This window comes from Pyrgilauda ruficollis, unplaced genomic scaffold (assembly GCF_017590135.1).
Source record: "Pyrgilauda ruficollis isolate IOZ18807 unplaced genomic scaffold, ASM1759013v1 scaffold58, whole genome shotgun sequence".
NCBI lineage: Eukaryota > Metazoa > Chordata > Aves > Passeriformes > Passeridae > Pyrgilauda > Pyrgilauda ruficollis.
The window spans coordinates 551518-623295 of record NW_024527488.1 but is presented as its reverse complement, the minus strand read 5'-3'; the positions used below and the strand labels follow the sequence as shown (position 1 = coordinate 623295).

General features: G+C 39.4%; 1 protein-coding gene across 3 annotated transcripts; it reads left to right on the top strand.

Annotated features, from left to right (window-relative positions):
- Positions 1-12544: 12544 nt before the first annotated feature.
- PRDM5 (PR/SET domain 5) lies at positions 12545-70989 on the top strand. 3 transcript variants are annotated; one of them, XM_041482320.1, is made up of 16 exons: positions 12545-12771; positions 17015-17098; positions 23939-24061; positions 28737-28920; positions 29636-29810; positions 30548-30640; positions 30921-31042; positions 32773-32852; positions 36159-36243; positions 37521-37678; positions 42541-42634; positions 43678-43838; positions 45313-45406; positions 56671-56756; positions 66040-66144; positions 70771-70989. In XM_041482320.1, exons 1-16 carry the CDS (start codon positions 12679-12681, stop codon positions 70933-70935), a joined length of 1902 nt encoding a protein of 633 aa, XP_041338254.1. In that variant the 5' UTR covers positions 12545-12678; the 3' UTR covers positions 70936-70989. The 3 variants fall into 3 exon arrangements, with proteins under 3 accessions (XP_041338254.1, XP_041338255.1, XP_041338256.1); XM_041482321.1 differs by lacking the exon at positions 30548-30640 and having other exon boundaries at positions 12658-12771; XM_041482322.1 differs by lacking the exons at positions 30548-30640; positions 66040-66144 and having other exon boundaries at positions 12658-12771.
- The last annotated feature ends 789 nt before the right edge of the window (positions 70990-71778 follow it).

Genomic DNA, 71778 nt, shown 5'->3' with positions numbered 1-71778 from the left:
GTGTCTCAGGCAGTTAACTACAGTTCTTATTTTGTTCCTTAGTGGAATCAGGACTTACCTCCTGTGTCCTGGGAAATGAGTTAATTCTTTGAGGACACAAAGAATGGGATGAGGGATGAGGACCCCTGCTGAGCACAGGCAGGGCTCACACGAAGGCTGTGGGCACTCTTGATGTTTTTCCTCCCACCCATGTCTCTGCCAGCTGCAGTCCTGCCCCATCATTATTACTGTGCTCATTCTCCTCCATTTCCCATGGCACAACTGGACAGCTGAATATGAAATAAACACAAATACATTTACTTCGAGTTGCTTGGCATGGTGTTGTAATTAAAAGGTGGAGCCAACTCCCTCCATTTGTTCAACAGGGAGGCATTGTTCCTCCTCTTGGTTTTTGTTTTCCCAAGTACTGTCTTTTGATGGCCACTCTCTCACAGACCACAAGTTTTCTTTTTGTTTGGTGGTTTTTGTTTTTTTTTTAATTAATGTTTGACACATTTAACACTTACGGGCAGGTACACAGCTAATGCAGAGATTGTGCTGTTCTGGAGAGCTGCTCTGGCCTGTGCTGAGAGCAGAGCAGCTGCAGACCGCCTGCAGATGTGGGCCGGACGGACAGTTGCTCATGAGTGATTCCATTATGTTTCCTCAGATCCCTCTTTGAGCCACGTTGGGCAACTGCTCCCAACCTCTAATGGCTTCCTTATGTTCTCTCCCGCTCTCGTTCAAGCTGTGCAGCTGGCTGCTGGGGGGACAGCACGGTGACAAAGGCTGCTGCAGCACGCTTGGCAGGCAGATGCTGCCTGACAGGGCATGGACAATGCAGGGGCTCTGCTCCATCTGTAATTGGTGGCTGCTGAGTGCCGGGTAATTGGGCTCATGCCCTCTCCAGAGCGGGTGGAACAGGCTAAGGGACATGGAGAAAAGGCTGCTTTGGTGGGAGCAGTGGGTTAAAGCAAGACACAACTGTTTCTGGATCCTGGGTAGTCATAGGCTCCCCGTTGGTACTGACAAAGGCCCTTTTCTCATTCTGTTTTGGAGCTGTTTGATCACTGTCCTCTGGCCATGCCCGAGAGGCATCACAGCTGATTGTATAATAACTCAGTCTAGCGTTCAGGACAGCCTTTGTAGGAGGCTCTGCCCAGAGCTTTTGATCAGCAGCTCCTAGTTCAGATGGAGCACAGGAGGAGTGGAAGAAGACTGGAAAGTTATGAATTTTTTTTACCAGAACCTTGTGCTGCCTTTATTTCCAAGTGTGCAGGAATTGTTTGTGAGATCCTGGCTGCTCCTGAGCTCAGACTGTGCCCTAGTGCACAGCTGGTGATGCTGGCACCCACTCACCCTTCTCTAAGAGGTAAAGCTTTACAAAGCCACTACTTCTGTGTTGCACATAGCAGCCAAGTCTTTGTCAGCATAATTAAATGAAACACCAAAATACCTCTGTCGTTAAAGAATACAAATCTTTGACAAGAGCATTGAGGTAGGTCTGTCCAGAGCTCTCTCTCAAAGAGCTTTTCAACCCAAACCTCAGGTTTTCTTTGAACTAAGCCTACATCAGACAAACCTCTTGCAACAGAGATGAGAGAGAGAAAAGACAGACTAGACATGGGGAAGGGTTTATAAACAAATCCCCTGCTGCTCACTTTGTCCCTGCTTCTAGTCTTGCTTTCAGTCAGCTCTGTGGCTTTCTGGGCTGAAGCAGACTGCAAGCTCACTGTGGTCCCTAGGGAACTTTTCCCATTGTCACTGGGGCTGGTTTCTGGCCTGTCCTGCTGCTCTTAGCTATCTCCTGAACCTGAGCTGTCTTCCTGTGTCTCCTTGATGTTTGCTTCTTGACTCTCAAGCACACCCAGTAGCTCACACATGAAGATACCATATCTTTTCCCCTGCAGAGGGAAAACCACTTGGCTGTGCTGTCCCCTTTAAAAGAACATGATATACCAAGAGAAACAATTAAATTGGATACTCTGTCCTAGCTCCTAACCCAGATATTTTTCTGGAGAAAGAAGGGCTTGTCGTGATAATTGTGAAACGTGCAATATAAATATTTAGCTACTGTTAACTCATCTGTTAATGCTTCCTGCTGTCTTTTCAAAGTTGTTTGTGTGCTTCTTTGTATGATGGAAATATCATACCATACTGTTCTTTCCCATCTCAAAATAAAAAACACCTTTTTGAGTTCTCATGATGGAGAAAAAGAGCAGTTGCCCACACCTCCAGTTTCTGCAAGGTTAATAACTGAGTGATCTGACTGTCTTGTATTTCAGCTGGAATTTGTGCTTTCAGGTCCTTATTTGGTTATTTTTGGTGGCCTGGGCTGCTTATTTCTGCCAGCTCAGGAGATGTGCTTACAATCAAGAGTTTGATTTAGTATTTGGTATATTTTCTGCATGGGATGAATAATTCTTCTCCCATTTTCTGCTGTTGTAGACCTGTGTGAATGCAAGTGTAGGGGCTTTGATTAAGAGGAAAGTTCTGATAGGTGGTGATCCGATGAGGAGCTTCTGGGAACTGTAACAAGCCTTCATCTGCTGAAGTAATAAAGCTCTGCATAAATGAATATGGTTCCTTTTTCCCAGCTCCAGACTAAATCTTCCCAACAAGTTCAGAGAAGTGGCTATGGTGGAAACACCCCTCTGTAAATGAACCACCAGTGTAGTGAGAAATTACACAAATCCGTAACATCTTCCCAATCCCATGGCACCAGAACAGCAAGACACTTCACAGGACAGGGAAAAACAATGATACTGAGGAGGAGGAACGGACATGAAAGCAACAAACAATAATAACAAGAATAGAGGCACATTGTCATTAAATGAAAACATATTAAACAACGACCTTTCTGACAAACCACAGAAATAGCAAACATGCAGCCTTTTTAATAACTGTTCCATACTTGAGTTTTGCACACATACCCCCTGGAAGCTTAATGCAATCCAAATGTCTGTCCCTTGGACAAGGCCTGGGGGTAAATGCTCTTTGATGCCTGAAGGAACAAGTGAAAGCTTGCAGGTTACTCAAACCTGCAAAAAACCCATGCTCCTGACTATGCCCCTCTCCGTTTCAATATGAATTTTTAACATTTGATATTTTTGTCATCTTTTTTATTGTTTCTATGGGAGGGAAGTGAATGGAGAGGGGGGAGAAGACTTTTAGTAAATGTTTTGTCATAAAAGGTATGCTTGGTGTCTATGCTAAAAATAACTTGTGTGGAATTTTAGTTAGCACTGATGTTGGGCTGCTGCAGCCCTCAGCAGTGCCATACTGCATTTGAAATGGATAAATGTCTCCATTTATATGATGATGGGGGTTTTGGATGAGTTGTCCTATTAGACAAATACTACAAGCTGAAGGGATGGACAAAAAACCATATGGGATGATACCAAAATCAGTAGCTGTTCCTTCCTAGACCTCATAAAACAGTAGATTTTTTATAAAGAAAATATTCTTTTTTTTTTTTTCTGTGTGTGTGTATTGAAGCCTTTTAAATTTTCACTTCTTTCTAACAGCTTTCAATAGTGGGACCTATCAGATCCAATAACCATCTGGCTCTTAAATCAGGGGTCATTATGTGACTTTAATCTCTCATAACAGTGTCTATTAATAAATTTTCAAAAGCCAACTCAAGAGCATTAGAGATTAATTGTGTTCAACTAAACAAAAATAAAATACATGCGATGGACAAATGTTCAACCGTTTCTATTTAATGTTTTGTTACAAGCTTTTTAGATTGTTGTATCTTTTTCCTATGTCTTTTATCACAATTCAGTGTTAGGTTGTTATAAATATTCTCCAACCCTCAGAATTTCATTAGGAGTAATGGTAATGCTCATAGCCTCCAAGTCTGTAGAGAGGTGAAACAAAGTAAAATTAAACTACTGCCAATGGTGTTTTACCAGAATTTATGATGTTTTACCAGAATTAAAGTGTGCTGTAATATAACCCAATAACTCTTATTGCAGTTTGTAAACTAAATAGAAGTAATGTAGTGTCAAGAACTATTGCAGAAATAATGGAATTCAGCAACTCCAAAGTGCCAAATAATTATTTCTTGCTATATAAAAGGAGAAGGGAAATGGAGACTCTGCTTCTCTTTTCTGCTGGGTGCTCTGTGTGTATGGATTTGCCTATGGGAGGACCAGGTTGGTAATGGGTTCAAAAATTCACTGGTTAGACAGGCAGGATCCTACCAGAAACTGCACATTGAGTGTTCTGCATCCACTGTGTCCTCCCCTGCCAGTTCTCCCAGAGCTCCCTTGGTGCTGTAAGGATAACTTTGCTCAGGCATGCATCAGGCACAAGCATGTCAGCTGTGATGTATCCTGTGACTCCATGCAGGTTAATGCTTTTCAACCCCAGTGAGAGACCAGGGAAGTGTGTTAGGCTGCAGGCTGGGCACAGGCACGTTGTACAGGGACTAACCGTGGCTGCTCTTGGAGTGCAGACAGGGCTTGTTCCAGACTTTCTGTGATGACTTATTACAGTTTGGGCAGACTTTCATATAATTTCCAAAAGGGCATGTTAATGTCTTGTATCTCTTGAAAGACACACTTTTAAATAAGATGCAGCTGCCCTGTACTTTCAGCCTGTCCCCTTGCTGTCTTATGAGAAAAGATGACTAACTCATTTATGGCAATCCTGAGCAGTAATAACTTCAAATTTATGGTGCACCCAGTGTCCAGATGCCTCAGGGTGCCTGAGAGGCTATAACTTAAAACGTAACTTAAAAAAAATCCCGTGTGATTGGACACAATGGAGCCAAGGGAGGAACAGAAACCCTATTGTGTGGCAAATAGAACGGCGTCCCACAAACAATCTCCAACCCAAACTGGCTGCAGCCCGGCCCAGGGGGGTGCCATTGTGCTCTCTGAAATGCCAGAGAGGAGCACTCACTGCAGCTAAGGGGAAGCATTTGGACAGGCAGGCTTGGCACAGGGAAAAGCAGAACCAGCTGCAGCTTCAGTCCAAGGAGCTGTGGGTTTTGTTAACCAAGGGTGAATACTTCAGAAAGAAAGTGGCAGGCATCTTACAGATGTCTTTTGTAGCTATTGCTGTTCCTCAAAAAGCCTGCTTTTCAGAGTACACTCACACTCTTATTAATCTAATGATTGCCCTGTGCATATAGACACAAACATTCTTCCACTGGTCCTACTCTAATTTCAGATACTTACAGAACTCCCTGTGACTTTAATCTGCTCTCAAAATCAACTTCTGCCCCAAAGTGCAGGTGTATCAAGGGCTTGAATCAGCTGCTGCTCTTAGTGAACAGTGAAGATAGCTGCATACAGGGGAACATGTGAGATCCTCTCTCCAGTTACTTCAGTCTCCAGACATCTCTACTTTGTGAAGCTGAGTAGACCTGTGTCGTTTAAATAGAAGACTCTGTCTGAAAGAGGGAACTTATTTGAATCATGCTATTGTTGCTTGTAAGCAAAGACACATTTCTAATTTTTGTCTTTATTTCGAAAACATAATAATGAAGGGAATAAAGAAAAATCATATTCCTGACTTCAATCCTCCTATTGCTTTCAAAACTGAGTAACTTGACTATGAAGTATTTGTAAGAACACAATCTTGGAAATAGATTTGGTTTTCTTCATTTTTCCTTTATTATTTGTTTTTCTAAGTACTGTATAAATAAATTTACAGTTGATCCTTGCAGACCTTGGCAACAATATCTACAAATCATCTGAGCCAGAGTCATCATACTTGATGATTCTTATATTTTTTTAGAGTCTAGTCTGACATATTGATGTTTGGTACAGAGCTGCTGAGTACCCCTGGTGTCAGATGGAATATAATGAGGATGAGAGTTTTTTAAATGGAAGCATTTAACAGAAAAGCCTTTTTCAAACACTCATCCTGCACAGTTTAATGAGAACTTAATTCCTGACAAATGGTGGTGGTTTGAATTTTTTTTTTTTGGTTGGTTTTTGTTAGGCTCAGTTCATTCGAAATGTGCATGTGGTGCCCCTGATTATGCAAGCCCTTAAGCTTTATAAAGCAGCTCATGCCCAAAAGTATTATTGAATCTGGTTCTACTGAGGCCTCTAGGTGGAAAACTCCCAGATTTGTTTAAAATTTTCATATTCAGAACAGAATATGTATTTTTACTAATATTTCTCTTTCTCAGAACAGAACATGTATTTGTATGGAGTCAAGCAAAGATCCACAGAGCAATTTAAGTGTCTGTCCTCTATGCCTGTGTTAAAGCAGTTAGAACTTCCTATTCTTCCAGAGGAATTTCTTACAGCACTGGAAGGGAAGGGTTTTCTGTGGGAACATGTTGTTAACTGAGAAAGTGACTTCAGTGGAGGGCAGGCAGGCAGGAGAGTGAGAACCAAGGAAAGCACTAAGGTATGTTCAGCATAGCTGTTGCCCACTCTTAAGCCAGTAGCTCTGACTTTGGTGTGTGTTATTGCCTCTTAGGACATGAATATCAAAATACATGGTGTGTTGATTTCAGCTGTTCTAAAAATAACTAAAACCAGCAAATAAAAACAAATCCAAAAACATTACAAACAATATCCCAGTTCCCAGATCCCTGGTGACAGTGGGAATTTCCCTTGCATTTCAAATCCACTGTGCTCAGCCCTAATGGTTTGGGCTTTTGTAGGTCTTCAAGCAAACTGTTCTCTTATGGGACCAGGTTTCCTGAGCAGGGGAATTAAGTTGCTTCAGCTCACAGAGCAGGAAGAAATGAACACATCTGTAGTGTGGAGAACTGGGGGATTTAAGCCCTCCACTGGTGGGTCAGGCACAGCTGACTTCTGAAAGATAAGAAGGTAGTGGACACTCATCCTGTTGAAAAGAGAGTGACTCAAATGCTGTTCTTCTGAGAATGGGAAGAAGACAGTGAGGCCAAAGTGCATAAAAATTATGTGAAAGATGACCTGAGACAAGTCTCTGAGTGAAGAACAGCACAGATTGTGAAAATGTGTGCTCAGAATGGCAAAATGAATTTTCCATAGCTGGCAGCTCTGAGAAATACCTTCTGTGTATGTAGCCATTCTCCAAGGATTGAAAAACATTCTGTCAAGCAGCTTAACAATATTCCATGTAGTGGTGATGCATGGAGAAGTGAAAATAGGAATATCCAACACCACCTGGCAGACATGAAAGGCAGAGGTCAGTCATGAGAGTTGTCATCCATCTGCTAAAATAATATCAGCCAACCACTGTGAGTTCATAGTAGTCAGCTGTCTTCCTGCTACAGGAAAACCCAACGTGGTGTTCCAGCTTCATGTCCTGTTGAGGAATGGTGGAAAAAATACTTCACAGCATTAAAGCCCTTTCAAGGTTTTAGAAAGAGCTCCTTGTATGGTTGGACTGCCAAACACGATGAGTTAAATGACTGGCACAGAACAGGTAGTGAAAGGGAGCCTAATTCCCATGTTTTTTCAGCAAATAAAAATAGAGAGCACAGCGTGGGAATTAGCTTGGTGATGAACCTCATGTTCCACGAAGATCCCTCTCATGATTAGGTAGCAAGTAGAAGAGGAAGCAGGCAAGTTTAAGGCTTATTGCTCCCAGAAGGAGCACAGGATCAGCTCCAGAGCAGTAATGGGAATTGGGAAGGTATAACCCTTATGCACCAGGGCATGTATGGGAATGGCTAGGACTGAAGGAAGTAGCTCACCAGGGAGAGGCTGGATCTGGGAAGTCACTTTCCATTAATGAAGGAAAGGCTGAGTTGATCCTGAAGGGGCTGACAAGAAAAACAGGGGGGGTGGCATCAATTAGGGAAGTCACTCTCAAGCTGAAATAAGATATTCCTGAGCTGAGGAAGCCACTTCTGGGATGTGTAAGGTTGTGGCCCAGTTCATGTGCTACTGCATGAAGTGTTTCTGTCACTTGCTGTCTCTGAAGCAATTAATGGAGATTATTTACATTAAATGTTTTAAAGTAAGTATTTTTAACCATTCTCAATTTGCTTTTTAGACTTCTTTCCTGTATCACTCATGTGAAGTTTTCATGGGAGACAGCAAAAAAAAAAACCAAAATTCTACTACAGTCTCATTATATTGTGCTCCTTTTAGGTCTGTCATTATGAAACCTTAATTACTAGCTTAATCTCCTACTTATTCAAAATTTTGTTGGTTTTTTTTTTTTAACCCTAGTTTCAAAACCTCTCAAACAACTGAAGTGGACACTTAATATGCTATCACCTGGAGAATGTAAGTACAAATGCATGTCTGAACTTTTAGTATATTCAAAGGGGAAGGAGAAAATTTTTAATTCTGAAATCCTGGCATGAGCTTCTAGGACATCAAATACCTGAGAGAGATACTTTGACAGCAACTACTTTGTGCATGTAAGCAAAGAATGAGACAAGTTTAAAACTAATCTTATAATTCACAGTTTTTCATGACCTTGAATATCACAACACAAGGATTCTGTATTAGTTTACAGAAAACCCAAAAAGCCAACTGTACATTGATTAGAAGAGAGATTTTGGTAGGGAAATAATTTGTTTGTTGCAATGTTTGCTGAATTCAAAAAGCTTCAAAAGAATCAGTGTAGGGAAAAAAAAAAAAAAACAAAACCACCACAGGAAAAAAAACCACACCACATGGAAGAAAAAAAAAAAGGCAATCCTTAAAAATAGCTCTGAAAGGAATTTTGCTCAGCAAATCAAAGTGCATAGGGAAAGAACAACTTAAGCTTTTCAGAGCACAAAAAAACACAGACAAAACAAACACTGTTAGAGCTGGAAAAGACCCTGAGACACTGAGTAGATGGAACTTTTTGTCATATTTTAAACAGCCACATTGAATTGTTTCAGAAAGTAGATTGTTTCACATGAAAGATATTGAGTTCTGAGTGGGTAGTTTGACATACGGTTTAAGTTGACTCCATGTCAACACAATTTGTTCCAGGTACTTCAGCGTCCCTGTGCCTGGTGATTACTGGTGGCAAGGGTGCCACTGTCCCCAAAGCAGGGCAGGCTCTGAAGTGTACACAGCTCTTACCAAGCTCAGGGTAGTTTTTGTTGTTTTTTTTTTGAAGTGGAGCTCTGTGCAGCTGAGGAAAGGAAAAAAAAAAACAAACCCAACCCTGAGAGATCTTTATGCTATTCCTCTTCCCATCTTTCACTCAGACTCTGCCTTGAGGTGAGCTGGAACCTTTCTCTCCTGGAACCTTTCCCTCCTGGAAACCTTCAGTGCAAAATGAGTCAGTGCAAACCCCATTTCCATGCTGGCCCAGGCACTGCAGGGGGGAAGGTCTGGGAAGTCACCATGAAAAAAGAACAATGGCCCCAAATGAAGTTCAGGACTTTGTACCTAGGCAGAGAAAGGGGCTTGGCAAATTCCAGGGAAACACCTGCCTGAAACCTTTGCATTCCTGGTCAAAGCTAGCTGTTATTTGCACACCTGAAACGTGCAGGTACACATGAGCTAAGAAGGAACAGTCTGACAACACCGTACATGTCCTGCACGTGAGGTACAATCCAGATAAGACAAAGATTTGCTTTAAAAGAGCTGCTCCTGATCACACCAGGGTAAGAGGAAGTGGATGGGGTTGGAGAGGAGATCCATAGATTCAGGAAGGAAGTTTTCAAAACATATCTGCAAACCTGGTTAAACTGCAGTGCAGAAATGTTTTGTGGACCAGTTCAAACTGGGAAGGAGGAGCCATTAGCATGAATAACACCCTAGCTCAGGTCTGTCAGCTGCCAGAATCTAATTCTGGCATTGCTAGGGATGCTGCAAAAGATAATATTTTAATACTGCTCCATGTAAAGAACTCTTGAAAGCATGAAAAAGTCATTAGCCTCAGATTTCAGTCCAACTGCCTGCAGACCAGGAGGAGGGATGATAGAAATGTCAAGTCCCTGGAAAGTTTTGGAGATGATACTACACCATCTAAACAAGGGATTAGCAGTGAAAAGCCACCCTTTTTTCTTGGAGAACACATTTTCCTTCTAAGCTGCTGGACACTTCAGGGGCTGGCATGTTCAGTTCTGGCATCTTGAAGAGCATTTTGGTCTTGGATCCTTTTGTTTGTTAGGATGTGACATATTAAGTATGACACTTAATTAGCTGTTCCTCGAGTTGAGGGCCTAACATACCGTGCCTCTGCTATGGTGTTGCAACAAGAAGTACTGTAACTCCAGACTAAAACTTTTGCAATTATTTTGTTTGTCACCACAGGTGGATTCCTGCCATGGAATTTCATGTGGGGCACAGCAGCTTTCATGACTACGTAAGAGCCTCCATCTGAAAATACCTTGTTCCTTTTCCAAGGAAGTTACGTAAATTAATTTTGACAGTGTAAGGTTTCAAATCAGAAGGCTGCTGGATTCCCTTCTGTTTCTCCTCAGCGTAGTGCATAGAGCAATACAGAAACAGAGGGCCAACGTGTTCTGTTCCTGTGTGCTGCACTGCAAGTGAGTCCCAGCTGCAAGGTAAATCGCTGATTAAATGGGAAAAAAGGGTATTTTGCTACAGGTGGACAGGCAGTTGTGAATTTGTGATCACCACCCATACACCACCAATACACCATGAAAGGAAAGACTGGTGACGGTTTTGTCCAGTGCTACAGCACTTTTTTCTAATTTGCTTAAACAGAGTAAGACACAGGTAATGGCATTCCATATTGGAATAACAATGGCTGAAATTTACAAAGTAAAACAGTTGTTCTTGTGTACTGAAAGAGCTTAAAACCAAGACACAAATGCATCCAAACTGTAATATTACCTTTAACTTCCCATAGAAGGAATCTTTTAAGGTTCAAAATGAAGAACCCCCCCCCCCCCCCCGGTGGATTTTTGTTTTCTCTTCTGAAGAGAAAAATACTGAGGCCTTCATGAAGTGTAAAATCATTTCAGAATATTCATGACCTTTGGAAAAGGTCAGAGACAGGGAAAATGATGCCAGCAGTTCAATCTGATGTATATTAAGAAAGACTGGCATTCAATCAAGGAAGTGTTCTGGTCTCCAAAAATATTAAGTACCAATATTAAGTTCAATTATGAATGGGGAAGCTTTAGAGATAGATGTCAATTAAAAGAATAGTTAAAATTTGCTCTCAGTTGTAAAACTGAAGCCATTGCCCCAGGCAACTTATTTCCTCTCAGTTCAATTGATTTGTTTTTGAGATGGTAGAATTCTTACTTATACAGATTTAGATGCTCCATTTTTGTTACTAAATTAGTAGTCAGTGTCCAGGCTATCAGTCAAGGTGTGAAATCTGTGGGTCTGGTGCATTTTCATTCCTCAAATTATTCTTTCAACCATGTTATTCGAGCCTTTCCTCCTTTTTTTTCTTGTCAAATTAAGGGCCTCATGAAATTTACCAGAGCATTTGCTCATATATTGAATATCATGCAGTATTATATAAATTTCTCTGTATAAACATGCGTGTTGGTGGAAATGTACATCACCTTTTTAAAGATTTTTTTCTTATAAGGCTTTATGATAGCTAAACTGCGACACTGCAGATGCTAAGTACAAAAGGCCATTGTGTGCAAGTAGATAAGGGAACAAAAAATAATCAGAGGGAGTTTCATGTTCAGCTAGACCTGATTTTTTAAATTTAATTTTTACCCCAATGTCCACCTATGGCTGGGCAGGAATCCAACTGATCCAAAGCACTTTCATGATGATTTGTTCCCTGGCATGTGGTAACTAAAATTCAGGATATTTGTTTCATTCCTTCCAAACGACATCGACACAGAACTTTTCTAACACTTTGCTGGAAAACTACGAGCTTTTAATATTTAACTTCTACTGTTTATACATCTTTTAACATAAAAAGAGGCAGAGAGAAAAGAGGTTGTTACGCTCCGGTGGTTTAATTATTACTATTAGCAGCACAATTTTAAAATATGTCTATAAATAGGTTTTTTCCCCCTTTTCTTCTTTTTCCTTCTGCTTGCCTCACATGCCTCCATACTTATTTTTAATTCCTTAATCAGATATGATTACAAATCACTTTTCTAGCTACACCACCACTTCAGTTTAGAGCGCAGCAATGAGTATGGCGTCAATGAAAATCCCAAAAATCCCCAAAAAAGCTATTCCGCTTTCTAGAAGGTCAATGTATATTGTGCTTATGTGTAATGCATATTTATAATGTATATTGTAGTTTTGTGAAAGAGTACTGGTGTGATGTTAGCAACCTGTTAAAGTCGAACTTTTCCTCCCTGTTCGACTACATTGTGTTTACTTTTCGTCAGAAAACCATGCCTTTGCTGGCTGTTTCGGAAGAATATACAGTATGTTTATTTTTTTTAGACACAACGCTTCATGTTTGCGTGCTCGCAAGGATGCCCAATTTCTGCCTCTAGATCCGCGCTCCCTCAAAACCAACCCCCGAAAGCGAAGGATTACTTGGTTTCGAAGCGAAGCTGCCTTCACTCACTGGCGGAACACGGAAAGAAGCGGTGGGACGAGCCCGGGGCGGGGGACAAACCCTCACGGACCCGCCATCCCCCCACGGGGCGCCTCCGTCCCCTCACGGCGCCGCTCCCCCGCCGGGCGCGCGCGCCCCCTGCGGGCCCCGCCGCGCGCGCTGGCCCCTCCCCTCAGGAGCCGGGAGAGCCCCCGCATCCAGCCCCTCTTCCTGCCCCCCTCCCCCGGACTCCCGCTCGCCGCTCCCGGTGGGATGGAAGTCCCCCCCGTAAGCCTCTTCCTTCTCCCCCGGTAGCAGGCGGCGGGCCCCGAGTTCGGTGCAAAAATGCTGGGCATGTACGTGCCGGATAGGTTCGCCCTGAAGTCGTCCCGGGTGCAGGACGGGATGGGGCTCTACACGGCCCGCAGAGTGAAGAAGGTGGGTGATGGCGGGGGAACGGCCTGGCCCGGCCCGGCGGGGAGCGGCTGCCACGTATCACCGGGGAGTTGGGCGGCTCTCCCGCCCCTCTGCCCCGCTCCAAGTTCGCCTGAGCCGCGCTGTGCCCGCCCGGGCTCCCTCTGCTCACGGGAGGCACCGCCCGCCCGCTCCCCCCTCCCGGTACAAGGAGCCTCCCGGGGCGCTGCCGCCTCAGGCGGGAAGGGGCGCGGGGGCCGGCGGAGGGTTTGCTCTGAGGAATTTTACTTTCCCCATTTTGTGTTTTATTTATTAATTAATTTTTTTTTTTTTTTTGAACTTGGTTTGTGCGTCTGGCACAGTTTTGAGGGCAGAGCTCCCCTGGGCGGGACCGCCTCCCTGAGGGTCCCGCTCTGAGGGCCGGGGGCGCCGCCCGGAGCTCTCGGGCTCCCCTCACCTCCCTCACGGCTCTCGGGGCTCGGCGAGACCGTGGTTTAATTCCTTTTTTCGGCGTAATAAAGCCGGGCCCCTGAACGATGTCTTTCAGCTGAACCGAGTCTCGTACTCCAACCAGGTGATGCCTCTTCACACTTCATAATTGAAAGTATCTTGATCATGTGAAATTCCAACTGACGTAGTCCAGGTGGCTTGTTAGGACACATAAAGGAATACCAAAACTACAAACCCGTCATTAGTGTACACTTTAGTGTGTTTTATACGTTTTGCCTTCCATCTTTGTCCTCGTTCTGGCTCTGATTTTATTCCTAATTTTTCACTGGTTTCATCAACAGAACTTAGACTCGCTGGGGTGGAGGTCTCACATTTTTAAGGTGTCCCTGAGTGTTAGGGGCACCAGAAGGGAACAATTTTATTTCGTTTGGTTTAATTCTTTAAAACTTTTCTGCTTATATTCTGAAGTTTCATTTCAAAGCTTTTTGGGTTCACGCAGCAAGGAAGGTTGTACACTCTTAGCATTTGTTAATCTCTGGACTCTGAAATAGAGTGAAACTCATGGGAATCAGTATCCCCAGTTCAGAGCTGGGGGTCTGAGCTTCTGTCCTTTGCTCTGTTGACAGCTGACCCGTTAGAGCTGCATGCTGGGACAAATACAGCGTTTTCTTGCCTGAATTATTCCACCTTACTTAAGAACTTCATACAGGCAAAGAGTGTGAGGTCAGAGCGGTGCAAGAACCTAGAAGAAGTGTTGCAAGTGCGGTGTGTACTTCATGTGCGCTGCAGAAGGCAGAGGCATCTGCAGTAGGATCTGTTTGTATTAAGAGTGTCTGGTGACAGTGTTTGTTACAGACCTGTCCTTTGGCACCGAGTCCTCTGTGCTGGTAGCACAGACAGCTGTGGTGTGCAAAGCCCTGCTCTGAAGAGCGGGCAGAGGAACCAACTCTTGAGTTGCTCTGTGGTTTATTGAAACATACTCCTAAAGTTTTGTGGGGACCTAAGTCCTGTGTTCTCTCTTGGGAGAAGGGTGGGTGTGTAAATAACACAGGTGGTACACTGGACACAGCAAGACTCCATGTTACTCTTTTTCATGGAAAGGAAATTCACACCTGAAGTGCTCTTAATTTGTTCCCCTGTCTAGTAATGAGGCAGAAGTACCACACTTTGTGGCTGTGATTAAGAGTAGCTTATAGCTGTTAAATTAATTCCATGGAGTTTTGGGATTGGGAGGAGGTGTTGAATGTGACACTTTATTGTGAAGTTAGACCTAAGTTGCTGAGTAGGAAATACTGCACTGTTTTCTCTCTGTTGCTGTCACACAATTGTAGTTTTCTGAACTGAAAGTAAAAAAAAAATTGAATGATCTTATAATCAGAAATTGCAGTACCAGCTCTCCAAGTGTTGTGGAGGCCTCTGAAAATTCTGCTATTAGCAAAGTTTTGGTAATAATACATTCTGAACTGCTGCTGCCTACCATCTGCTTGTGCACCTTCAGGTGTGTGGGGCTTTCAAGATTTTGTTTGTAATCATAAAAGGTGCAAACTTTTTGCTTTGTTGCCTTAACAAAGCTGTGATTCCCATGTACCTGCTGTTTTTCATGAGCTGGCCTCAGGCTGCAGAGCACCCACATCATGAGGCTCTCGGTGTAATCATCAGAGAGCCATTGCACTTCTCAGTGTTTTGCTGCAACTGGAAGATTAGTCACTGCTGGTTTTTTTGAAAGCAACTGTTGAAAATAGCTTTTTCAGCACTGGAAAAATGTGCTTTTCTGTACTGAATCATTTCTCTGCCTTCAGATTGTGTTGTATGCTTCGCTTTTGTTGAGCAGAGGGAAGTTGAAGTCTAGAGTGTGTTTTTGATTAATGTATGTTGGCATATAACAACATGTTTATTAACCAGAAATGATGTGTGTGTATATATATATATATATATATATGTATGAAGAAAATGGTCTGAAAGGCTAAACATGAAAGGTTAAACAAATAATTGCACTTATCCCCATGGACCAAGACATCAGGTTTTGGTTCCCCCCCCAAATCTGAGAAGCCATAAAAAGTGCTTAGAATCTGCGTCACCTGCAGCTTATGTTATGTTTACTCTGTGTTCAGAGGTGGACATGTTGCTTTTGCAGTTGTTCTGAGCTTCCAGAAGTCTTGAATACTTGAGTATTGCGGTAGGGATTTCCTGGTTTGGAGTACTGAGGTGGGAATGGTGTGTGGCCTTTGCTGTTCTGAGCTGTTCCTGTGCTTCAGCAATGGGTGAAATTAACACTGAGGGTGCCGTACACATAGGGCTGTATTTACCTGTTTTCACCTTCCTTGCCGATGAGGTAAGAGAAGGAGAAAATTTCAGCCTGAGTATTGAATCCCAGGATTTGAAAAACTGGCAGGGAAGGAACTCTGATATTACTTATCGGACGAATGATGAAGGGTGGTATGGAAATCAGTGAGAAGTAAGGATATGAAGCTGCAGAGTGCCAGTTTTGACTGTCACTGCCCCTGTCTGAACCCTTTGTTGCTCTGGGCTCCAGTTGCTGACTTCTGCTGTTCTTGTGTTTTTACCTTCTGCTTTGCTGTTCCTTGTAGTGAAATGTCCTTTGTGCACATTTAAAAATTTGTTCCTCAGTTCTGTTGCCTCATTCAGCAATGTCAGTTTCCTTGTCCTTTGTTTATTACCTCTTCACGTTTAATTTTAAATACAAATTTGTTTGTTTTTCTAAAAAAAATAATTGATTTCTTGTTTTCAAGAGGAACAGTCCTGGATGTTTTCCATTCCAATTTTTTCTCTTTGCTCTACCTGTAGGCAATCTGTAAAAACTAAGCAAGAAGGAAAGCACGTAGTAAGCTATTGCTGGGAATATGGAATGTGCCTGGAGGAAGGGATAAGTGGACAAGATCAATACTTTTTTTTTTTTAAACCAAAATACTGTTGTTTTTGAAAGAAACACCAAAGTTGCTTTTCAATATACACTTAAAATCTCTAATGCTTGAAAGGATAAGTGCTTTTGGATCAGAATGCTGCCTGAAGGAACTCAGCATCCGACATTGCAGGTTTTAGGGCCTGTCCCTGCAAACAGGGACAAGGCAGTGAGTGTGGGGGGAAGTTGGGCCTGTGGAAGAAGAAAGTCCTATTTAATTACCTTGCCCTGCTGCTCCTGTGACGTCTGTGCCGGAAAAAACCCCTGATGCCAAATACTTTTGGAAGAACATATCAATGGATGCTTTCACAGCGGGTGTTATGACTAGCAGGTGGTAGAACATTTTAATTTTGTTTATGAAGGCTCAAATTAATTCGTAAGCACGTGCATACTCCCTTACAATTTTACACAAATCTCTCTGTATGATCAAGCCCTCAGTTATTCGGTCTTTTGATTTGTGGCACTTCAAAAAGTAGCATTGCAAATAATCTGGCAAATAAATCTAATGTAAACTTGGTGCATGCCAAGTTCTTTGTTTTAGTTGGATGCCTGTTGCAAGGTGCTTCCTGAAAATTTTGTAAGAAATGTATGAAATTTGACTTGTAAATTTCAGCCTGATTTAAGATAAAGAAAAATCCTGCTTCCCAAAGGAGAAATAAGCGTGCAGAAGGTAGGTATGGTTTTATGAGATTGTTCAAAGTATGAGAAGAATGGAAATGAGCTTCAACTTGAACCCTCAAAGATGTGCGCCTTCTTGCGAATAAAGTAGGACAATAAAGGAAAACTCTCCTTTTCTGTTTGAAGCTAAAAATTACTCCTCTGCTGGAGTTTGGTGGTTGACTTGCCTTTTTCTTTTTTCCCCCTACTGATTCTTTTTCTTTTATAATTATTCCTTAGGGTGAAAAGTTTGGCCCCTTTGCAGGGGAGAAGCGAATGCCACAGGAACTGGATGAGAACACAGACTGCAGACTCATGTGGGAAGTGAGTAAAATGACGTCCTGGCACCTCGCACAAAGTGTTCTCAGAATTAAGTTTTACTGTAACAAATCCTTTCTATTTTGTTTCATAGCTTAAAGATCCTGTAGTGAGATTTAGTGCTTTTAAATTATGCTGCCTGGGTGGAGGAGGGTTGACTTCTTTAAAGCTAAAGAAAAAGCCAATTATGGTTTGTAATCAATGAAGTGTGAAAAAACATCAAGTCAAGCCAAATACAAATATAATAACCCTGTGAAAAATCAAAATAATTTGAATTGGGAAGTGGATTGTAAGTTACAGAGATACTGATTCACACTGATGAACAGGTACCAGCTTATGGCTTCCTTCTGCTGTAATATGAAGCATTTCCTGGTGTGACACTTGTGTTGAGATTTGGCAAACTATATACGTGAAGTTTTAAAATTTTAGCAGATTTTAATGCAATTAGTAGGTGTGAGGTCTTTAGCAAAATGGAAGCCTGGTGCTGTGGGCAACTTGTTTTTTATGCATTAGGCAGAAACAGCAGTTTATGCACTAGTTCTTGTGATTAGGTGCATAATCCATCCTAGCTCCTGTTGTACCTGTGTGTGCCTGAAGTAAAATCTGAGTTCACCAGTTGAGGAAATTACACTGGCTAAAAAATACTGGCAATAACAAAATTTCCAACTTGTTAAAAATGCCTTCTTTCTGGTGCCTCTGTTCTGTCTTTATAATCGTTATTTACTGCTGTGGCTCTTTGAGCAGAATTTATTTTTTCTTTTTTTCGTTCTTTTCTCCTCAGTCAAGCAGTTTCTGTTGAATGCACATTTAGTCCTCTTTTACACTGAGGCGAGGACTCAGATTTCTTTTTTACCTTTCTGTGGTTAGAGGTGGAAGGACTGTTTACTGCATGGTACCAAAAAACCTTATGTTTGAGATCTGACTTGAAGCACTATCAGTGCATTTACCACAAAATACATATTTATTTGAAAAAATCTCTGGCATTAACATCACTGAGCAGCTTATGAAGTGAGCAGAGCATTGACGCAGCCTTAGCAGGGCTACAGATAGATTCCATACACTAGAATGATGAGTGAGAGAATGTTAAAAGCCCATTTCTTTTTACTCAAACTCAGTATAAATATTGTGAGTGGTGAAATATTCCTAGGTGAGTGCTAACTCCAATCTGTGAAGCTCTGTTTTCTCCCTTTCCCTTTCTTTTGTCTATTTCAATCTAGGGGTGTGCCCCAAATGCCCCTTCCCAAACAAGAGATGTGGACCATTTGTTCCCTTTCCCTTTTTCGGTCAGGTACTCAGAGCAGCCAGTTTCATCTCTTTGTTCCCAGCTGAAACCAGAGCAATACAGTGTGCTTTAATTACAGATGTTTGCTGAGTACAGCACATGTTAATGTGCCCTGGCTCACTTGGCTCTTCCTGATGTTTCTGCAGGTTGTTTTAAATCAGTAAAATGCTTGTGCTAGAACAAGGTTTTCAGAAAAGACAGTGGGTGGATTACAGCAATGAGAAGCCCTTTAGGTTTGTTGGAAAGCTTTATGATTTTCCAGATTCTTCATTGCTCATACTTAAATAGATTTATCTGTTTCTGCACGACAGGAAAGAAAAGGCAAATACATTTATTTATTGGTGACACTAATGTGACCCCGTTGACAGCAAATCAGAAAATGAGGTTTTTATGAGCTGCTTTAAAATAATTTCATAATATCTTACTGTAACCTAGTTTTGAGAGCCTTGAAAAGATTCCTGCATACCAAATTTTATGACTTCCTCAATGTTTTAACCCAAGTTGTTCATGTTTACTGAAGTTGATCTGAACGTGAGCTTTATAATATAATTTAAATCATGCTGGGAGTAGTCTGAAGTTGAAAATTGAGACCAGGAATGCAGAAAGTAAGACTTGAACAGCCCAAGTAGATGGTTATTCCAGAGCCTGTGGGAAGCACGCACAGAAGCTGGCCAAGTTTGTGTGTAGTCAGCTGTACCAAAGATATTAAAAATAACTAATTTGAAGGCTGTTGGTGGGAGTCACACTAAAGCCTGACTTCACAGTCTGATGGCAGTAAAAAAATGATGTTTTCAGAGAGAACACCTTCAGAAAGAAGTCTCAAGCAGTAGAGGCTTTCTGTGAGTCAAGGAAAAAAATGGGCATTAGTGCAACATTTCTTTCCTTGGCATGTGATGCCTGGGATCCAGGCTTCAATTTTATGGAATATTTTGCTGTGAGGAAGTTTGCCACATGCATTTCTGGTTGTGCAGAGTAGTGCTCTGTGATGTGGTCTATTTTGATCAAGCCATTCCTTTTTCTCCAAGACCAGCATTGTGAGTTGGCATCTTTAAGGCATCACGTTGAGACGGAATTGCACGCATTGTGTTTTCTTTGGGTCTCAGGGAAAATGTGGCACCCAGAACATTTATTGAGCCCAGTGATTTTGTTCAGTAAAATTCTGAAGATGTTAGAGTTTTTAATTAAATTAAATATAGCAGAATGCCATTACTCTGTCTGTAACATGTACAGTTGTGAAGAAATCAAAGGCTTATACTTGTTCATTCAACAGATTCCTGGGAAGTGGAAGATTCCAGTGGGTGGGAAGCATCCTTGATCTTGCTGTTATCTTTGTAAAGAGCTACAAGCTGAAATGTTTTATTTATGAGTGTCGTGAAAGGATAAAAACCCTCAAACAAATGTATGGTAACCATTTAGTTAAGAGTGATAGTAAAAAGCCAAGAAGAGGTCCAAATGGCTTTGTGCTTTCTCTTTGTTAAGAAAACACCTCTGTGTTATCCCCCAGCTCTCTAAATGTGCTGGTGAAGGACACAGCTTGTTGTTGGTGATGAATTGAGAGCTTTGTTGTTACACCTTGATTAAATACTTCTTTGTGTGTATTAGTAAACTTGGCATAGCAGCTTTGAACTGTGTCTATTTGCTGGGAGAAGCAAGTGCTTTAAAGGCAAGCAGGAAATAATCTTCAGGTTAGAAGTTCACAGACGTTTTTGCTCTGGAGGCTCAGATGCGCCTTTGTGAAGGGAAGATATCAGTTCATTCATGTATGTTCAGTTCCTTTTCTTCATTATCCTTAACCGAGAGAGGGGAATTAATTTCACTCCTACTGGATTGTGGCAGGCATATACTTCTGGTGATGACTTTGGCAAATGTTGAAACAGGGAGCGCTGGAAAGATTTGGTCCTTCTTCAAATACTCTGACATACCATGAAGAAATGTTGGTCAGGGCTGGATGGAACATAATACGCCATGTAATGCTGAATGTTACATATTTCAGGTTGGGTTTCTGTCTATCTGCCAGGATCATGTTTTCTTCATTGTTACATTAAAACCAAAGAGATCAGAAAACAGTCTTTCAATGGAAGCCAATGTTTGTGTTTATTTATATAAGAAAATGAAATGAACTTACATTTCTACTGCTTAACTTGCATCACTTTTGCTGTGGCAGTTGTTTTCAGTTAAATAAGCCTGCCTGAAAACTAGTGAAAGCAACAGAAAATCTGCTATTGGCTGCAGCCAGCTTCAGATCAGAGCTGTGGTGTTTAGGATTGGGGTATAAGAAGTCAAGCACATTAAGCTTGGTATGTTTTGCTGGCTTTCTTATTTTTTTGGTTTTTTTCGTCTTTCTTTGGTATCTTGCCTATAAAATATGCTTCTGGCACAGGAAGGCTCTCACACACAAGACATTAAGTCAAATGATGTCCATTGATTCATGATGAAATAAATATTAATTAGATGAATTCTGCGTTTGCTGTTAAGGTGAATATGATACTATAAATCTAATTCTGGACAACATAGTCTTTAATTTTTCTGTGTGTCGACTACCTTCCCGGTGATTGTTCCTCATATACTGTTTACATTGAAAACTGTTTGCTTTTAAATGTTTTTGGCTGAATCTTTGTTTAATTTTCAGAAATGCTTTTGTTTTTCTCATTTCTTAAATGATCTGGGCTTTTACACAAATAAGAAATTGGTGTGCTATCTCAGCTGCAAGTCTTATGTCCCAGAATTTCAATTTTAGTAAATTATTCTCAAATGGGATAGATAGGTGTCCAGAGCAGTTACTAATGTTGTTGTAATCAACTCTGTTAAAACTTGCTTTAGTCATCTTTTTCCATGTTAAATGTATGACTTTGTATTAATTATAGTGACTTTTATATATTTAATTATAGAGCAGGCCCATTACTGATCTCTTGGTTTTGGTGACAAGAAGGATCTACTCCTGAAAGTAGCTGAGAGTGTGGACCTCCCATCTTCAGTTATGGGATGTGTTTAAGATGCTAGAAAGCACGTGCTGCTAGGCTCAGGTGTTGGTATTCCAGTCTGTACTTACTGTAGAAGATCACACACAGTTTGCTTAGGGAGATTTGGTTATCATTCCAGGGAAGGTGAAGTTCAGCCCTGCTCGTGAAAGCTCCACAGAATGATTGCAGGAGTCTAGGAGTGAGCTGTTTGTACCCTTCTGTCCCTGGCAGGGTCAGATAATGTCAGGCACCAGAAGGAGCTTCATTACCATGGAAAACTTGTTGTGTGTTTTGGCTGAAGGAAAATGTCACATGCTGTCTCTGTCCCAGGCTTCTTACTGAGCAAGCGAATCAGCAGTTGCTGCCTCAGGTTTCTTTTGCTGGAGTTATTAAAATATCTCCAGCAATGTTAAAAAGTGAGTTTTTACTCTGCAGTGAGCTCTGTGATAGTCTGAACTCAGGATGCAGAAGTATTACATCTAGCTGTTTTATGCTACAGCAATAAAGATCATATTTTCAGCTAATCCAAAAAGAAGCAGTGCAGAAGCCAGTACTTTTCTCTACCTGATCGTTTGATGAACATAGGTTTTTGGATTTAGAAATGTTTAGGAAATTGTTTCCAGAAAGCAGCTTAGGTGTTATTTAGGCCTGTGTAGGGTTTCATATGGGGAGCTTATACATTGACCAGGGACACATCTTTTCCTGAACTCCTCTGTTCCTGAATTCTTCTGGTGCTTGTTGATGTGGCACCATTCAAATTGTCCTGATTGGCTTTGAGTTGGAACCTCACTGTGGTAACAGTCAATGTCACATGTTTCATCTTGCATTGAAGACATTTGACTGAATCTGTTCAGTGACACCTTTTATGCTGATTCTCAAGATAGTTCTTGAGCACCTCAGTTTGAGGTACAACACATTTTAGTGTTGGTTTGAAGTGCTAGGTTTGAGATCCACTGCCATCAGTTCATCTGCTGCCATCAGTTCATTTAGGAACCTTCTGTTCGTGGAACCAGGAAAGGACTGGTTCATGTCACCAGTCTAGTCCACACAAAGTACAGTGTTTTTGCCCTTTTTCTTAACTTCTCATGCTCACATGTGTATATTCAATGCAGCATTATTTCTTTATGAGGTGAAAAAAGCAGTGGAAAATACAGAATGTTTTTAAGGGATTTATCATATTCCTTTATCGATAATTTCCATATGTGTTAAAGCTCTGCTTCGTGTTTGGCATCTCTTTGTGGATTGGCAAAGACTCTGAAAGCATAACTGAGATGACTGTGTATCACTGAAGCAAATTTAATTATATAATTTAAGGATCAAGCAAATAAAAATTGATGAAAAGTTAGATAGTGTAATCTATAGTTTTTATAATAGGGCCTGGATTGCTTCTCATTCCAACTCAAGATCTGATGGAAGCCTTTATAGGATCTACATGGTGGGCTCTTGTAACTTTTGCTTTGGTAGCTAAAGCACAAAGCCTCTGTAGAATTGGGTGATTATTACAGTATCACAGAATAGTTTGGGTTGGAAAGCACCCTAAAGACCATCCAGTTCCAGCCCCCCTGCCAGGGACAGGGATGCCACTCATTAGATCAGGTTGCTCAGGGCCCCATCCCATCTGGCCTTGAGCACTCCCAGGGTTGGGACATCCAGGGCCTCTCTGGGAAACCATTAGTGCTTAGTGTCAGATAATATTGTTTCCAGATGCATTTCAATGTGTAGGTTTGACACTTTTCACTGTGGTTAATCCATGTGTTGGAAAGTCAGAGCTTTTAAAGTTTGAATGTTGGCACCTTTTCATGATGTGTCCTTTTTCCTTCAGAAGAGCCGTAATGAGTTTTGAAGATCCTTATTTGTTTGCAGAACTACAGTAATTCTTTTTTTGCTTAATCTGAGAACAACGTTCTGTCACCAGCTATTATTGTAATGGAATACAGTTTTTGTCTTTTTAATGATACCCTAAATGTTTAGGTAATTGAAGCAGTCATACTGAAGAAATATGATATTGCATTCTATTAGAAACAAATATAGCAAGAATGTGAGCAATTTATATACAAAGCCACGAAGACAATCTAATTTTGATCTTACATAGCCAAATTCCCTAGCTCTTAGGAAATACCTGCCCTGGATACTTCTTGTTGACAGATGGAAAATAAAATCCATTCCTTATATAAATAAATCACATGGAATAATAGTGTGGCTGTATGACCTTTTTGCATGGCTCTCTGTTGTCTGGATCAGTGGAGATTCAAGTGATCTATTGCTTAAAATGAAACAAATGGGTTTTTTTGGCAGTGACAGATGTACTTCTACAGCAGTATGTCTTTGTGTTTTGAGGGGGAAGAATGACTTAGTTAATATTAAGTTTTTATTTCTTTTATCTTCCTTTTGTCAAAGTAAGCTGGAATTCTGTCAAAATTGTAGAAATTGTACGAATTATATGGATCTGTAATGGTAGCCAAAAGGTCTAGATATGGAGATGAATGTATCTTGTGTGCCCAATTCTTTTTTTCAAGAGTGTTTTTCACTGAGTAGAGAAAACCTGGACGTATTTGGATTTTTAATTTTAATTTTGCTCAGGGATTTTTTTTTTGAATGTTTCAGGTTCGTGGGAGCAAAGGCGAGGTCCTTTATATCCTGGATGCCAGCAACCCACGCCATTCGAACTGGCTGCGCTTTGTCCATGAGGCTCCATCCCAGGAACAGAAGAACCTGGCAGCCATCCAGGTAGATTTGGTGGATTCCTACCATTTGCTTCCTGTTACTGATTTACTAATTTGATTTCCTCTTTGGCCTTCATGTCTTGTAATAAAATTGCAAGATCTGAGGAAAGTAGAGAACTGCTTTTCTTTTTCTTCCTTTCTTTTTAGAATAGAACTCTTCTGCTTAAGGTAATACCACAAATAAGAGTGGTAGGATGAAAGACCAGAAAAGTCCTTGGAATCTGATGCTATTTGGAAGGTTTAAGGACTAATTATTTAGAGACCTGTGTGTGTTTTCTGCCAAACTTGGGGATGGATTACTTATGTGTAAAGCAGAATCATGCATTTTACGTTATTGTTCAATAAAATTAGTAATATCATATAATATAGATAATATATTATATAATTCATTATGAAAGTGTGACAGGCTTGAAAGGAGGCACAGTGCTGAAAATATTTAAGTAGAAAACAGAAAATTGAACAATCTAATTATCTGATAGGGTGATCATATAGTGCCTGAGGACAAATTAATAAAAAAAGATAATTTTTTTGTCTTTGCTGTTGATCTGGATTTATCCAGCTTATTTTTTATAGTTGTCATTTGCAGTACTCTGTGGTAATGAGTTCCAGTTCTTTAATTATGTTGAAATATGCTTTTGGTTTTCTTCTAGACTCTCCTTAATTTCACTTGATTTCCTGGTTCTGGTGTAACAGTGAATAGTTACTTTACTTTTCTGTGCCATCTTTGATTTTATGGAATTCTGTTATGTCCTTTCACTTTGATTTGACAGCTCTTTGCTCGAGCTGAAGAGTCTTATTCTGTTTAATTGCTCATTTTTGGAAGTGTTCTGTGACTTTACAGGATACAACAGAGACAGGGATACCTTTCCAGTTCCAGCTTTTGTTCTTTTGGTGATTATTAAGGAAATTAGCTATCTGCTTTTCTTTTTTAACAGCCCAGTTTCACAGTAAATTAATTTCCACTCCCACATAAATAAGAATTACATGACTGTGAATTTTTTTTCTCAAAATGTATACTTGACAAAATGTTGTTTCAGGCTAACTTAAGGTATTTGCTGATGTAATCCAAACTGGTAAACAATCAGGAAAAGGAGAATTATTTATCAGCATTTCTTAAAATGACTGTTCTGCTTTTTCATCATGAGATTACTTTCTTCCCCAAGGATTAGCCTGTGTGTCCCTGACAAAAGAATTATAGTTTATTTTGAGGCTGGACAAAAAAAAAAATTTGTTTTTTCTGTGCCAGGAAAACAGAAGTTCGTTTCTGATGAAATTTGTTGTCCTCCTTATGGTAGCAGATGTGAACAGCTCTCATGCAGGAGGTGTGATTAGCACCTCATCAGTGCACAGTCATTGTTAGCAAAGGCAAAGTAAGGCTCACAAGAGAGAGCAGTGGGAACAATTAATGTTCATGATTATCTTTCCAGTAAATGACCTGAACTTCTGAATAGAAGTTTTAATGGAATATCCAGTGCATGCTAGTGGGTTTCTTTATAAAGAAAATGATAGAAATGAATAAAAATTTGCTAAATTATCTCACACGGTTTTTTAGGACCTTAAAGCCTATCCTAATCCATAATATTCAGATGGAAAAATATTCCAGCCTTCATTGGGAGCTATTACTGAAGACTGGAATATGGAGAAATGCCAGAATTGCTGTAGTAGTTTAGCCTTGTGTTCTGTTCAGTGTCACATTTGTGTCTCAGAGGTTTTCTGCCTTGCCATGCAATATAACTCCATAGGAATAGATCAGGAGAGAGAGCTGAGGCTTCTGGATCTTTTGTGTGTGTGTGGTTCAGATGCTGTACTTTAGATGAGGTATAATCTGAATTCTGGGCTCTGTGTGGGGGTGTGTAAAATCATCTCCACGCATTTCCTGGATTGCAGTTTCTGCCCTCAGACATTGCCTGTGTTGGTTTTACCTCTGCCAAACTTGACATCCTGGAGCTGCAGGGAAAGACTGGGAGAGGCAGTGTCCTCGTTTGGAGAGCTAGCCAGGGGGAACTGGCAGAACAGGTAGGCTGAAGAGCTGGTTTGCTGCCAGGGAATCAGATACAGAGGGAAATCAGGTAACACTCTGTGGGCACAGAGGCAAAGGGGGTGAGGATTAGGAAGGCTGGGTTGGAGCCAGCTGTTGAGGCTCTGAAGGGTGGAAAAGCCCTACACTCCCTCCGGTAACACAAGACTGTGCTGCTTCCTCCTCCTGTGTTTTCAACTTTCAGGAGTGATGACATAAGTGTTTTATGCTTTTGGATTAAAGTGTGATGGGCTGTCAGTGGTCCTGTGTTCCCTCTTACAAAGCAGATATGAAGGTGTGTAACTGTATGGAAAAGCCAAGAGGCTGCATGGAAGAGGTACCTGTAGTGGACCAAAAAGGAGATAGCCAGGGCTGTTGGAACTGGAAAACTGTATTTGCTGAGCAGGTCTGTGTGGCTTATAGTGTAAAAGATGACAGTGAAGGCAGAGGTGAGAAAAACATAATTGAATAATAAACCAGGAATAACATGAAGGGAGATTGTGGTGCCACCATGATGAGCAAGCACTTGGAGTTTTCTCCCAAGGACCATTGTGGTTTGCTGCCGATGAGTGCTAGAAAAACAGCCAGCATGGTCTAAGCACATGGGCAGGTGGAATGGCTGCAGATGTGTTCTTAGAAACAGGGGGGGTTATTAAAATAATTTAAAAGGCTGTTTACTGTATCTGCATGCACGTAGATTAATGTGATTCATACAGGTGCTGCTGCTTGGGGGAGAGAAATGTAAATTCTTTTATGGTTTCTGGAGATCTTCCATCGCTTTCACTCAAAATGCTGCCTTGAGGAGCTGCTACAGTTAGTGGGTGGATCTTGATTAATTGATGCTCTGAATACCTGGCTGTTAGCGTTTGTTTGGATGGAAAAGCCAAACAAATTAACCTTGGAGGAGAAATGAGTTTAGATTGGGCTGACACCAAAGCTAATTTCTTTCTAATGCAAATGTAACCCAGAGCATTCAAATATTGACAGCTCCTAGTACTTGGGGCTTTATTTTTGCTTGGGATACATTACTTTTTCTTTTTTTATTTCCAAATTTTCAAAATACTTAAAAAATTTTAATTTTTTTTCCATTATTATTTTTGTTAATCTTGTAACAGAGATGTGCTTCCCTTCATGAGGTTGTCTTGCATTTAGAATAAGGTTGTCCTAAACAGTGATGTATTAGAGATTTACCCAGTGGTTTTATCCTGTGTGGAGACTGAGTGTAGAAAGACCTTCTACTTTTCCTTGTGTCAAGAGGATTTGTTTTGACTTTAGACTGTACTAAATTAAAGGTTTCTGCAACTTGACAGAGACATATGAAACCCAGTAACTTGTAGATGTGTACAGAGGTTAGGTTGGTGTGCTGGTAGATATCTGGACTGCAGAATAGATCTTGAGAAAAAAAAAAAAATCATAATTTTTTTTTTCCAATGCTGCTGTTGAGATAAGGACAGCAAAGTGGTGCATCCTTCAACGTAGCAGCTCTCTCCAGTCTACTGAATTAAGCAGGTTTCAGTCCTGTTTGACAGTATCTTGTGAAAAATATAACAGACCTTCTGCAGTTCAGGGAATGCTACATCCCTGTTGACAGTTTAAACTAATCTTAGTGTATTACAAAAATTAAAAATCATTATCTTTTCCTTGCTCAAGGAAGCTTGTTACAAAATGTATGAATAGATGCAGGGCAAAGAAGCTTCAGTTAACTTTTCTGAGTGTTATTCAGATAAGCTTTAAAATTTATGGTGGAACTGGGAGTCTTCATTGCATAGAAATGAGTCTCCGTCAGTGCTTTGGGCAGTACCTAAAGCAGTTGGTTCACATAGGGAAAGAAAAAAGGTATCTCTATCTTACAGAATATCAGTGTAGGGGACAGATGTACAGATTCCTCCCCACACCCCATAGTGTAACTATGGTAACTTTAATTAAGTATTGTCAAAGCCCAAAGTTGTTAGCTTATGTAGCTATTTGGAAGCTTGTCCAGGCATTATCAAGAAGCTTTTGGAGTTTATTGTTACGGAGTTTGTGCTGTCATGCAGAATGCGGGCTGGATCCTTTGGCCTTTTGTGGATCCACACTGATTTAAACCAGCACAGGGTTTAAAGTGCATTTTCCAGATGTGCCTGCTAATTTGATAGTGAAGATAACTGACCAGGGGTGAAAGCCCTGGTTGGAGAAGGCTGGGAATCTTAAGGAGAGAGAGAAAGAGAAAATAACATTATGTAAACATGCTGCTGAAAGCTGTGTTAGAAGTCCTGCAGTCAGCTGGGGGCAGAGATAAAGCTGTGTTGGTTATCTAAATTTTGCTATTTTTCTAATACTGAAATATTTCATTTTCAAACCCTGAAGTTCTTGTCAAGTAGAGTGTGGCAGGAGAAGACTTTAATGCCATCTCCACCTTGGTCTAAGCTCAGGGAATAGTGGAAAAGCCTCACAGGTGAGGCAGGGGAATATTCCCAAAATAGCAGAACACAAATGCACCCTATCCGTGCAGTCACACTGGGAAAGAAGTCTTCAGCAAGGCTGTTGTAGCATTGTGCTTCCTGAGGAGTGAAGCCAACCCTTCCATGGTTGAGGGATAATATTAGTTTAGGGTCTCATACTTGTCTAGATTTTTGTTTTTCTGACATAAGTATTTATTGTCTCTACTTGCTGTTTGCAACAGGAGGGGGAAAATATTTTCTATCTGGCTGTGGAAGATATTGAAACAGACACAGAACTTTTGATTGGGTACTTGGACAGTGACATGGAAGAAGAGGAGGAGGAGGAGGAGGAAGTAACTGTTATCCAGGAAGATGAAGACAGTGCCAGCAATAAGGAAGTTCAACCAGCTGGTGAAAAAATTGCAGGTGAGCAATATGTAAAATATAGGGTAACTTGGGAGCTTAAAAGTGGTGATGAAGAAAGAGAATACTAACAGTGTAGGACTGGGGAACTGGAAGGTCCCTGGGGTTGAACCTGAATTCTTGCATTATTTTTATCTTTTTTTGGGTTGGAGTTGAGCTTCTTTGCCTTATAAGGAGCAGCAAGTCTTGTGAATTACCGAGTGAATGAGGGAGCTTTATACAGTAACCATTAATTTTTGAACTAAAGACAGAATTTGTTTCACCTGACACACAAGCTTATGAATGCTGAGCTTTTGCTCTAAGAGGGGTAATTTCTTTCTTACTTAGGTGGGAGAGAAATAAACCTTCCATAGAGCTATTCAGCCAGTCCTAAGGTGTGTAGGAAAAGAAAGGTGAGCTGAGCTGTCTGGGGAATTCTCAGCATCTTTATCAAAGATGAAGATGAATTCATGAATGACTAATTGCATTGAGGTTCTGATTGAGTTGAATGACTAATTTGGGCCAACAGTCTAAGTCACACCCATCTTAACACTTTCCATCCATTTTCAGTAATGTTGATGGTAATCCACTTTTGTTAGGCTGTTTATAATCTCTTCAGAGACATTATTTTTCGTGAGTTTCATGCCACCATTTTGCATAATCTGTTTCTGGCAGAGAGTCTCTCTTAATGTTACCTGGGACCTACTCCTTTACATTGGTTTTGCTTCCAATCATGCAGATCCTCTCACCTGTAAACAGGACCATGCATGCCCAAACTGTGAATCCAGTTTTGCCAGCCAGGAGATCCTAGCTGAGCATCTGCAGACTTTGCACCAAAAACCCAGTGAGGAAAAGGAATTTAAGTGCCGAAATTGTGGAAAGAAATTCCCTGTTAAACAAGCTCTGCAAAGACAGTGAGTAGAAACAGGAGTGTTTTTCAGGGATCATTTAAATCAATTTAATTCAAACTTTTGTTTCTCTTGACCTAATCACAAGCTAAGCTTTCATTTTTATGCATCTGTATTTATACCCTAACCCTCTGCTTTCATCTTTTAATGTGTTAATTTCTCATATTTGTTGTAGAATTCAATGGGAATTGGAAAAATATTGACAATTTTTTATGTGTTAAAATCATACAGTGGAGACCAGACCAGAGCAGCAGTTTGGTGCAGTATTACTGGTCTCCATCAGTGGAATATTTAGTAGTTTAGGAGGTGTAATTTTCAAGCTGTCAAAGCTGGTACAGAGTTAAAGTAAGATTTAAGGAAAAAAAAATTAAACCAAGAAAAGCAATGCTTCTTGTTCCCTTAATTAAATATTTGGGTGATGGAAAAACAAAATAGAAACATGAAAGATGTGAGATTTAAGAACACGTCTTTATTGTCCTTGAGAGTATAAATATGCAGTTTTATCACTAAAGTCGTATATCTTAGAATTATGCTTCTGCACAGAAACAGAACTGGTTTTCTTTTGTTGTTTGTATATGTATTTTCTTAAAATTAGATAAATGTATTACTTCTTATTATACATTTAATTACAGATTGTTAACCTGCTTTTTGTAAAGGTATATATAGTTTGTAGTTCCTGCAAGTCTGTTCAAGTTGCAGAATGTTGCCCTTACTTCCTTTTTTTCCTTTTTTTTGTCTCTTAGTGTCCTTCAGTGCACAGAGAATATCAGCCTGGGAGACTCCTCAAGAAGTTTCCAGTGCTCTGTTTGCAATACTGCCTTCAGCTCAGAATCGAGGTTTTGTGTCCGAGTTACAGGACTGCTGTCATGTCCTTGCTGGCCTCCCTTTGCATGTTAGCTTTCCAAAAGCTTGGTAGTGTTTGGGAATCCTAACAGGGCAAGGACTCAAATGCTTTCATTCCTCTCTGCTGTAAGTAATGCATGAGGTGGCCTTGGAACTCTGCAGTGCAGCATGTGTTCAGCTCTGAGTACTTGCTACAGCTCTGTTTTCTGGAGACACTAAGGGATGTGTTTGGTTTTTTTTTTTTTTTTTGTCTCTCTTTGTTATCCCATGTAGTTATGAGCAGCACAAGGAGGCGTGCAGAGGGGATGCCAGGTTCATATGCAAGGCAGATAGCTGTGGGAAGAGGTTCAAGAGCAAGGATGCCCTGAAAAAACACAAAGAAAATGTTCACAGTGGTAAGAGTTTAATGTTCCTTCAGAAAAAATCCCCTGTGACATGTTCCTAGCCTTAAATTTGCAAATCAGAGTAAGCATTGTCTTTGGTGTCTTTTTTAATGGATTCATTTGTATCAAATAGAAAATTAAGAAATAACATAATTGCAAGATTACTATTCCTCCTCCCCTCCTGGAGAAGTTACTGTAGGCCACATGAATCATTAGTCTCCTGCAGAAAATGTAATAGGAATCCTGAGAAGTTCAAACTAGGCAAAGAGTAGATGAAGCCAGGTGTTTCAGGAGTGAGGAAAATCACCTGCTGGCACACACTGTTACAGGAAATGGTGAGTTCTTGATTTTTTTTCTATTTTCAGGACACAGTGGGATGTCTTTTCTTTGCCTAATCAAACCGTTAAGCTTGATCAGGGTTGCATAAAATCCTGTAGCGTCTGTTGTGCAGGAAGCCAGATCAGACCATCCACTGGTCCTCTTAGGCCCTAGTGTTTTCATATCTGTGTGCTGTGAGTAGTTTTCCCTCAAACTTCACTCTCTTCTCATGAAAGGGCAAAATACTACTCTCAGGTCTACAACACAGGTCCCAGTTCTGGCATTCTGCACTCTCTGTGTGCCCCCTCTCCATGTCAAAGGAATACCATTATGTGTGGGGACAGCAGAATTCCAGAGTGCACAGAAAACAGTCTTCAGTTGATGGTGACAGCACTAATATGTTTTTTAAGATTTTCAGTCTCTTTCTGCTTCCAAACTCTTGCAGTGTAGAGAAAATTTTCTGTAATTATTCTTAGAGAAATTATCTACTTTTTTGGTATCAGTAATTTTTTTTTCATCTCTGAGCACTGTTATGCTTAGGGTTAGTTTTTGTCAGTTATGCAGTGGTATATGAATTCCACATTGAAGGACTAAGTGTATTCCTGCATTATGTATCTATTTGTGTATATAAATACTTGTCATAAGTTTTATAAGTTTTTACTTTTATAATGTTTGTGCTGTTCAATGTAGTATGGATGTGTTTTACCTAAGCTAGGAACTATCTTGCATGGACGTCTTAAATTATAAACAAATAATTAGGTTTATGGTGGCTTTGTGGGAAACTAAAAGAATCTCTAAAGGTAAGTAATAGATAAACTCAGTTAAGTGTTCTGTGACTTTTTAAAGCAGCTGTGATAAAGGAAGGAAAATGTCTGGTGGCTGACCTACAGCTTGTTTTATAATTTGCATTTTAGACAAGATTTGAATTCATCATCTGATGCTAATATGATTTCCCTGTTTTGTTTAGTTAAAGACTATTAATGATATTTTATATAGTAGGATGCTTAATCATTCCTAAATAAACAAAAATAGGAAATGGTTTGAATCAAGTTTGAGATTTTTTTTTGTTGCTGCACTAACTCCTGTATTGATTTCTGGATGAAATGAACTGTTCAGTTGCCAAGTGAGCTGTTCTCAGTTGTGAACTGTGCTCTTCATGTGGGATTGGTGGTGTATGATAACATCTATTTGAATGTTTTTTTCTTTATTGTTCTGGTTTTCTTAATTTACATTCCACCAGTGACTAGTTTGTTGGACACCCACAGAGAACTCCTGATACGGAGCACTTTGAAGATGGGATACAAATGTAAAAATCTTATGTCAGTCAAATGACCTGTGAAATGTCACGGGCTCGGTGGAAATATTTAGGTTCTTTCTTAGCACTTCCTCTTTAAGATGTTGGTGGTATTTTGTTTCTGTTTCAGGAAATTCTAGGAAGAAGCTGATGTGTTCAGTGTGCAATAAGAAATGTTCCTCAGCAGCAAATCTCCAGGAGCATCGAAAGGTCAGTGAGATGAAGGCTGACTCACAGCAGGCACTGACTTCCCTGAGATGTGAGGCTGTGCTGCTCACGTTGCTTGAAAGCTGCTATGCAAGCCTTTGGGTGATCTCTTTCATGATTACAAAGCCAACCTGGTTTAGTGCGGGTATTTACTTACGCAGTCACGTACTCAAGCCAAATATCCCCTAAAGTTTTCATGTATCTCTTCCCAAATGCTAATATGTTACTCCAGCATTAAGTCAGAATTGCTTGCTGTTCTTCAGTGTTCTTAAACACTGTGTTATGTAACCATGGCATACATACAGACCATAAAATAGGTTCATGAGCCTTCAGTTTTTCTACAAAGCACAATCATTTTTTACTGATTTTTGAAATACCTCTTAGGGGAGTTACTTCTATTATAGTTAGGCTGTAGTAAAAAAAAAAAAAAATCTTCCTCAAACCCAAATTTGAATGCCTTTTTTTTATGCACATAATCTTTTATAACCAGAACAGGAGGGGTTAACAGTTGAAAAACATCTATTTCAAATAAGGGTGTTCATGTAGAAATACAGATGGATCATGAATATGAGATTCTGAATCCATTATACCCAGAGGAAGTCCCTGCAAGATTAATTTGATAAATCACTAAAACCCAGGAGAACCTGTTTTTGCAAAAAGCTACATTGTACTGTTTATCAGATTAACTGTAAGTCTTTTATAATACCCTGGTTATAACCTGAATCCATTGAGGATATAAATGATATCAATTAAAATATGTTGTTGCAAAGGAAATGGTGGGGCCCCTCCTTTTAAATTTGTTTTTCTCCTTGCTTGTGTTAGACAAGAAGTGCAGGGCATACTAATAGGGCTATATTTTCTTATAGTGGTGTTCCTTGCCAGATGTTATTACAAGTTTTACACATTGGCACAGGTCTTGCACATCAGGCCTTTAAAATGCAAAATACTCTGGTTAGAGTGTCCATTTTGTTAAATGTTTGTTCTGCTTCAGTAGTTGTAGTTCTGGGCAGACATTGTGACACACAGGTTTCTCAAGTATGATTGATGTTACCAGTTGAGCACGTACCTTAAGAATCACCATGAAGATTTTGTGCATAAAACTGTCTTTGCTCTTGATTGGCTTTTCTTTTAAAACATGCAGAAAATGGGTATTTCAGACCTTCACAAGTGTATCAGATAGTGAAGGAGATTGCACATAGTAGTACTCACACTGTTTGCTTGAATTAATTTCCTTTTGTAGGAAGTGGGGCAGGATCATCAGCATTGGCAAAAACATTTGTACAGGCCATAAAACCAGTATGAAAATAGTATGAAAATAATAGGTAAAACCAGGAGAAAAAGACAGATTTTTCCCCCCCACCCATTTCAATGTAAAGAAATAAAAGGGGAGAATAAAAAGGTGAAATGTAACAGAGAACAAGCCCAAACAACAGAAAAATCTGACAAAGAAAGGAGGTAAAAGAGGGTGGCTGTAGGGGCTTGATATGTGTTTACTTTCTGAAGACATGGTCATTCACATCTGTTGCTTTCATGTCAAATTTAAACTCATTTTTAGCTTCATGTGTCTTGTGCACTGCTTATGCCTTAACTGTCTAACTGTATTCTGAGTTCTGAAGTTTGAGTAAAATGCAAAGTTCAATCACTCAACAGTGATGATAAAGAGGAGGAAAGTGAGGGGACTGTTAATCTTCACTGGTGCATATTCCTCCTAAATGACTCCTTTCAATATAAGGATCTCATGTTTTGGATTTGAATTGTTCACAGGAAGTCAAATTTCAAAGTGAGCAGGTACTTGTGAGTAGCACAGTCTGCCAGGCCTCCCCACTGATGCTCTGCTGTTATGTAATGGAAAGGGAAGATACATTCCAACAAATTCCAGGGCTGCTGGCTTCTTTTCCCAGTCAGAGTTGATAGTGCTGCACTTCCAGGGTTTGTAGGTGGGCTGGGGGAGTCTCCCTCTTTGTGGCTGAGCTTCTGACTCTTACTGTAAGCACGTGTGTTCATGGCAATGCAGTTCATTCTTCTTTTAAGAAAGAAGATGAAGGATACCTTGAAGTGTAGGGCAGTCAGGCTTTTTTGGATTTGGAATTGCAGGTTTTCTGTGTTAGTGGTAAGACTGGTTTGTACTGGTGCCTTTCTGGATTTCTCAGCAGATTTCTTACGTGGACCTGTACAGTTCCATTCAGCGGTAGTGCTGTCTGCCAAGGGACCAAACCAAGGTAGATCCTGTAGGCACACAGTTTGTGGTGATTGGGAATAGGGCTGAGCCTCATCCCCAGTGGGCACAGCTGTGAGGAGCAGGGAGCAGCACTGACAGCAATGAGCCATGGAGTGCCCAGGGGCACTGACCAACCACCAAAGGGAGCAGAGGGCATGCAGGTGCAGTGCATCAGCATGAGGGGTGTAAAAGGTTGGGCTGAAGAACAGTAAAGTGCTGGTGCTTGAAGCCTTCTTTGATGTCAGTCGTACCTCCACCATCAAGATCCTACTTTGGTCAGGGTTTGTGAGTGTGTATGAAGAGCCCTTGAGTCTCTGAACTTTTTAAACTTTGTAGTGCTGGACTTACTGCAAAATTGGCCTGAGTAGAGTCACACTTAAAAATCTTCTCTGCTTCCCAACCCCTGACCCCTTTTTTTTACCTGCCAGTTCCAAGCATCTCTTTTGGGTTAATTTCTGACCTTTTTGTTTAACACTGAAAGTGTTTTATTCTACTGGGCAACCATTATTTTTTATTTACCAGAAGTTGCTCTCAACTGCCTCCTGTTTTTCCAGCATTTAGTCCTAAATGCTGTAATGTGCTGTGATGTTGAAAATACTGCATTTATAGTTTGAGACAATGCTGCCTTTCCACTGTCTGGCCTCTAAAAGCTTTTAAGAGAAACAATCCTGCAAGAGTGTGATAGTACTTGTTTTTTAAAATTCTGACAGAAGCTATGAAGTGGTTTCTGTGTTATTTTTACATGTGTCTTGGCTAGAAGAAAATGTCCTGACAAGTTAGTCTGCATTTGGTTTTTTAATGTTTACCTAATAATGATATTTTAAATGGATATGATAGATAGAAACACAGGTTATACAAACTTACAGTGTAGTTGTAATGATCTTTTTTTGTTGGCAGTTATGAATTTTTACTTTTTGGGAGATGATGTGTTTCCAGCAAGGGACAAGCAAGGGTGAAATCACAGAATATTCTGGAGTATTAGTATAGCTACTGGCTAATAAGTAGCTGCATTCTGTTAGAGAATTTATGTCTGTGTAAGAGGTATGGTCTTGTTTTAGACACACATTTAATTATCATAAAACCTTTTGCAGGTCCATGAGATCTTTGAGTGTCAAGACTGTGACAAGAAATTCATTTCGGCAAACCAGCTGAAGCGCCATATGATAACTCATTCAGGTAATGTACACAAATGACACAGAGCTCTGTGTGTGTGGATATGTATTCTGTGTGTGTGGAGTTTTACCTGAGTTAGTTTCTTATGGAAGGCTTAACAAAATGTGTGTTGTCTGAGTTGGGCAAGCCAATCTCAGGCTCCAAGGAAACTGAGCTAGCTTTTCCAAGCCTTCCAAATTTCTGAGTGAAGTGGTGTAGTTTTCTTCCTACTGCTGCTTTGTGTCAAGCTATTATGCCCTGCTAGCTGGAGTAGATGAGGTCAGCGAGCTGGGGTGGACCAAAAGGCTGCTACATGGCTTAGAGAGGAGGTGAAAAACCAGTGCCTGAAGTTTTCTGCTGAGGAGAAGAGGCTGGGAGCTGGGTGTGCTGTCAGTGATCTGTGCTACACACTGTGTTTTCCTGTTTATCTGTGTAGTTTATCTGTGTTAGTGGGCTTACAGCTTCTGGTCAGAGGAGAGCAGCTCATAGGCCACACCATCCACAGACTACTCCCAAAGGTTCCCTTGTGCCAGCACGAGTCCACTGTGAGCAGGGAGTGTCCCATCTTTGGGTTTGGCAGTGTGGCACGAGGTGGCTCTGCCAGGATTTCTGTTCACCGCAAATCCAGCATTTTCTGTGTCCCTCACCAGTGATTAGGAACATCAAGCAACACAATGGAAACACAAACATTGTTCTGTCAAATGCATTAGCATTTAAACAAATGCAGATTTTTACAGCTGCACAGGCTTAGAGTTGAACTGTTTTCTTGGTATCAGTCCACAGCAAAAGCTCATTTCTTGTAATATAATCTGTATCTCAGAGGCTCTTGGCTTTCTTTTGACACTTTTGGATGAGCATTAGTGCAGTTAAGTTGCAGTCACCAGTTGAAGCATAAAGGCTTTTTGCATAGGAACTTTTGGGTTTGGAAGCTAATATGTATATTGTTAATTAAGTTTTAAAACATTTAAACTGTCATGGCCTCTTTCACATTTGTAATCTGGAAACACAATTTTCCTCTTTGAAGTCATTCTCTTTTGATTTAAGCTAATTAATCAGAGTTTAGTTTTAGCAATGAGTATTGCAAAGAATGTGCCAATTTCTTGAGATACACCATGGCTCATCTTTTGTGAAGTGACTTAACTGTCTTAACATAAAGGGCATTAGGTGTCTTTCTAATTGGTTTAATCTTAATTGGGTTGACTTAATTGCAGAAATCTCTCTGAGGAGATGACTGTCTCTGGCTTTCATCTTCTCCCCCTGTATAAACAGGAGATTAAATGTCCCCCACTCATTTTCTGCAGAAAAACGCCCCTACACCTGCGAGGTTTGCAATAAGTCCTTCAAACGACTTGATCAAGTGACTGCACACAAAATAATACACAGTGAAGATAAACCTTATAAATGCAAGCTTTGTGGAAAGGGATTTGCCCACAGAAATGTTTACAAGAATCACAAGAAGGTAAAGCACTCTGCTGTTGTTGTTTACAGGTCTGCCAGACTCAGATTTGCAGATTTTTTTTTTTTCTTTTAAGTGGTTCATCGTTAAGCTCTGCCATGCTTATAAACATGGGATTAAAGTATTGGAGAATGTAGTTTTAGTGTTCTTTGTTATATCCAAAATTTCAAAAGGCTGAACCAATTCTAGTAAACAAAAAAAGTTAAATAAGGAGAAGTAAAGCACAGTTGCTTGGTTAAAAGCATCAAGTAAATCCCATTTTGACTTTTTTGTTTTGTTTTAAATTTTTTTGCTTTGCTTTGGTTGTGGTTTTTTTTTTTTTAAGTACTAATTACCAAGTTAATGTCACTGATTTAAAGATGTCTTCAAATACTTTTTTTTAATAGTGTAATTGAATAAAACTATGTGTAGTCCTCTTGCAGTCATTGTTGGACTTAGCAGCAGATGCTTTCAAACTGCACTAAATTTGAACGTGGTGCAGTGTTCACATATTAAAACATCATCGGAAGAAACGTTACCTGAAAAATAGACTCACAAAGGGATGTTCTGCCTGTGTTGAAGCTCAAATCTGCTTGGCTTAATTTCTGTAATGCCTGTCATTAGTTTTAACCTGGGCTTACATTTCTAATGGCAAGGCTCTATCCAGGACTGCTGTTTCAGAATTACAAGACTGAAAAAAAATTGGAAAAAAACCCCAACCCTGATATAGCCATACCTCCAAGTCTTTCGCCGTGTGGCTCACATTATATTCCATCTGGGAATTTGGCACAGGATCTTTGCACCATCTCTTGCACTTGCAGCCATAAATCATGTAAGAGCAGTAATAATGCCTCTCACAGGATGAAATGGTGATGACTGTCTAAAACAAGAAAGCATGCAGCAGCCTGCTGAAGGACAAGATTATCTCCCATATGTTATATTTTATAGTCTAGACTTTAAAAAAATTGGACAGAACCTTGCAGATTGAATATATTCTAAGAAAAACTTACAAAATGTTACTTAGAGAGATAGATCTGTATTTTAAATGAATACTTTTTACATGTTTCCTGATGTTAGCTAGCTGTTGATGACTGGTAAGGAGTTTGGGTTGAAAATGGACTTCAGGATTAAGTATGAAACAGTAAACACTTTGACCCAATTCTGTGTTTAAAGCAGCAGTACCACCAGCATAAACAAGGATTAGAGGTTCTACTTAATGGGAAAAATATTAAAATTTAGACAGCTTTAGTGGGTACCAAATTTTGACGGAATTCCTTAAAGCATTTTGGAATGCTGGTTTCCTGGACCTGTTTGCACCTAGTACTGGCTGTAAATCAACTCTGCTCAATATTGAGAGAAACTTGTTCCTGTGTTTGCATAAAGATTACCCAAACAGCTGTGACTGTTCACCCATCCACATGTAGGTCTCTAAATTCACTTGCTGAGTGAGGAGGCGAGCAGGAGAGACAGGAGACTGACATGGATGGCCTGAGTTGCTTTTTCAGACACACCTCTCTCCTCACACACTGAGCAAACAACAGGAGGAGAGGTAGCAGGCAGCCGAGGGGAGTCTGGATGCATGTGCACAAAAGCCAGTTGTACCATACAACTCAAGGATGTGGTGGTTTGGGAGGTCAAAATAGTTTTGAGTGCCATAATTTTGGTAAGGCTATACCTAGGGAAAGAGGACAGTGGTTCTCCTGCTTGTTCACAGGAATGCTGATCCAGGAACAGTGTAAATGTAAAACTTTATTGTGTATTATACTTCTATGTATTTCTTCAGCTTAGATTTTTTAAAATTATTTTTAGATGTATGTTTCCTGTAAGATGTCTTCCTAGGTTTATTTTCTTTTAGGAAGATAATTGAACTCTAAATAATTTCAGGATCCTTTTCTGAGTTTCAGGAGTAGGTTACTGGGCTAGTAGCAGGTAGCATAGATACCTGCAGTAGGGACGATGGGTATAGGAGTTAAAAGCACTTAAATCAACAGCATTGAACAGAAAACATACCTTTAAGTTTGATAGCAACATGCTTAAAAAACCTTTGGATTTTACAGCAGGCTTACATCCTTTTTATGTATAAGAGAGTACAGATACATTTTGTGCCTTTGAATTCTTGGTTTGTGTTTTAGACGGAAACTTTTTGCTTTTGTTTCTGTAATTCCTGTGTGGGGTTTTTTTAACCTGATTTCATGCTGGAAGTCTCAGAATAAAAATGGCTCCCACAGCATGTGTTTTTAAACATCTTTCAGATGTGGGTGTCTGTTGGGTCATTTCAAAAGTGCAGAAGGAGATTAGTTCCTCACATTTCACTGGGAGATAGAATGGAGCAGTATCTGCTCTGTTCAGTGGAGCACTGGGAGGTGAACCTTAATTTAGCACTTGTTATGCTCTTAGAGCTGCACAACTGAGGCAGGAACTCTGGTTCCTCTGTGATCTGCTGCTCCTGCAAACAGGTGCTGCTCATAGGTGCATGTGCAAGCTGGCTTTGCCACTTGCTTGGAGGTGTCAAGGCTAGGAAGTGTTCTGGGATATGGAAACAGCTCAGATATCCTCTTAGAGCTCAGGCTGTGACTTGAATGATCTTAAATGATGTGACTTAAATACAGTTCCATTTCTGTGACAAGGCAAGAGAGCAGTATCTGAAATGAGGAGACAAAAAGGGATTGTGCTGCAGACAAAAGTAGTCACCTTTCATGCAGGTTGGACTGGATGAGGTTGCATGTTCTGAGCCATATGATGCAGATTACCTCCATACAGGAGATGTTTTTGCTCCATCTGCTCCTTTGTTGCTATGTACAGATGATGAGTTCAGGGAACAAAATACGAGGACATGGCAGTCGGCAGAAATAGGTCATCAGACGCAGGATTTTAAAGGGTTTATGGCTAATCCAGGCTTGTTTGGTCCTGGGAAGCATAGTGATTTGAAACAACTGTATTCCATCAGTTTATCTGTTGGGAATAAGTAGCCTTGGGCTGGGCTTAAGCCTCCAAAGATGCTGTGGAAAGGAAAGGCTGCCATGAAATGCTGCATAAGAGCCTATCCTCAGTTGCTGGGATGATCTGTGTACCTTTGCATATGGGTATGCCTAGTTAGGTGATTTTCTTTGTAGGGAAGTTAAGATGTGCAGCTCAATCTGTGTATTTTGATCAAAAGGTGAGGAGAGTATAAAGGAGGTGCTAAGGAGGAGTTGTGTACAAATCACTGTGCTCTTCAGAACTGTCATTCACGTAGTGAGTGTTCCAAACCAGGGCATTTTTTAAATAAGCAGCATGACTTTTGCGCTCGTGAAACAGGTGCCAGATTGACAGCTCTGGAGACTGAACCCTTCTATTTATCCACAGAACAGGTACAGCACAGGCAGCAGCACTGCAAGCTTCCCCACAGTGTCTCGTCCATGTGTCCCAAGCCTGTTCTGGAGGAACCCCCTGTTGAGGTGAGAAGGCAGTTCAGTCTCTTCATGTCCTGTCAATCCTTGGCCTCACTGCTGAGGGGCTGAGCCAGGGTGTCAGCTAATGCCAGCTGTGGTGGGACCCTGTAGAGTCTGGGCTGGACCATGCAGCAGATTTCAAGGAACATGAGATGTATTACACACCAGTGACGGTCTTCCAGTAGCCTTTTTGCTTTCAGTGACTTAGGCTAAGGTCAAGGAATTGATTTTGAGCCCAAGCCCTCCTTATACCACTGCAGGACACTCAGGTTTTGGTGCTGTGAGAGGCCATTGGTGTTAAAATCAAACTGGGTTCAAGGACCTCAGCCAACCTCTCAAGAATTTTGCTGTCTCCCCACAGCCCCCTTTTTTCCCCCCAGTTGAAGGGGTGGAATAACAGTTGTGTGGATTCTGGATAGCAGAAATAGATTATATAAATATGTTCCATGCTAATATTTGCCCTTAGTCTAGCAGATTAACTCATTTACCTAATTTCCTGCATATTATAAAACACTTACTATCCATCCTCTTTTCCTCTGGGCACTCCAGTTTGTAATAAGGTCCTTGTGAGCTAATAAAGGATTTGGAAGCTGATTCTTTGAAAACCTGCTTTCCTTTGCAAAAAATAGTAGGAAATTGGGTAGATAGTAAGTTAATCAGTACAATTTATTATCTACAGTGGGACAGCTGTTAAAAACACTAGGAAACAGGGAAAGTGCTTTGGAATTTATAAAAGTAAAATAAAGCTGGATGTTTCCCAAGATTTTCTTTTCTTCAGAAAAGAAATTTCCTTCATCAACTCTGCGGTCTGGGAGATTCATCCAAGCTTAGCCTTTTATTTTATTCATAGCTTTGAGGCTGTTTTTCAGCTACAATGAATTTTTCTACAGCCAACAAAAATCTCGGTACTGTTGCCTCCGTGGCTTTGGTTTTTTTCTGGTGTTTCTTGTTGTTTGGTATTTTTTTAAATAAAAGAAGCTATATATAAAAGTAGCCTCACGATTTGAGGAATTTTCATTGCCAAATTTTAGGTGCTGTCTTGAACATCAGATTTGTTTTACCTTAAAACTTTAATGAAAAGAAAGGGGTTTGTGTGTGTTCAACTTCAAAGGATTTATTCATATTAATAAGTATTCCAGGCCAGTGTTAGTGCAGCTGAAGCAATGCAGCTGAGCTTGCATTTTTTTCCTTTGCTTATTCTGTATTTCTGTTTATATGCACACCTTATGTGACACTTGTGAGGATGAGGATGGCACAGTTACAGAGTAGCTGCTGCGCTGGCTTTCAGGATCCTGAATAATGGCAGAATGATTATTTTAATTCTTCTTCCCCTGATGCTTCCAGTTTTGATAACCCCTCCTGAGTCCCAACTAGAAAATGAGCTTGTAGTTACTGCAATGACAGCTGATGGATTTCCACAAGCCTTTCCTCTGACTCGTTGTCTTTCATCCACAGACCCATTCTGAAGAGAGACCGTTCCAGTGTGAGGAATGCAAAGCCCTGTTCCGAACCCCCTTCTCTCTACAAAGACATCTGTTAATCCATAATAGTAAGTGCAAAGTCAAAGGCAAAACAGCTTTCTCCATTCTCATATTTGACTGACAAAAACAAACATGTGGCACCTTGCTCCAATATACAACTTGCTGTGTTAAATTGGTACTAGGACTCAACTCTGTACCCAGCAAGTTAAAAAATTCAGAGCCAAATTCAAACCTTGCCTTCAGATGCACTTGAATGCAAATCCAAACATGCTGTAGAAAATCCAGCAATGATTTGAGATCTGATGGCAAGAAATTGATTTCTGCATTAAGTGTGATAGTGTTGCCTCCATTTTAAGAAAGGACAAATGGAAAGAGAGCTAAGTTGGTGACTTGCTCAGCTCTTGTAGGTAATCCAGTTTAGAGCTTGCCACTGAGATTGTCTCTCCTGTGCCAGCCCAGACTCATGTTTGCTGTCTCTGGCACAGAACTGGAGCAGCTCAGAGAAATGCTGTGGCCATTTTCACTCATGAGTAACTTTTCTTGGCATTCTGTCCTTTTTTTTTTTTTAGTTGACTGTGTTGTGATTTATTTTTGGTGGAATTTTCTCCATCTTTAATACTTGCAGAGCCCTAGACTATCATTCAATCCTTTGAAAATCAACAGTGTAAATTTTAGAAAATGCTCATGATCTAAAATCCTTGTAGCTTGGAAGACAGTACTTTGTTTTGGGCATATTCACACTGGCATAACTAAAAAAACCACAAATCTTTCCTTTTTTAATCCTGCATAACAGTGTTTCTGTTAGATGAATTATTGTATTGGCATGTTCAGTTTGTTCTTTTGCGATTTTATTTTAAAGCTTCTGCAATTTTTTAAAGCATTGTATGTCGTAAATGTTTTTCCCAATGTTAAATGTTAAAAATGATGGAGGAAAATGTTAAAAACCTGTTCAGTAGTGTGTATTCTGATGAATAAGCATTTCCAGAATATCCAAAATATGTAATTCACGGTGTGCTGAATTGTAGGTTTTCCTGAAGGTTTCTCTAAAAACATACACTGTGACTTTTTTAGAGGGTGGTAGCTCAGGAAGATCTGTTTTTCTCTTTGTTAGGTGAGAGGACCTTCAAGTGTGATCACTGTGATGCCACTTTCAAAAGAAAAGACACATTAAATGTTCATGTTCAAGTTGTACATGATGGACATAAGAAATACAAGTGTGACCTGTGTGACAAAGCTTTTGTGACGCCCTCAGTCCTGAAGAGCCATAAGAAAGTGAGTAGAATCAACTGATAATTTTTTGTGTGTCCTGAAGGTTGTCATTCAATGTAGAATCCCCAGCTGCTTCTGCCTTTCTGGCTTTTCAGTAGAAGGCTGTGATTGTCCTTACCCTAAAATGCTGATTGCAGTAGCGGGGTTATTGGTCCCAGCAGAATCTACAGCTGGTGCTTGTGTATAAATTCAGCGTAGGTGCTCCAGCATCATGTGTGTGGGAGGATAGGCCTGGCTGCACTGCTCTTACACCCTCCTTTCCACCAAACTCTGCCATGGAATTGGGGTAAACTTTAGGAGGAGGCTTGCTCACTAGTTTGGCCTGAGGTAAGGTTGATGTTATGGGGAAGAAATGCAAAGAAAATAATTGAATCAAGAAAAGTCAGCTGAGAAAAGTTAGTTAAGGTACTGCCACCTAATTCAGATTGTGAGAACTTCTTTAAAAACATCATGCATTTATTGCTTGCCATATAGTATGTGTTTCGTACATTCATGTAAAATCAGAATTGCTTTTGCTTTGTGCTCCTGTCAGATTAGGACTGGCTGTGTTTGTGAGCCTTGTAGTTGTACTGTATTGCTCCCAGAAATCCTTTTGGTATTTGGGTGTTTGGAATTAATTAGTAGCTGTCTGTCTGGTATATCCCAATGTTGCTGGTAGAGATACAAGTGATTTCCAAATAACTATATCCTGATCAAGAGGCGTTTAGCATTCTTATCTTTAATGACAGGGAATGAAAACAGTGCAAGTCTATCCAGTACTGAAATGAGATCTCATTTACTCTTGCTTCAGCTGCAGCATAAAATGTACTAAGTGAGAAAGGTTTTTTTTATGATGTAATGAAGAATTTTTTGTCATTACAGTGTCTTTTCATCAACATAAGAATTCATTTCCCTATCTGAAGAGGGTCATGTGCTAGCTGGAAACCAAAACAGTCAGCTGCTCTTATAATTGAATGTGTTATCTTTCCCATCTCATTTAAATTATCACTTCAAAATGAAGTCATCAGAAATTCTCCACTAAAAGAACAGACACAGTTATAAGGAAAAGTAATTCAATAGACTAATACATCTTCAGTTCAGAGTTGTGTGTTTGAAAGTACAGTATGAAAAGTGGTGGTGACCTTGTGTGAAATGGATTTCGGGGTCATCTTGCTGTTGACTACACAGGTTGGATGGGAGAGTTTGTAATATGTTTTTTTTTTCTATTTTGAAATAATTCTTATATCAGTGAGGCTCTCCAGCCCTAAAAGCTTGATTTCAAAAGACAAACTCAGTGATTTAGTGCTGGTGATAGTTAAAATATTCTTTCTGTGATCAATTCTTTAACACCTAGAGCTACTTAGAATCTTTGCCTGGTATGATGGTAAAATACATAATAGAGGTAATAGCAGTCAATGTCAATACAATTAAATTTTCCATATTTCACTTTTTTATTTAATGCTGAACAGTCATTCTTGTCCTTCCCCTCCCCATGTAGACTCACACAGGAGAAAAAGAGAAGATTTGCCCGTATTGTGGACAGAAGTTCGCAAGCAATGGAACACTGAGAGTTCATATTCGAAGCCATACAGGTATTTATTATGATGAACAGAGAAGATTTTCTAAATCTGTAACAAGGTATCTCTATGTCCACAATTTATCTATCTACAAACAGGCAAATTTACAGGTAGGCTTAACACAGCATCTTTTTGGCATGACATTTTCTTCCCTCTGCATAACCCAGTTTGGCTTGCAGGGAGATGACAGTAATTTCTGTATGCTGCTTGCTGATGTTACCCATCAGTTTGCATGGAGCAGAAAGTCCCAGTTTTTCAAGGTCGTAGTGCAGATGGCTCTTGGGAAAATGCTCTGGAGATGTCCAAGTAAAAATGCTTTTCACATGTGTGCTGCTACCAGTTAGATTTCAGCTCTCTCAAGCAGGCTTTCCTAAATTTAGGAGCTGGACTAACGTGAGTTTTGTGAAACCACACACCAGGGACCTCTAACCCTGAGTACAGAGCCCTGCAAAATTTGTGTCCTATTGTAAATAGGAGGCTGTGACATTTTGAACTTACTTGAAGCAGAAAGGCACGGAAGATTTCTAGTACCTTTGTAAATTAAGTGCAGGGGGAGAAACTGCCTTGCCATGAGATGATACAGGTTGGAATTACGGCAATATGGACTGTGGAAGCAATTTATGAATGAATAATGGTGCAGGAGGGAAACTTTCAAGGCCTCTTTTTTTTTTTTTTTTTTTTTTTTTTTTTTTTTTTTTTTTAGGGTTTTTTTTTTTTTTTTTTTTTTTTTTTTTTTTTTTTTTGTTTTTTTTTTTTTTTTTTTTTTTTTTTTTTTTTTTTACCTAGGAAGCTAGAAGCGGTCATTGTACAGTTACTAATTCAGGAAAAATGCCTTGCTAAATTCATTTATAATGACCTGATAAATAAACTCTGATTTGTTCCTCTTCCAGTCTTGCTGCTAACACAGTGTCAGTTACATTTTTGGTGGTTTGCGTCCATTACTGTGAGAATTAACCAAAATAGGTTTTCATGGTTGTTTCTGTCACTCTGTTACGGTTCCTGGCCAATTTTTGATTATCCTGATGAATAATGGGGGGGGGGGGGTGCTCCTAAGTTGTGACTTCAGGTTTAAAAAGAATTTGTATTACATGGCAAAATGCCTAATGTAAGGTTGAGTGAGAAAATGGCGTAATTGGATTCTTGTTGCAAATCTGGAGAGGTGGTTTTGTTTGGTGCTGTACCTGAAGGCTTCAGCCATGTTATTCTTGGTTGTAATGCAAGCACAATCATCATGAGAGGAAATTGTTGTCCAATGTTCAGTGAGCCTGAGGGAACACGGCTTTCTGAGGAATACCTTGCATCATTCCCAGACAACGTAAGGGGAGCTGCTGAAGGAAATCCAGGTCATCTGCAAACAGGGTAAAAGAAGGCTGAGTACTCATAAGTTCCCTACAGTGTGAAAATCCTTGACAACTTCTCAGGGAATTTCTGAGCAGTAGGAAATTTTCAGTTCATCAAATAGTGGAGCCACAAACTTACTTTATTCAGAGATGAATGTTTGGTTTCTAAATGTTGCAGTGATTAATACTTTATGGTATTGGTATCTGGTAAATTCTTTAGATTTGAATTAATCATTGCAAAACTATGCCATCCTTTTTCTCTTTGGTCAAACTGCAGACTATCACTTTTCATTCTGAGCTAGAAGTGAAACAAACAGCCACTGTCTGTTTTCAGGAGATGATTCATCCTTCTGAATAAGCCTTGAGCTTTTGGTGCAACTAAGCAGTCCACCATAAATGTAAATATTGCAAAGACCTCCTGTCTTAGTGATCATAGGTGATGAGATTTGAGGTCTGTGTCCAGACATTTGTATTATCCCATTTGCTTTTTGTGGTCAGGTAGACTTTGTGTTACTGTCTGCTTTGTGTGAGAGGTTTTGTTCTGTATTTACAAAACAAATTCAGGTAGAGTTTATTTTAAAGAGAGTTGTACATCACTTTTTTTCCTCCTTATATCTATGAAGTTATTCTTTACAAAAGCTGAGGTTCTAGGGTACCTTCTGGTTCTGCTTTGGAATGGTATTTTTGATATGCTTAATAGTCCATGTACAAAAGAGAAGCTTAGTGGGGTTTTGTCTTTTATTTAATATGCAGTGTGTGCTCTTAAATGTTGTTCCACACAGACATGCATGCTTCCTGGATAAGCAATTTTCTTCCCTCTTCTGTATTAGAGTAAGGCTCTGTAAATGAGCCCAAACAGCACTTGGCCTTTTGCAGCAACTGAGCTGGTTTGGGGTGAGTGAACATGTCTGCATGTGCATGTACAGAGGGAAGGGGGTGATGTTTGCCTGTGAACCTAGAGTGTTGCTCTGTAATTCATCATCTGGGTTTCAGCCTTGGCATGACACAGACAGCGCTCTGCAGGTCAGCTGAAACACTAGAGCACATTCTCCCTCTCCTGTATCCTGTTGGTTTATGACTTCTTAGGGTCACAGGGAGCTGGGGTTAATTCAGCAAAAGAATCCTTTGACTGTGATATAAATTCCTTGGCTTGTTCATAAATTGTAAAAGAAATCCTATGGTCTGCTCCATGGGCTGGAAACCCGGGGGCTGGGAGGTTAATTGCTTCCCTGAAGTTTTAAGCAACTTTCAGTGTTAGCAGTTTCTGGCTGCAGTTTGTGCAGCTTCTCGGTTGCCTTATGCATATCTGTTTAAAGGTGTTAATTGCTGGGGGGCATGTGTATGGATTCGTTTGTGCCTGTGTGATCTGGGTATAAACACACACACATTTTATCGCTCTGCTGTTTATACTGTTGCCTTCCTAATTAGTTGTGTCCTAATCCCTTCCATCCTTGGGATGTAGCACATCAAGCTGTGCAACAATGAAAGTTGTTCTGAAGTGGTTTATATTTACAGGTAAATTTCTTTTAGAGTTAGTAGAATTAAGGGATTTAACTGCAATTCTGTCTTTTCTACACTGTTCTTTCCCTACTGATACTTAAAGACTGACGAGGAAAAACTAATGACCATAAATGTCTTGCAGAAAATGATGTGCAAATATGGGTTAAAATATTATCTTATTTTGCTTTCACCATCACAGTTAGTCCAAGTGCTGATAATAAGCCAGTAAGATAATTTACATCTGTCCTAAATGTTCTCTGAAAAGATGAGTTTTTCAATTCTATGTAATTTGAAAGCCACGACTTATTATGTCTTTCTTACATGTTACATGCTCTGCTAGGTGCAAAAAGCGTGTTTGTTTTTTAAGCATGAGTTGAGAAGGTTTTTTTTCAAATATACTTCCATGTGGATGAGTAAAAGATAATACCACGAAATTACATTAAAACAGCAAAAAGCATTTGGATCACAGACTTCTATATCCTTTATGCTAACATGATATTTTTCAATTTATGTAAGAAGAGATTGTTTTATAAGCTTTTAAAAATACAGAACTTGAGGTGCTGATTGCCTTCTTGAAATGCCTCCTGCACTGAAAGCGTGATATTATGCACCTAATTTTGCAATTGTAGTCCCATTTCTACAACCTAACTAAGCTTTTGAGCATATTTACAATCCTACTTAAGTCCCAGCTATATAGGTGTCTTAAGTTCAAATTTTGCACTAAGACAAAATTCATAGGCAAGCAAAATTTTAGTGGTGGAGTTATAATAATAAAGGTCTTTGGTTTTCCACAGTAGTTCAGTCATCTGTGAACACAGAAGACTTCAAAGTAGTTGAAGGAAGTAATGAGTTCAAGTACAGGATAACTTTTATTTATTATGGTATAAAATATATCACCAAAGGTTTAATAGCTAAACAAGCAACTGTTTGCTCATGTACCTAATAATGTACAGCCAGGATCCTCATTCCAGCAGATCTTCTGCTAAATTACCTTACATGTAAATTATATTTTCTTACATAGGAAAAAAAGATAAAAGGCATGCTTGAAGGAACTTCCTCTCATATGCCAATGAAGTATGTGAGAGAATGTATCTGTATCTAGTCAGTGAACAGCTTGCAAATGTCTACAGATAGGTTCTTTCTATGAATAACTTATAAATGATCCCTCTTTTATCTACCCAGTTTAAAAAGGGGCTTGCAGAAGGCCTCAGAGGTAAGGATTCTGCATTTCTAAACCTTACAGTTTATACATCATTGTCTTGTTCATCTCCAGACAACAGCTAAATCTTTAAAAATACCTGTTAAGTTTCATGCAGCTGTCAGCTTCTTGTTGTCTGTACTCATGAATGAGGAAATGTTCTTTTGAGGGGTAGATTATTTGAATGAGACCTCTTTAGGTCAAATGAGTTACTGATGGATTAATGGATTTCTTTAAAAGACTTAGTTGACCATTGGGTTCACTGAAGTAATAGATGTTGCATTTTCCATTCATAGAGAAATCAGATTGTTTAATTCCACTGATAGCTGCAAAGAATAGAACTAGTTTATTCTTTAAAGTGTTTTATTTATTACTTAAGATTACTTAAAATCTTGATACCACTGTAGAACTGATGAGAGGCTGTAAGTAAGTAATAATGGTAGTTCACGCTTTACTGCGTGGATTCAGATAGTCTTCTTATTTTGTAGGGGATTTTACTAGTCTTTATGATTCATTTAGTGGCAAATAGCCAATATCTCAATTAATTAATGATAATTTTGATGGACCAGATAGGGCAAACATTTTATTTGTCTTAACTAGAAATAATCTGAATTCTTTGAATAAACTCTAAACTTTGCAGAAAACCAACCACCTCAGTTGTGAAAATACCACTTCTATACCTCAAAAATTAAAGCATGGCTAAATACTTAGAAAAATATAACTAACAGAAAAAAAAAATGTTTCAAGCCTTCTGGTTTTCCCTTGTTTTGATAGAATAGGTTTTGAGATTTTTTCTTATGAAATATGTGACTGTTTTTAGTGGATGGGAAATGCATATAGTTGATTTACATGAAACCAATTCTAGTTCTCCCTGGTGCCTGGAAAATGAGTGTTGGAGTTTGGTTAGAAAGCATTCACAAATACACAAACTTAGAGTTATTCATCATCAGTGAGGAAACAAACCACCTGAAAAAACAGAGGCATTTAATCTCTTGTCTTCAGAGTCTGCCAGATTTGGATGTTGGTTAAAATGAAGTAAGAAATGTCTCTAATTGCCCCCATACCTGAGGAGTGTTTCTCAGAGCACAGGACTGTTTTCAGAGCAGTCATACCTATCCCTTTCCTTATCTGGCCCACGATGAGTATAAAATTACCTGTGCTTTTGGTGTTTCTGGGTCTTGTCTCGGCTTATGTCCTCAAGTATTTTATCTTTCAGATCACAAAGTTACTTAGCTCTTGGCATGAGAGAGCTGTTCCTGTGTGGGGACTTCTGTACCTTCTCAAGTGCTAAATTTTGAGTGTTTAGTGGCTGGAAAGGAGGCAGGCCAGGATTTTGCACAGGCCAGATCACTTTTTATTGTCTAGTCCGGGTTAAGACTAGTCCTGATGTCATAAGGAAATCAGCTCACTGTTGCAGTTGGCCAAGCTTCTTGATTGCTCTTCCGTTCTTTTCCCTCCCTGGAATCTCTGGTCAGAATTACAGAAATGCCTGAGAGATGCAGGATATTAAATGGTTTTGAAGATGCTACTCAGGATGTAGAAAATTGCCACCTCTACATGATAGGAAGTTCATTATTTTAAAGAAGTGTTGGTTTTCTCACAGGACTGCAACACCAAAGTGGTGAAATGTACTCAATATTTTCTTGATTTGTGAATTTTTCATCTTTCCTCAGTGATTGGTTTCCTGGCATTTTCTAATTGAAGTTCTGTTGGAATCACTGGGTTCACTGAATTCCTGTTTAATTTAATTTTGGTTCCTAATGAAGTCCCCTTCCATGTGGGAGAAATTCAGATCTGTGTATTTTAGTTTTATTTGTGTTTGTGTGTACATATTTGCATAGGTGCATTAACTGAATAACGTTCAGTTAAGGACACAAAGTTTTTAATTGAATGGGAGCACTGTTTAAGGGCAAGAGCAGCTGAGGATAAATGTGTGAAGCTGTCAGGTGCCCTCTCTGAGCAGTATTCTAAAGCAGATGTCACAGATTATAATTTTGTTACATCCGTTAACCTTTTGCCCGTCCTTACTTGCTGTTGAATGCTGTCATCACCCCAGACTAAAAAAGCCCCCTTGAAATTCCCATTCTGGGCTGCCCTGTGGATCATCTGGTAAGGAGTGTTAAATGTGTGATCCAGATGGCCTCCAAATTCCTCTTCAGGTGAACTGTGCTCATTCCACTGCAGTTGGGCAATGGTGGAGGCTCTCTTCTAACCCTCTCCCCTGCCCCAGGCTTTAGTGAGGACTTTAAAAAGGATTATAGTTTGATATAACTGTTCTGAAAGCTGGTATTTTGAAATAATGCACATATATATATTTCTACAGAAAAACATAACAATTTTTTATTTAAGAAACAGTCTTCTAATCCCAAAAATTAGTAGCTCACCATCTGAAAGGGAGCTATATCTAGAACATGGGAAATGGTCTATGGAACAATCTGAGGGACTACATTGCTGTAATTATATTTATTCATTTTTATAAAGAAAACTGAAGAGAGGAATTCCCTGATGCTGCATATGCTGCAAATGATCTGATGTTCAGTGCAGTTTGTTGTAGGTCTTTTTCTGATGTCCGTGAATGCCGACCAAAACCATTGATGCTGAATACCCCAACTGAGCAGAGACGTATTAAAAAGTGTATTAAACAAACCCACCTTGATTATTTCACTGCATAATTCAAATTCTTCATTCCTTAACTGAGCAGTTGAGTCCCAGTAAAGACAGCAAGCCAGGGAATCCTGCTTGAAGCTAACATGAATACCTGAGAATTTTGTTTGGGTGTCTAAGCAAGCTGCAGGGGAACAGGGACAGTAAACAGGACTGCAAATTTCACAGATGAAATAGAATTAATGCCTGAGTGTGGTTTGAAAGGGTAGTGAGACTGTTACTTTGGTTTGCTCTTCAGATCAGGACTATTTTGCAGCTGGATGTTTCCTTTTTTGGTTTTTTTTTTTTTCATTGGATGGGAATGCATTTCTCCTGTAAAGTACGTATTTACTTAATCTGATTTGAGGCCGTTGTTCTGAAGTAATTACTAACATTATTGGTTCTAATCAGGTTTCCACCTACTTGAGAAACAGTTTTATTTTTGTGGCTCAGCTGACTACAGGGAATGCAAAATACAGTGTGAAAATAGCAATGCATATGACCAGTTTGATTAACTGTCTCAAAGTCCTTATTAATTGTCTAGCTGTAGCCACTGAAACATTGAAATCTTCAAAAACTAATGTATATATGGATTTGCTTCTTAATTGTTTTGTGCCTGAGTTTGGGAGATCTGTGTGCTAAACTCAGTAAATGCTGCCGTAGAGCACCTCTGATTGCAGATGTCTCATGGGAAGCTGTCCTGAGTCCAACCGGAATGGGAGAATCTGGTATTTAACTTGCTAAGCTACATTAAGGTCTACTAGGTATTGTGATTTCAAGCTAGAGATGGAGAGGAGAAAAAAAGATGTCAGTTCCATCATGACGTGGTTTCAGATCAAAATCTCATATGTTTTTCAATCATGGAATTGTTTTTCATAATCCTTGTATTAAGGTTAAATTTATTTTTATTATGTTAAAAGCTCTGATTTTTTGTTCATACAAAATCTGGAAGTAGAATGTCTAGACTTTGAATTATGCTAAATCCACTGCAATTTATCCCAGGATTATTTATTTGGGGTTATTTGTACAGAAGTGCCATTAATGTGTTGAGCAGTTTGTTCTGGAACAGCGGGGACATGACAGTCAGCTGTTACTCAGGGGTGAACTTAACATTTGTTGCATTTGACTTGCTTGACTTTCTGTTATTTTAATGAAAGCAATAGTTTTGTTTAGAAAACAGATTTTAAAAACACTCAAACATAAAATACTTCTATGTTTATTATATATAGCTGTATATTAAAATGTGTTTATATAAAAATGCAGAGTGTAAATGGCATAGTTGTTAATTGGCATTGACTTTACCTAAAGTGCACCCCTGTCTTAGTCTGGTGTTACCACAAATTGACACCATCTCATAAATGTTCTTCTAGCAGCAAATCCAAGAAGAAATTGTAGTTTATCTAGGGGAAATCTTTCTTTCACTTCGATTCCTATTAACTCCTTCTTGTGAAGACAAAAGAAATAGAGGTTCATGACTTGCCAGGTATTTAATTTGCCTTTCTTAGTAACTTTTGCTCTTAAACTCCTTGTTAGAGATCCATTCATTTTCTGATCAGAGGAGTTTTGCCTCTGGAAATCTCCACAATTTCTTGTGCAGAACCTGAAGTTTGTTACTGCAATGTTTCTAATGGGATTTTGATAGTCCTTGTCTGGCTGTAGATGGATGTGAGAGCGCTGATGGATAATGTCACTTTCCCAGGAGACTGTATCACATGGTCCTTGCTCTCCACTTGGTTTCAGGGACAATTCTAAACTTTGTGCATGCACAAGCCCCTCTCCTTTGTGGACACTGGCAGTAGTTTTCTATGAAATGTTGCCCTTCAGCAAGCCTTCACGTGTGAGAGGAATATTTCTAGCATTCATTCTTTCAAATCTGTCTTTTCCTTTGTTGCCATCGTGTTCCATCTGCTTATCACAGGATAAGAGGAAGATAAACTGTTCCTGTCTATCTTACAGGACTTAGAGTGGGACAGAGTGTGTAAGACTTCTCTTGGGAAACACCTGCTTCCCAGTGGTCTCCTTGAATGTGGAATCATTCTGATGAGAAACTGACTGGTAGCATGAATAATGTTTGCCTAGGCTGGCTCCAGAAGGAAGGAAGTTAATTTTTAGTAGAGATAGAGAAGGTAATAATGTGGAGTTGTAATAATCTTGCCAGATCTGCTGTCCACAAGATCAGATATTTAATCTAAGTTAGTTACCTGGGCTCCTGAGACAGTAAATAGCAAAAAAGATGCATTGTCAGAGGGCAGTTTGTTCACTTCTGAGACAGGCAACGGAGGCCCTTTCCAGAGAGCAGTTAGTAAGAAATTTATACTAAGAAAATTGGTTGTTGCTAGCACAGATGTATTTTAAGTGGCCCATTGTTAATTTTGTAAAATCCTAAAACCTTTTGAGACAGAAGTTAAGTTACAAGTTTAAATGATGTTTATGCTCAGGTAGATGCTTGTGTAAGCACCAGGGCACTTGAATAAATTCTAGGCATGCAGACTCCAAAGGTGGAAGAAAATAACAAAAAATAAGAGCAACAGTAAAATTACTTGGGAACATCTTTTAAGTAGTTTTACTGGAAATTATTGACACAAGTGCACGTGAAATTTATATAATTTAGAAAAACAAGATGGTTCCTAGTTTGAATGTCAAGTCATAGCTGGCAGTCTGTGTTAGGCAGTAAACTTGATTTTTGGAGCAGTGAAGATTTTTTACAGTGGACAGTTTATAACAGCAGCTCCAAGCCCGACTTTTTCAGGTGTGGCACGTTGATGTGGAGTCATTGTTGCCCTCTGCTGGCATCTGCTGAAAGCTCCTAGGGCTTTCCTCATCAAGCACCACGGTGTCCGTGGTTGATTTCAGAGGGACACTGTTAATCTGTTTCAGACAAACTCAAGCCCATCCTTTGAAGGCAAAAGTCTTTCTCTTTAAAGAGAGATGAGGGTGGGGGAGAGAGGGAGGAGGGTACAACTCCTACCTGTCATCGCTCATCTGCTTACAAACTGCTGAAAGCTTTAAATTCTCCATTCAAAAGCCCCCAGACATAAAAATGTCAGCTGAATTAATTCAGTATTGGAGTACTGACAACTGTTGGAGTGTTTGAATTTCGGGGGCATGAATTAAAGGCATCGAGGGTCAGGAGAGAGAGGCTCATATATCAAACTGCTCAGTGAAAACACAGCTCTAACACAGAGATTGTTGTCATCATCCTAAAAAGAACCCCAAACCCCCAATTCACACAGTTGAGCTTTCTGAGAGATGACAGAACTCAACGGAGAAAAATATTTGTGTTTACAAGTGCCTTGCTGGCCAATCTTATGCTGTGATTCACAGTTACCTATACAGAAGTAAAAGACAAAAAGAAAAAATAATCTGTCTACAAAGTAGAGTAGGGTGGCCATCCTCTTCCCTAAATAATTATCTCACCTCAGGTGCCCTTGAATCTCTACCCAACGTGTGGAAATGAAGATTTCATGTCCAGCAGTGGCTCTTTGTCAATATCTTTGGGATATCAGTGAAATAGTCTGGTTTGGGTTTTTTTAAACTGTGAAATGGAGTTAATCTTGCTTGCCTATTTTAGAAGATTGAGTGTTAATAAGTGCTTGACATTTGTTCTATATTAAGTCTATACATGCAGAAATACCTTTGTAAGCAGAAAGCTGTGCATTGACTTTATAAAACAGGCTTTGCTTAACTTGTGACAAACTTTTATTTGAAAAGACACCTTCAGCATTATGGTTGTGTAGAACAAAATCAATTTTGTTAACAGAAAATTTTCTATCTTAATTTTTTTTACTAATTAATTTAATTTTTTCTACTTTGTTTTCCAATGGAAACGGCCTGATCTTTGCTTTTAAAGTGTTCTATACAGGAACAGGAGGCAGTACACTCAGATTCCAGTGCCTTGCCTGAAGAGTTAAAAATTCAAGTACATTTCTTCCAAATGGTGGTGCTCAGAAACTCTTTACTGGTTGTCTCTGAACAGCTCAGTATCCACATGACACTAATGTGAGTTTGGGAAAATCAATGCCAAATGACACCGGTGTAATGGAGCATTAAGCAAATACCTTTCAGATATGGGATGCTGCAAGGGAGATGCTAAGATTGTTCTGCTTCCACTTCAGTCATAAATTGGGACACAGATATTGCAGAAACTTTTGATTAACCAGCTTCTAACACAGATGCAGCATTATAAAAGAGCAGATTTTATATTCCATTGGGATTCTGACACCCAGAGGCCTCTAATAGCGACCAGATGTGAAATAGAAAAAATATTTGGGAGCAGTTAATGCCTAACCATAAAAGTGGCCATGTGTAAATCACTGTACAATGTGGTTTGAGCAAGGGCATTAGGTGTTTTCTTTTTGGTTTTATTTCCCCCAAGGCTGTCTGTGTGTATTCATGTATTGTAGTGCAAAATCAGTCAGCAAAGAGAAATATTTTGATCCAGCACTCCATCCCACTCAGGCAGGATTATTTGTAATTTTTCTAAAGTTTAAATCTGCTCTTGGAAGAGAAAAGCAGTTCAGTTTGACGAATAGCTGTGCTGCAAGGCCTTCATCCTCTGAGGGCACATTTCTGGGTCCTGATGCTTCTCTTGTTCTCAGGTGAGCGTCCTTACCAGTGTCCCTACTGTGACAAGGCTTTCAGCAAGAACGATGGCTTGAAGATGCACATTCGCACCCACACCAGGGTAAGTCCCACACAAGGAGGAGTTTTTATGCTTGCTTGAGGATTGTCTGTGACTCGTGTGGTGAAAAGTAATTAGTTGCTGTTTGTGTAGAGATTAGGCTCTGCCAACCAAGGTATTTTATGCCTATCAAAATAAGAGGAAAAGATTCAAGTCATTAACTTGCGAATTCTAATTAGAACTCCATTACCTTCTATTTTTTCTGTGTTTGATTTCTTTTATGTTGAAATAATAGCTGTACTAACCTCTTCATTTAACCCGTGGTTATTTATAGATATAAATTAATGTTGTTTACTGAGTAAACAGCTCTGTAAAGGCTTCACTGTGACTGAAACTTCAATACCCAGTGCTTTGATTCTTGCTGTGCCTGTAAAGTCCAGTCACTATGAGATTTTCTAGAGGCTGTACTTTATTAACTGATGACAATTTTTATATAACTTTTATTTAACTGGGAGCTGTTACAGCTCACAAAGATGAGTGCAACTTTGAGACCAAACCAAGAAAATTCTGCATCTACTGGGAAATAGGAAAGGTGATGTTTAACTTAGTAGTCTCCATATGCAAGTGGGCACACAGAATTGCTTTTAAAATAAGTAAAATTAAAAACTGTTTCTATTGTTCTGTGTGGGTCTTGAGCATATTAACTGAGGTCCTAGATAAAGTTGTAGCTTTTGTACCCCAAACTATACAAGTAATGAGTAGTTTGTGCAATACTCTTGGTAGTTCACTGGGAACAGGCTAGTCCTATGTTGTTAGTTGTTTCTCCTTTTTTTTCCAGCTGTTGAATCACTTTAAGACGTGCTATAAATTCTTCTCTGTTGTTACTGTCCCCTCTTAACTGTGTTTGCACCAGGAGAAATGTCATGACCCATCAAAGTTCTGCATGACTATGAGGGGTAAACAAGCTCTGAAACAGTGCCAAATCCAGGTTTTTTTCCTGATTTTTAATACAGTTTGAGTAAAAACAACAAACACTCCCCAGCCTCTGTAGAAGAAAAATAAAGGAAAAATAAGATTATTAGGCTTTTAGAGTCTACAGTGATTTACACCAAGTGATGTTTTCTTCTAAGCATTTTTTAGCTGATAGGAAAGGGAAGAGTTAGGAAAATAAATTTTAAGGAGTGGATATTTCTTTTTAATATATGTAGACACTGTAATTAGACAGGCTTTGTGTAGCGCTAAGAACATAATAAAATTTGTTTTAAAATGTCTCAGGAAATATTCTACTGTACCATGGAGGTCAAATACCGTCCTTAGAGGTACAAAGAACTCGGTGCACACCAAATGTGATCTAAGTGTTTCCATGTACTTGAGATGTGTTGATCATCTACATTTGAAAGGTCACATTTCAGGTTTTTTTTTTATTTTGATGTGGGAAGGTGCTGGTCATCCCCACAGCTACACTGTGGCATTAAAATGTGCAGGCCAAACATGGTTTTTTAGACTTGATTAGATTTTGGTTCTTTTTGTGGTGATACTGCTCCTATCCCAAAACTTGACAGTGAGTCTCATACATATTCATTTATCTCCATGTAAATATTCTTTTTACTTTGAAGTAACAAGAATCACTACTGATAACATTTACATTAATAGTAATTTCTAAATTAAAGCCTGTTGCTATATTCTTGTGTGTCCCAACTTCCCCTCTTCCTCACAATTGACCGTGTTTAATATTTAAGTAGAACTGGACAGCTAAAAAATCAAAGGTCATCTTAGGAGGAGGAGGAAAAAAATGGGTTGAAATTATTAATAAAAACAAGAGAAGAGAAAACAAAGTTTATTACTGACTTCCATGGATTTTCAAGCCAGAAGACGGAATTATGCCTGAGTCTGTTCTGCAGAATATTATCCATGAAGTAGCACAGGATAATAAGCTATTGTTATTTTATTGTTCAGGTGAGTAAATATTAGTGCAGGTACAACGGAATAAATATGTATTTTAGCTGATGTGGAAGAACAGAGTGGTGAAGGGAATTGGAAAGGGAGGAAAAGGAAGTGTGGGAGCAACAATACTGAGAGGTAAATGGGGCAGATGCCATTTGTGTCTTGGCAAGAATGAGAAGATTTATTGAATCTTAGTAGTAGGTTGATGCTTGTCAGGAATGCAGGGTACAGGAACCAAACCAACCCCCCTTCAGCAGAGAAAACAGCTGCTGAGCTGTTCATGTGTGTTTTTCCTGAAGTGAGGGCTCATGATCTGAGTCCTGACTCTGAAGGAGATGTGTTCTAACTGCACCGTGTAAGGACTTCTCCAGGGAAGAAAGAAACCTGTGCAGAAAGAGTTTGAGACCCCTGAGCACAATGCACTATGAAAGAACAGGACTTGTTCTGTGTTCCTAGGCTGTTTAAACAAAGATGAACTGAAGATTAGGAAATAAAAAATGCACTGTGTTTGCCAAAGGTTTGGGTCCCACTGTCAGTTCTAAGAACAAGAAAAACCAGGAAGTCACACTTGAAATTTCTCTTTTCAGTCATCCCATGTTTTGACTTTTTAAAATGCTGTAAGGTTGTTTGCTTTCTCTTTTTTTACCCATTCCTACACACAAATTTTATTTGAAATTTATTCTTGCGTGCAGAATCATTGTTGAAAGAGTAAGTAGCTGAATGTGTAAATCATGAAGGTATTTTTGTATCAGCTGAGCCTAGCAATGTGGAAATAAACACAATCATAGCACCCTTCTGCAATGATAAATTATTTTTTATTCATAAATATCTTGAAAAACCAATCTGGTCTATTGGCCAGAAAGTTTGTGAAGTGGCTTAAAAATAATACTGTAGCATTCACCAAAGACAGTAGAGATTAAATCTCATTGTATTTTACCAGTGGGCTTAAATGCCAGACCTGATGCTAGGGATCAGGGAAGGCTGCTGGAAAAATCATTGTAGAAAGTTGATTAAGGTCTGGCAGCTGCTAAAGTGAGCACAGCCTGGGTGGCCACAGGTGTCAGCTCCAGCTCTGGAGTAAGCAGAGAAGGTAAGGGCAAACCCCTGCTGGCCAGGGCAGGGAGAAAACATCACCCACCTGATAGTAAAATGTCACCTGGGTACAGATGTGTTTCTGTGAAAGTAAATGTGTTTGCTTTATGGTTTGATGGGCTTGGGTTTTTTTCCTTAAGGAGAAATATAGCAGCCTAGGAAAACATAAATGAGGAACTTAGTGAAGTTGTTGATGAAATGAGTTTACAGACCATATCAGCTTTGAGGGAGTTACATGCACATTTCCAGCCCTCACACTGTAGGAAACTTCAGCTTTTTCCTAAGGCTTTATTCAGTGCCTGACTGGACATTGCAATGTTTAAGCTTAAACGTGTGGAAAAATTATTCTATGTTGTAGCAATAGAATTGCTAATGCTTGGAAATGTGGCCATTGATAGGTGCCCGGAGTTGTTGTCATGTTGAATTGATGTTTTCATTACTGCTGTGAATGGTGATTTTATTACAGTTGGATTCAGTGATGGAAAACAGAAAGAGTCAAAGCTATTTGAAAATGGCTTTTCATAACTTGATTTGAATATTTCATATTTACATAAAATAGATATATTTAATTTTTATAACTTCTTTAAAAATCTGAGCTCTGGTGGGTGGAAGCTGCCAGCCTGTGCTTAAATGAAGTACATTTCTGAGGTAATTTAAAAATTAGAGTAATTTCAGTGTTATAATTTTTATTTCATGCATAAGTGCCTACTATTTTAAAATACATTAATATTTAAATACATTTAAACCACAATATGTGTGGAAATTAACCAACCTTGGAATAATTTCGAGTTTTATTTATGGATTTCATAGGAATAGGGATAAATCATGGTGTGTGTGGAAGTGAGGCAGTCTCCTGTAGAGGACTCTTGCCGACTGTTTTTGTTCCCTGAACAAAAAGAGGTCCTGACTTAAACAGGCTTTCCAAGGCACTCATTTGGAACTTTACACTGCCCCCTCTTTTTTAATCCAGAGGAGTATTAAAATAGTAGTAAATGAGAAATAATGCAAGGAGAATATTGACATAATTTCACTTCTGTGTTTCCCAGGTAATATTTGAGCTTAAAGTTTGAGAAAGTGTTGTGCGTTTTAGAAGCACCGTAGAATGCTATTGTCAAAAAAAAAGATTCCTTTGTGTACTAAATACAGAATTCTGGGCACATGACAGTGACTAATGAAATGATATGATGTGTTGATTGAGTTTGGAGGGGTTTTTCCATCTTGGATTTTATCTCTATTTCCCTGTTGGTGAGATGGGGGTGAGTTCCCAAGCATCTGCCTGAGGATGATGACTTTGCCAGCGCTGTGGTTTCCTTGCTTCTGGAATCTGTGTTTGCACATAGAATGTGGAAGGTTTGAATCCCACTGCACCTATATTTTCACACTTTTTATGTAATCTTGACTGATGATCATCCCTTCCTTGCAGAGTGAAAATGTACTTTTTCTATATTGATAGTTATTTTCCAGGAGCAGGTGAACATCTATTGAATTTTCGTCAATGCTGATTAAATAAACCCTCCTTTTCTAAATTTTAGGGCCAGAAGTTGCCTCAGCAGTTCAAAAAATTGCAAAGAAATGAGAACTTTTCAATTTATGGGCAGCAAATAGGCAGGACTGCCATGGAAAATGGGAAGTTAATGATATGGTAAAGCCAAATGAATTGCATATACTGGATATTTTTAAGAAATGCCCTTTTTTTTTCTGGCAGGCATTTCAGAGAAGATTCATGCTTTTGTTTTAATTACTAATTTCATGGCAAAAAAAGGTTATTTTTTAAATACTCCTAAAATGAAATTAATTGAGACCTGTTCTAAAAAAAAAAAAAAAAATTTAGTCATTTCAAACAAAAGTCACATTTTGTTTAAATCTGCCAGAATTATGTCACAGTTGTTTTAACAGGAAAATTTTTTGGCCTGCTCTAATTGTTGGAAATATTTTTCAAAGGATTTTACTTTTCAACATGTTCTTGTAAAGTGATTTTTAATTGATGCTTAATATTATAAGTTTCAAATCCCTACTATTATTGTAAATTCTCATCACCCTTTGTCTTCCAGTGTCAATGTTATGTTAGTAGTTTAAATAGGCCTCTGTCTCTGGGTCTGCCACTTCCTATAACCTGCAGAAACTTTCTAGTTCTAAGAGAGGATCTTGTTGGTTCTTGAATTTTTTTCACACTTAGATGCAAAACTGGAGTTCATCAACTTGGGTTATCTGTCATTTTAAGCGTAAACAGATTTCCCACATTTTCAAGTTGGCAAAGCTGAAGGATTTCCAGATTTCTCTTTGAGGGTAACGAGCTCCTGGTAGCTGGCAGACATGACTGGAGTATTTTAATGTTACCTGGCTGGTCATGTTTGTTCATTCTAGGCCACATTTTTCCATTTGCCTGATGTTTTTTCAAAAGTTTTTTTATTAACCCTCTGTTCAGGTGATAATGCAAGCATATAAATTATATTTAGTAACAGTAATAATGATATTTTCAAAATTTTCACATAAAACGCCTTTTAAAAGCAGATGGTGTTACTGTATCAGTATCTCATGAATAGACATTTTAAGATTTTTTCTGTGAGCAAAGGAAGGCTTTGTTTTAGAATAATGGAAAGAAAAGGATTATTTATTTAAAAAAAAATTTTGTGTGTCCTGTAGCATCACCATTATTCCTGTCAGTTTTCACATTCATATCACAAGTGTAAATATTTACATGTAATACAAGACCTGATAAGCTTTTCCTTTTTTCTCTGCACTTCTCTCAAGCTTCAGTGTTCAGCATGTTGAAAATACAGGCCCATCAAGTTGGTAGTTGCGTTCTTAACTCTTATTTTAATCTTGAGATATGTTTATTTGGTGGTAATAATAATGTTGTTTAAATTATGTTTGTCTTGCTGTAACTGTTGAGCTGATGAAATGGTTCTAAATTCAGATTTAGAAAGCAAGCTGTAGAGACTCCTACCAAAGTCATTCACGTTTCACCTGTGTAACCAGTATTACTGGGTTTACAGAGGACAAGTGCTAACCTACTGTACATAATGTATTTATATTTCTTAAGGGACATACAGGCAACTGCAGCAGCAGCTAGCAGTTCAAATGTTCTGCATTTGAGTAATTCCATCTGCTGTGCTTGCAGGACACTCTGTGCACCCTTTGTGTCAAGCTGTTGAAGGTGCACCAAATGTATTTGAGATTTGTCATGTTCTGAATGAGGTCTTTCTAGTGCAAAGCACAACTTGCTTAGAATTCAAGGTGTAATTTGTGATTCGGCCATCCACAGACACAGGAGTGTGTACTGCAGGCCCTGTTTTATTTGACATGGTTTTTAAAATGTTTAATTTCTCTCAGTTTTAATGGTCAAACCCACCAGAAATGGGAGCTTTTAAGGTCAGCATGTGTTAGTCTTACAGCAAAGCACCTTCCAGAGTACCATTGGGCTCTGCTTGGCCTTTTCTTGTTCAGAGGCAGGACGGTTGTAAATTCTGATCTACATATTTCTGTTCATGCCTGGCATGCTTAAAACTGAGATATTAAATCACTGCAGTATCAGCCACGTCCTGTCTCTCTTGCTCTCCCTGCTCCCTTCCTCATTTAGATGGTCAACAAAAGAAAACACATGTAACCCTTCAGCTTGGCTGCCACCACAGCCATGGCCTGGCAGATGCTTCTTCAGCAGAGGGCAGATTTATAGTACCAGCACTTGCTAACTCCTCTGAAGTCAGATTTGGATTATCTTCCCTATGAGCTCCTGTTTTGTTGATAGTTAGCAGGTTTTTCCCTTTTCTTCATGTTATAAATTTGTCCAGCTTTTTTCTTATCTCAGTGTTGGCCCCTTTTGTCCTTTGGTGGTGGCATTAGCTTTTTCAGACCTGTTGCTGTGGTTTTTATCTTTTTTTTTTTTCCTCTGCTCACATTTAAAGCAGTCATGATTGTGCCAAACAAACATCACATTTTCCATGTTGCAAGTGTTGCTTTCTCCAACCATTGTGCAATGGAAATTTGACACGAGGGGGAGAAGGAGCAGAGAGAAAAGGAAAAGCACAGAATGTTTTGTTTTGAAGAAACTGATTGGTGAGGATGATGTTTTCTTCAAAACAACAACAAAAAAGTCTTTTTCTCTGGAGATAAACTGAGGGCCAAGTTTTGCTCTGGATAGCACTGCTGGTTTTCCTGAAACAGACACAGATGTCAATGGAGGGAGCCTCCACTCAGGAGAGAGGAGGCTGGTGTGAATCAGTCATATCTGCTCAAGTCACTGGAATATACAGATGGAAGGGATCTAAAATTAGATCAAAGACAGCTTTGGATGTGTTTCATGCACTGCAGATGTGAATTTCAATACAAATGCCAAGGGGATGTTAGATACACCATTTTTGCCACAGAGAATAATGCAAATATAAAATATACAACAGCCAGACATAACCTGGGGGAAGATAATACAACCCAGGTTTGTGACTCCAGCTTCCCAGAGTTTAAAATGGCTCTTTGTCCAAATTGGAATCCTGAAATCCATTTAGCACTGGAATGATTGACCTGGTCATTATCAAGTCAATTCTTCAGATAGCTGAAGACCAAGACAGTAAAAAGGGAGTGAGTCCACCTGGTGCAGTGTGCAGTAGTGAATGCTTTTGTAGGTGTTTAAGATGTGCACATCGTATACTTCACTTTGCACTTTCTGGGGAACAACCTCCACACAGAAAGACTGCTTTTGGAGAATGCACAGAAATGTGGTTTGTGTTAACCACAATGCAAAACCAATTAAGGGGTTGTTGCAGAAACCTGCTTTTCACATGGCTTATTCATACATTTCCCTTAAAAATGCAGACCCTGCTCCATGAAGTCTTTAGTCAGGTCAGCAAAGCTCCTTGTGACATGGACTTCTTGATCCAGATGATAATCTTTTTTTTTCACAGATCAGTTCAGATCTTTTTTAGGTAATTTGTTATGTTTTGCTGTCTACTGAAGAATCATGGAAGTAACACTGTCTTTTCTAGGAAACTTGGTGGGAGGAGACTGCAAAATCAAAGAACCTCATCTTTGCCCCACTGAGGTCTCTGGATCTGCCCTAAAGAGAGAGACTGGGACATACCCTGCACTAATTGATTGTGCTCTGTGTTAGGTGTATGGTGAATGCTGGTGAATTCCTGGCAGGATTCAGCAATACATGGAGACCTGATGGTTCCCAGAGACTGAGAGTAGGAATTCAATAACCAGACAGCTCATTCTCTTTGTTTAATGCCTGAATTGTTCTGTCTCACTTGTCCTTGGATCCCACGTCATCTCCCCAAATAACTTGATTTTACTGCCTATTATTTGTTAATTCATAGATCTAGCTGCTTTTTTTGCCTATTGATTTATAGTCATTGCTTTCAATTTAATTTAGTAAAAAGCATTTACTTTTCTTAAAATACCTTTCTTCAGAGCTTAAGAAGTACAGAATTAGAGACCACAGAAAAAAGTAGAACGAGAGTGAAGGAAGTCTAGCTGGTGCAAAAATAAGGGTGCCTCTAGAATATGAAAATTTTAATGAGGCCATGTGCATTGCCATAATGTTAATTCTTGCATTTAATTGATTTATTGTTGATTTCTATACAGTTTTTCTGTAGCTTTAGTGGAATCAAGGAGGAATTACTCCTATAAAAGTTTCTATATGAAGGAACAACATCAAAGAAAAAAAGCTTTGCATAAGTGGGTTTCCTTATTTATCTCTAATTATTTGTTTCAGGTCAGTGAGATTGCAACTTTTCTAACATGTTTTACAGTAGCTGCTAACCAATAGTTCTAATAAAAATACAGATGGTTTGGTTGCCATCTGCACTTCTTTTGAGATTCTGCAATGAGTATGTGATTAACCTTCTGTCACCACTTTTCAAAGTAAGTTTTTCTGCTACCACAAGCTTTCCTTATACATCGTCTTCCTCCCCTTACCTCTTCCTGTGCTTGGAAACCTCCAAACAAACTTGAAGTTTTCGTAGATAATCTTACTTGTTTGTGTGCTTTAAGCATTTCTGGGGGATAAAGGAAAGAACGAGGAATTTTATGTTTCTGTACCTTTCACGTGACAAAAAGCAGACTCCCCAAATGGCTGGGTTTGAAAGACTGGAATGGATAATTAATTCATAATTGGGTGCTGAAGTGGAAACTGTCAGGCCACAGCTTTCCCAGCTTTCACTTAATCATTTGAAAGTCGTTTTCTGTTGTTTTCACTGACTGTAATACCTTGGAGAGAAAATAAAACTTGCACCATCCAGCATGGAATTCCACTCCTTTAATGATCTGGGCTCTGTGTTGACTCACTTTCACTCGCTGTTGTCATTGCGTGCAGGAAAAGCCGTACCAGTGCTCGGAGTGTAACAAGGCTTTCAGTCAGAAGCGAGGCCTGGACGAGCACATGAGGACCCACACCGGGGAGAAGCCCTTCCAGTGTGATGTGAGTTCCTCTCCTCCTTTCCCTTCGTCTTCTCAGCCTCAGTGCAGCAGCAGGATTTAATTGCAGGGATATTGTGGCCTTGGACTTAGTGCTTGTGATATGGTTACACTTCACATGGGCTTGGATTGCCCAAGGAATGAAAAGCTATTCAGGGAATTTCATGTGCCCTCTTTGCTTGCCAAGAGCCACGCACACCCGTTCATTTTATGGTTTTGGATCCCATAAGAGTTATTTTCACCATTAGTAATGCAATTTGGATGTTACCATTTACAAGTTAATTCTGCTTGGGTTCCTGTATGAATTGTATGACAGGTTAATAGTTGGAGATTAGCTTGTGTAGGAAAAGGGATTTAATTTATTACATGGAATCTCAATGCTTCTGATGCTGAATGACACAAATATGAATTCAGAATTGCCTGTTTCTGGTGAAATCTGGTCTGATATTTTCAACATCTGCTCACAGCCTCTTGTTGCTCAGTGAGGAGATCTGGGATGCTGTGCACGCTCGCAGGGCTGAAATGCAGCATATCCTGTGACAGTTCATAGATCACTGTCAGGTACCCTTCATGCAGCCTGCCCCCCTTGTATGCAACATCTCTCAGCTTTTGGGAGGTAGGTGGGAAGGCTGAATGTGCAGAAACTATTGGGGAATAATGTCTTTTAGAACTATTAAATGCCAAAATTGTTGCTCAAGGATTTAGAGGAAGGCATCAGAATGGGTGTAGAATTAGTGTAGGTGTTTTGTTTTGTGGTACTGACTCTTCATGAGGTAGTCACAGGGGAGTGCCAGCTCTCAATTACATCCTTGATGGCTCAGTCTGAGCAGCCGTAAATTTGCTCAGAAATTTATATAATTAGGTGCAAAATTAGAATAACAGCTTGGCAGGAAAGTTTCAAGGGTCTGTTAACTATTCTGGTTTTCAGTGAATGATCTGATGTCATTTCATTGAGAATAAAATATATTAATTTAATGAAAAAGTTCAACTAAGATATTTTGCTGACGTCTACAAATTAGGAGATTTGCTGTATTCTTTTGGGATAATCTCAGCCTGGCTCTGGATAGTACCTTGAGGATTTCTCTAACTCCAATTCATTGTCAATAACTTTTTCAGCTTTCAGATTGTTATACTGTTTATCAGCTCTTGGCCAGCTTGCAGTGTAAATGCAGTTTTTCTCACATGTGGATCCAAGATTCACTGCTTTTGAATTCAGAGTGTGCTTTTGCAGACTGACTTGGTATGGTGGTTGTATTTTATTCTTTTTCCTTGCTTTAATTAGAAATAGGAGCTGTGTGAAAGCATACTTCCCTGTTTCAGCTTTTCCTTCAGTTTTCCTCATGAATCAAGTAGAGCTGTACTTTCCCAAACCATAGCTAGAAACAGCTGTAATCTGTGTCTAGTCCTGGTCCTTGAGAATTCTTCAGAGTGTACCTTCAGTTACTGGTGGTATTTTTTGTACTTCAAGTTTCTGCCTTGTTTCACCAAAATCACTCTTCAGAAGGAGCTTTTTGCTGGCAGCACACTGCCAAAGGCTGCTGATCTTTTGGGTTTGGACATAACAGCACTTGCCTCGACTGTTCATTTCTACATGCTTCAGTCACCCAGGTGCCCACCATGGTCTGTTGCTTAATGCACACTTGGAGAGGGTTAAAATTGATGTTTTCAGTCATTTCTCCTTATTTCACCTGGGTTCCTGTTCTGCACATGCTGGAGACACAGTAAATGTCACCCAGAGCAGCCCATTCCTCCAGAGCTGTCTTGCACATTGCATGATTCCAGATGTTTATGTAGAAGTTACAGGAAAAGCAGTAGTGGACAATTACAGAAAAATGTCCCTATGGGGGACATTTATTATGAGCTACCCAATACTAAATTTGCTTTTCACACTCGAGTTTTTTCACCTACAATTTTTTATTCCGCTCAAGATAGCTGTAGATGCTCTCATTATTTTTCACATAATGACGTGAGTGGTAATTTATGACAACTTCCCCAAATTCTTATCTCTGGAATACCACATACCAATTCTTTTAGTCTATGTTTTTGCTTTAAATATATATTTTTTTTTTCCACAGTGAGAAATAAAAATTATGTCTTCTCTTCCTGTCTCACTCTCTCTCAGGTACATGGAACAGTCATTACAGTGCAGGATTGAGTTACATGTGAAACTAATCCTTGTGCTCTGTTTGAGGAAGGTGCTACAGTTTATTTATGTGTCTATTCCTGTGTCTTATCAGTCAGCAAAAGCATTTTCAGACCTTAATGTCTCAAAGCTCTCACATCCCGTGGATCATAGTGGAAATTGAATATTCCCATTTTAAGATGGCAGTTCTAATACATGTCACCTAGAAAAGTGAAAATAACTGAAATATGGAAATAGAAATGCAATTTTTCATAGAAAATTAGATGCCTGTCCTCTTCAGACCAGCCTGTTTTTTACTGGAAGGCCAATTGAACTTCAGTTTCTCAGAGACAATAGATTATTTTTGGGGGGCAGAAAGGTCAAGTACCGCCTGTCCTGGTTTCTTTCCAGTACAGTATTTCCTTCCACTCTGCCTCTGGTTGAACTTACACTTTCTTTCAAATGTCAATCCTCCCTACCTGACCAAAACTTTGATAATTTTGAAGAGATGATTAGAGCTCAAGTGCACATTAGCAAGACTGGTTGTAAATCTATAAAATATCAGTCTTGCTTACGAAATTGATATACAAAGCAAACTCTTAAAAAAAATGCCCAAAACTTTTCTGCATAAGAACAGCACAGGATGTGCCATACCTTTAATAATCCTGTGCATTCCATGTTCTTTTTGAAGAAGGAAGATAGCACAATGTGCTAGAGCCTTGGAGGAACAAAAGGACACATTACATGGTCACATGAGCAGAATAAATGAAATAAATGTACTTTGAGGCTGTGTTACAAGCTGTTTATTTTAGAAGTGAAGAGGTGTGTATATGATACACAGAACACCAATGCATCTTGTTTGTGTGTATATCCCTGATTGGCCTCCTGGCTCTCAAGAAACCTGGAGTATTTAGGAGTGTGTGACACTTTCAACACACTGGGATTTGTGGCTGTGATTAGATAAATGTTATGGGTTCCCCTTGTGTGCTCTGTGGAGGGGAAACAGAAACCTGGGTTTGGCAAAAGCAGTGCTCAGAGCTGACCAGTGGGTGCTGTAATTGAGGTTCACTGTCAGTAACAAAGGGGTGGCTGTTGCTTGGGTCTCAAAGAGGTTTATTCAGAGATCATTCACTGGGGAAAGGCTGGAGAGCTGCAGTTGCTGTATGAAGGTCTTCAGCATTATGTCATGTCATAAAGTCAAACATGTTCTAGTGCAGCAGCACACACAGTGTGGGGAGAAATTATTTTGGGTACAAAACTTGCCTCTGGCCATTGCCATTTTATGGTCATTTAATGGTTTAGCCTTAACTGGCATAAAATCCTCCATATGCTGGAGGTCAAGATGATCTACTTAGATCGTCAGCTCTTGTTGTTATGGTTTCAAAAGGAATCAGTCACCATTCAGCATTTGCAGTAGTTGGGTGCCAATATAAATTTTAAGCTTTGTTTTTGTCCAGAGGGATTGTCCTGGATTCCTTGAGTTTTTTCTGCAAGAAAGAGATATTGTCTGGAATGAACATGGAGTTTTAAGAGTGCAAGCCTATGGATGTTCATTCTTATGTAATTATATGACTCTTGTGTATTTCATTTGTCAAATCAGCAGCTGCTTCCTTTTATTTTTTTTCTTAATTTTCCTGTCAAATTCATGTTAGAATGTTTCCTTGCATGGGAGGTGAGTGTGACATTATAACTGCACAGTTTCACTTGAGTTGGTGTCTTGCCTTAACTTTTAATTCTAACTTTCCTTTGCTGAACTTGTTCTGTCAACATTTTGTGGTTTTCATTTTAACTTCAGTATGAGAGTTTTTATAAAGGAATGGCTTTAGTATGGGCAGAGTCCCTTGTGCCTTGGTCCATCTCTTCAAATGGCAGAATGAACTGGACTGCCTGGAATACAGTGGAGGAAGGAGAGCAGCACACCAGATAATAATGCAAAGGAATTGCACCTTCATTTACCAGATGTCTGCCATTTTCTTCTCCAGCCAGAGAAAGGCTAGAACAATGAGGTCTCCTTTACATCAGTAATTAACCTTTCTTGTAATCTTCAGAACCTCTTCATTCTCACTCCTCTCTCCTTGTAACTGAGCAAATGGAACTGATTATTTTGGAAGCTGCAGGTGTCATTCTGGAGGTCAGGAAGGAAATATTTCATTTTAACTGATGGATGCTTGTGAAGTTTTGTCACAATTTTAGCTGCATCAAAACTTGAACAAAGCACCACAATGTTACCAGGACAGCTCAAGGTGTTGGTATTTTGAAGATTGAGTCTTTTTTAGACAGCATCCTTGTGCCTGTGGTACCACTCCTAGTATACAACTTAAAAAGATGCCAGGCAGTGTAAAAATCTTTCAGGTGCTCTCTGAAGGCATTTTTCTTCCAAAGACCAGCTCATTTATTAAGTAGTGCAGGTAGGTGTGGTGGTGGCCTCAGTGATGTAATCTTAGGAGTGTTATACATGCTTGAAATTTTATTACTTTGTTTGTCTTTGTCTTGTCTTCGTTGCCTCAGGTTTGTGACCTGTCCTTCAGCCTGAAGAAGATGCTGATCCGACACAAGCTGACTCACAACCCCAACCGCCCCATGGCGGAGTGCCAGCTCTGCCACAAGAAGTTTACAAGGAATGACTACCTCAAAGTGCACATGGAAAATGTCCATGGAGAAACTGACAGCTAGATTTACCCTCAGTGAGAAAGGTGCATCCAAAGTGGTGCATTTGTACGCATACCAACTCCAGACTTTCCACCTGGCCAGTATGCACAGTCAGGAGAAATAACTGTAATGCCTTCACATATTATTTTTCCCAATTTTATTGTAAATATGTAAGTAGGAAAAAAAAAAACCAAAAGGCATTATGATGTAAACCAGCTTGAAAAAAAATTAAGATACAAGAACTTTGGAAAAATTTTATCCTCATTTAAACAAAGAAGCTTTAAGCAGACTTTTCTTTGTTATTGACATCCTTAGAAACTTAGATATTAGTATCAGTGCCTGGAAATCCTGGACACTTGCAACCACACTCTTGGCTGTCTGCAACTGTATTTCTGTATCTAACCTACAAGGCTGCATTAAAATTATTTAATTTGAAACCACACAGAATTTGTCATTCTAATTGACTGCTGATTGTATCCAGGCTTGCTTTATTCATATTGTAATTCTGCATTTTGTTGTAACACAATTTTGTCTCATTTTATTTGCAGCTTTCTCGTTACTGTATGAAGCTCATTAACTTGAATTGATTCTTGAGATGCCAGAATGTGTGGGTAGAGAACTGTGGAAATCTGTCAGCGTTCAGTATTCCTGTATGAGATTGAGGAGGATTTATTTCATCTGGTTATGCGAAACAAGACTGAAGTGAAAATTTTGAGCAATTTAGTTTTAAGTACTATATTCATACTCATCACTGTGGCTGGCAAGGCAAGTGGAAAGACATCTGAACAGAGTGGCTTGAGCAGCTAGAATTATTGAGTTTGCATGTGTTTGCTTTCCTGGTGAATAGCTGGTTCCCACAGTGTTTCT

What these genes read in the sequence shown, in the direction of transcription:
- PRDM5 (XM_041482320.1), top strand. Translation starts at nt 12,679, where the DNA reads ATGCTGGGCATGTACGTGCCGGATAGGTTCGCCCTGAAGTCGTCCCGG. An exon ending in GCCTTCAGCTCAGAATCGAG is followed by an intron (nt 30,641 to 30,920) that starts GTTTTGTGTCCG and finishes TATCCCATGTAG; the next exon opens with TTATGAGCAGCACAAGGAGG. An exon ending in ACATCTGTTAATCCATAATA is followed by an intron (nt 42,635 to 43,677) that starts GTAAGTGCAAAG and finishes TCTCTTTGTTAG; the next exon opens with GTGAGAGGACCTTCAAGTGT.